This window comes from Musca domestica, unplaced genomic scaffold (genome assembly GCF_030504385.1).
Source record: "Musca domestica strain aabys unplaced genomic scaffold, Musca_domestica.polishedcontigs.V.1.1 85, whole genome shotgun sequence".
NCBI classification, from domain to species: domain Eukaryota; kingdom Metazoa; phylum Arthropoda; class Insecta; order Diptera; family Muscidae; genus Musca; species Musca domestica.
Window position 1 is genome coordinate 648,255 of NW_026712418.1, and position 60,948 is coordinate 709,202.

The following is a 60,948-nucleotide window of genomic DNA, read 5'->3' on the forward strand; positions in this document are numbered from 1 at the left end:
AACACACTATAATATTTCTCTTTAAAAAAAAGTCAAAACTTCCATGAAACCGCGAATATTTTTAATCCCGGCGAAATCAGAAATAGACGAAAAGGTAAATCCTGACCGTTATGTAGATGCAGATAGTAAATATATGGAATATACAGGGTGAGATAAAAAAACTGCAACCAACTTCCGACTGCTGTCATTTCTAAGCCACTCGTCCGTGACAGCTCATTATACTGTTTACAAGCGTACATAAGTATTTTGGTGAGAATTTTCCAGAAAAAAGTTATTCGTGATGGAATTCAAGCGTGATAGTGTGATTTGGCTGGAAAACCACAAGTGGATATCGTTAGAGCGCTCCAGCATTTAAATGTGATTAATCTTTGGTGTCTCGTACCTTCGCTCGTTACCGTGATACTGGTAGCGCAGCCCGACGTCAAGAAAGTGGACGGAAGAAAACGGCAACATCTGCAGAAATGGTTCGAAAAGTAAAGAAGAGACTTGATCGACACCCGGGTCGCATTGGCCGAAAAATGGCTCGTGACCTAACCATATCGCAATATTCCATTCGGCAAATATTGAAAAATGAGCTCGGGGTAAAGCAATTTAAATTTAAAAAAGTGCAAGAACTTACACCGCAACGGTAGGAAAATAGACTCAAAGAGCTGCTTCGCTTGGCCGAAAGTGGTGAACTGCCGAATTTGGTTTTCTCCGATGAGAAACATTCGTTGTCCAGCAGTTTGTAAACAAACAAAATGATCATGTTTACCTGACGAAGAGGTCCGCGTTCGGTTGGCCACCAGAACTCAAGCGCCGGCCATGGTGATGGTGTGGGCCGCCATAACAGCCGATGGTCGCTCTTCGCTCGTATTAATCGACCGTGGCATCAGAATAAATGCCGAATATTTTATGGCGAAAATATTTTGGAGGGTGTATTAAAGCCTTGGGCACCCAAACATTTTGGCCGCAGACCTTGGACATTCCAACAGAACTCAGCACAATCGCACTCAGCACGTGCCACCCAAGAATGGTTAGAAAATAAGGTTCCTCGCATCATTTCCAGCGCGCAATGGCCACCAAAATATCCGGATACCAATCCGTTGGACTATTGTGTCTGAAGTATTTTGGAAAGCAAGGTTTTCACTAGGAAAGTCGATCACCTCAACCAGCGTGTGACGATTTTATTGGCCGTTTGAAGGCCATAATTCGTGCCAAAGGTGACCACTTCGAACAAATCTAAACTTATTCTAAAATTTAATGCTATTTCCGATATTTTTTGCTTTCATTCAATAAAATTAAAAAAAAAAAAAAATAATTTTTATGGTGTTTGACTTTGTTGCAGTTTTTTTTTCTCACCCTGTACTTCACATAAATTCCCAATATACTCTACTAAACAAGCATGGTTGTGTGGGTTATCATATAGTCGACCCTGCCTGACTTTTGACCTTTTCTTCCTGTTATTTTTGTTATTTTATTTTTTTATTTTATTCATTATTTATTTATTTTTTTTTTTTTCATTTCGCATTTCAGTTAGACCCAAAAACTCAAAACGGAAATTTCTTAAGCAGTAGTTACAAATGCCAAAAAAAACTTTCAATATTTTCTGGATTTTTTCTTAACCCTTTGTGAGAACGCATCCCAACGAATAGACTGCACATACATTCGTCTTCCTTTCGAAATATCGGTTCTTTCACTTAATTAGACACATAGAATAAATAAATCAAGAAGACCACAAACAAAACCAGAGATATCTGAATTTCTTGCGGCAAGTCTTAGAAAAACACTCTGCACCCGAGCACTGCATGATAATGAAGGCTAACTCTGTGATTTGTTCTCTGTGGGTTTTTTTTCTAATTCTTTTCTTTTTTGTGTTTTCTTCTTTTCTTCATTTGAAAATAGTTTTGCAACTGCCACTTTAACAGTTACTCTTTGGAAAAAAACCAAAATGAACATCAACAACAACAACAACAAGAACAACAATTGCAGAAAGTAAATTTTGAAGTAGCCAAAGGATTCGAATTGCTAGCTTTGAGTCTTAAGTTTTGATAAAGAATTTCAGGAGTTTTTGAATATTCTTGCTCAGCTTACAGTTTTTGTGGCATAACTTTGAATTTTGCAGCAGAATCTAAAGCCATTGCCGGTGTGTAAGAGATGTGTGAATAAGAAAGGGGAGGAGGATGAAAGATGATTGCCAAGAAATTTCTTAGAAGCTGTACTTTTGTAATTCCATAAACTTGTTAATGTCCTGGCTTTTGGGCATCTACATTGTTGTTGTAGTTTTGAAGGTTTACAATAACAATTGTTGTAAGTTGGTAATTAAGGAGTATCTGTAATGTTAGTCTAGCTTTTAATTAGTAGCTAGTTTTCTAGAAAGAACTCTGTTCGATTTTGGAAATTAACATTAAATATCTTCATTTACTGTCGATTTTTTTTTTTGAGTTACAAATGTTCCGAATTCTATATATATAAAAGCGTAGTAAAATAGTTGACCGACTGTTAAGATTCAAACGCACAGACGAAACAGCTTAAGCTAGAATCTTGAAATTTTGCACTAGGGTGAGTATTTGTGCGTTGGCCTGTGACTTTAGGAAATTCGGATGCGAAAATTACTGAAATATAAAAAAAGTAAGGGAAGGTCAAAAGTCAACGGGGCCGACTATATGAAACCCTACACCACTATCACGTAACAAAAAAAAAATATATTGGATTATTATTTTCATGGAAGCTATAGTTATATCTGAACCGATTTTCAGCAAATTTGAAAAACTTTTTTTTCGGATGAATTCAGTCGGTATTGCCAAAATTCAGTCCATTTGGGCTGATATTAGGTACTTGATGCGCAATAAATCTGATATCGGATAAAGACATATATATGGGAGCCATATCCAAATCTGAACCGATCTTGACAAAATTTTAAACATTTATTTCTGAGCTGTATCTGATATCTGGTACCAAAGATTATGGTTGTGGAGTGCATATTACGCATGTGAGGGACTTTAACACCATTAATCGGATGAACCATACAGGATGAGATAAAAAACACTTCAACAAAGTCAAATGCCATAATTTTTAAATTTTTTATACCCTACACCATAGTATGGAGGGTATATTAAGTTTGTCATTCCGTTTGTAACACCTCGAAATATACACTTTAGACCCCACAATGTCCGTCCGTCTATCCGTCTGTCGGTCTGTCCGTCTGTGGAAATCACTCTAGCTTCCGAACGAAATGATGTAGGTTGATAAAATTTTACTCAAATGTGTACTATGTCTGCAGGACTTTTGGTATTGAAAATGGACTATGTAGGTCCACGTCTTCGTAAAGCCCCCATATAACGGTACCCCCCGATATGCGGTATTTTAATGATTCTAGCGACATTTTTTACGGGAATTGTTTCAAAATTAATATTTAAAGTTCGTAATAGATGCTACGGCTAAAGACAGAAAATGGGTCATGTAGTCCACGTCTTCGTATAGTCCCCATATAACGGTACCTCCCCGATATTCGGTATTTTGATGATTTTAGCGACATTATTTACCGGAACTATTTCAAATTTGGCATTTGAAGTTCGTAATGAATACTATAGCCTATGACAGAAAATTGTCTGTGCAGGTACACGTCTTCGTATAGCCCCCCATATAACGGTACCTCCCGATATTCGATATTTTGATGATTTTAGCGACATTATTTACCGGAATTATTTCAAATTTTGTATTTGAAGTTCGTAATGGATGTTACAGCCTGTGACAGAAAATTTTCTGTGCAGATCCGCACCTTCGTTTAGCCCCCATATAACGGTACCCCCGATATTCGGTATTTGGATGATTTTAGCTACATTATAAACAGATTTTTTTTTTCAAGTTTCGCATTTGAATATTGTAATATCTTGTGACAAAAGTTGCCTATGCAGGTCCACGTCGTCGTATAGACTCTAATATACGGCTACATTAGGTATTTTCAAGATTTTAACAGAATTTTTAATGGATTTTATTTTTTTGAAAATTGTTAAAATTGTACCAAATGGTGGGGGGTATTCAAAGTTCGGCCCGGCTAAAATTATAGCTTTTTTACTTGTTTTAAAATAAATTTTATTGAATGAAAACACATTTTAGAATAAGTTTATATTTGTTCGAATTGGTCATCTTTGGCACGAATTATGGCCTTCAAACAGCCAATGAAACCGTCACACGCTACCCGAATGTTGCTCTGCGGTATTTTGGCACATTCTCGGCGAAGCTCTTGCTTGGGGTGATCGACACTTTGTTATTTTTTAGTACCAACCTTGCTTTCCAAAATATTCCAGACACAATTGTCCAACGGATTGGTATCCGGAGATTTTGGTGGCCATTGTGCGCTAGAAATGAAGCGAGGAAACTCATTTTGTAACCATTTTTGGGTGGCGCGTGCTGAGTCCTGTTGGAATGTCCAAGATCTGCGGCCACAATGATTCAGTGACCAAGGCTTTAATACAATATTTTCGAGAAAATATTCGGCATTTATTCTGATGCCACGGTCGACAAATACGAGAGGAAATCGACCATCGGCTGTTATGGCGGCCCACACAATCGCCATGGCCGCCGCTTGAGTTCTGTTGGCCAACAGAAAGTGCACAAGCTAAGGGCCAAGCGAAGCAATTCTTTAGCTCTTTTGAGTCTATTTTCTTTTTGTTGCGGTGTAGGTTCTTTAACTTTTTGGAATTTCAATGGCTTTACCCCGAGCTCATTTTTCAATGTTTGCCGAATGGAATATTGCGATATGTTCAGCTCACGAGCCATTTTTCGACCACTGCGACGCGGGTTTCGATCAAGTCGCTTCTTTATTTTTCGAACCATTTCTGCTGATGTTGCTGTTTTCTTCCGTCCACTTCCTTGACGTCGGGCAATGCTACAAGTATCACCGTAACGAGCGATGGTACGAGACACAAATAAGCTTCTGAAGTTGGATGCATTTTTCGTCTCACCCTGTATTTAAACATATATATGAGTAGTAAAATAGGTGACTGAAAGAAATCAACGGCTGAAGCTAGATTCTGGAAATTTTGCACGAGGTTCACTCTTGGTGTGTTGGCACCCTGAGTTTTGGAAATTCGTAATAAAATGATATGAAAAATTTAATAATTTGTATTGATCAAACGGAATGAGCTAGACTTCAGAAATTAAAAATCAGAGTCACTGATGGAGTGCAATATAGATTTACAGAAGGGTTTTTGAAATTTTAACTTTAAGATTACGAAAAGTTCTAAAAAGTTACTAAATTTCTAAAATTGTACAAATTGGAATGGAAAGAGCTTAAGACTTGGGAAGGGCTTGGTATGAGAATTAAGGTTAGAAAATAAGTTTGATATATCAAATTTGCGGCGAACTGTAATAAATGGTACCAAATTTGGAACATTTTGCATTTGGGAGAACGGATGAAGCTGTAATTTTGTATTGGGGGCCCTGGTTTGTGATAAAGAGGTGGTTTTGGGAATGTGTACTCCAAGTGCACAAGAAGTACTAAATAGTACAATATATGGTACAATTTTGTATTGGGCGAACAGATAGTCCTTGAAAACAGAAATTTGGCGTTAGTTTCGCTGTTCATGTGTATATGGATATCGCTGGTGATGCCTAGGGTAGAAGGAAGGAAATGGTTTTGGGCATGCCTTGTATAACTGTACAAAAAGTATTGTAAGAAATCTGGGATTGGGTCTAAGGATAGAGGTGAAATTCTGAAATTTGATATGGAGGCCTCTGTAGGTAGAAAAACTGGATGGGGAACATTTGTGCAAGGGTTTAACTAATATACTCTTCGGTCAACTTTTTGGCGTAAAAGGTAAGCATTTTCCTATTATTATAAAGGACTCTACTCCCAGAGTGTTGGTTTTACCAACCTTAGTTGTTATACAGAAAAGCTATTATCGAAATATTTTCACACAGAAAATATTAAGCTGGCAAGGCCTAGTAGGGGTTGTGACCTAGTAAAATAGATTTCTTAAGATTTGAATCGATTTTTATTCCGCAAATTTACGAAAATCTGAACCGATGTTGACACAATTTTTGGTACTTATTTCTGCGCTGCATCTGACATCTGATACCAACGATCATTGTTGTGGAGTACATAACAAATGTTGTTTGGAAAATTTCATCTCAATTGGATAATAAATGCGACCTGCATTTTATTCACAAAAATACATGGACAGACGGACGGACGGACTGACATGAATAAATCGACTATGAAAGTGATTCTATGAAGATCCTCAAAAGTAACTATGTGTCTATATCGCTTCCTTCTCCGTGTTACAAACAAATGCACAAAGACATAATACCTTTACCACTATGAGTTCTAGGGTGTAAAAATCAGATGTCTCTGTGCAACTTTGATTATGTCTCAAAATTAAGGACATTTTCTTAAAAGTATATTTTTTGTTGTTTAATTTTTTTTTTTTTTTTTTTTTTTGATATATTTCACGAAAGTTCTCAATACGACATTACCGATTGATGCCAATTCATTGAAAAACAGCTGAGATATCCTTACGGCGGCCATACTAATTTTTGTATGCCCCACACTTAGTTTATTGTCCCTCTCCAACTAAAACCCAAATCCTTTTAACTACTTTTCTTGCAAAATTCCGCTCAACACATTTCACTTGCTGCAAAATTTAAAACTTCCATTGAAAATTCTCAAACCATTTGCCTTGTTTACTCCATTGAGTGTAAAAGATTTACTTTTACACAAAATGAAAAAAAAACCGAATGCACAAACGAATGCAACGAAATAATAAATTGGTCTCTGAACGGCTACAAAGAGACCGGGGGTTCAGCAGCCAGCATCTGTAATATGTGTTACGACGTTCAGAAGCCAAAGCAGAACAAAAAAAAAAAAAAAAAAACGAGAAATTTGTTGCTCAAACCAAAAGTACTAAGAATTATTTTACTATGAAGTATGGAATGTCAAAACCAGAGAACCATTGTACATGGCTGATGATGGAGGCGGCGGAGAAGAGCAACCGGGTGAAAGCCATGAAGCCATGAAACAGCCACATACAAACATAATTTTCTCTAAAGAATTTATATTTTGTTTCATTTCCTTTTCTAGTTCGTTTCTGTTCTGTACTCGAGAATAAAAATATTTTGATATATGTGACTGTTGCAACAACGAGACCCAAGACCCAAGACCCAGGAAACGGCAGCAGCAGCAACGGCAACTTTATAGCATCTAAAACAGGCAGCTATTACAGTCAACATCTTGTCGTTGGGTTATAAGCAAATGAGCGGAATTTATGTGTATGTGTGCCATTAAGTTTCCGTGATTGTGCGTGCATGTGTGTGTGCATATGAGTAGGTTTTTACTCTGACACATACTTTCATGCTATATTTAAGGATATGATGTTTTTAAATAAATTTCTATGATAATGTTGGTTTGCCAGACCCCCGGCCCCTGAAACATATCCGTCTCTCTCTCTCCTGGTTCCTCAAGTTGAAGATTACTATCTGTTTTAGTTTTAGTTTCACGTTAATAGAAATCTAAGAAAATAAAAACACAGTGGTTTGAACGAAGGCATCTAATGAAGACAAGGAGTTTTGAATTCGAAAAAGAACTTTCTTTCGCTAGTTCACCCGTACTGCATTAAAAACCCACAATATTCTAAAATTTTGAATAACGCATTATATGCCTTTCGGTACTAAAGGCTTGTGCAAACTAGGAGTGACAATTAATATCCTCCACCATATTAAGACAGGAATATGTATTTGTGCTTACAATTAAAACTCCTTGAAATTATTATAAATTATATACTCTTGAGCTAGTTTCAGAAAGGAATAATATAAGTTGATTTAAATTAACTCAAAATGGTATATATGTTATGAAGGGCATATATGGGTGCACGATTTGATGTAGCTCCCATATTTAAAGTATTCATTTACTTTATTGTGCTTTTAGTCATATTTTTCAAAAGAAACAACTGTAAAATGTAAGACAGTTGTCAGAAAACATCTCTGGGAAGAATTGTGCATATATGTCTTAATTCTTAATTGTGCATATGGGTCTTATAGATCCCAATATAGACACACTTCAACGGCCTTTTTGCTAAGTTATTAGGAGTTCAAACATATACCAGCTACACATTTTCGTATATCCCCCCATACAACCGTACCTTTCGATATTCTGTGTAATCATGATTTTACCATATTTTAAGAGCATACTTTTAGGAGCTTTAAGAACTTTTTTAGGGTGATAAAAAACAGCAACAAAGTCAAACGCCATAATGTTTAATTTTTTTTTTTAAATTTTATTGAATGAAAGCAAAAAAGGTCGGAAATAGCATCAACTTTTAGAATAAGTTTAAATTTGTTCGAATTGGTCACCTTGGCACAAATTATGGCTTTCAAACGGCTAATGAAACAGTCACTCGCTGACCGAATGTTGCTCTGCGGTATTTTGGCCCATTCCCGGCAAAGCCCTTGCTTGAGGTGATCAACGCTTTTGTATTTTTTAGTGCCAACCTTGCTTTCCACAATACTCCAGACACATTAGTCAAACGGATTGGTATTCGGAGATTTTAGTGAACATTGTGCGGCTAAAATGTTTGGGTGCCCAAGGCTTTAAAACACCCTCCAGAATATTTTCGCGATAATATTCGGCGGTTCTTCTGATGCCACGGTAGATTAATACGAGCGGAGAGCGACGGTCGGCTGTTATGGCAAATAAATACGATCATTTTTTATTAACAAACTGGTGGACAACAAATGTTTTATCATCGGAAAAACCGGCAGTTCACCACTTTCGGCCAAGCGAAGCAACTCTTTAGCTCTTTTGAGTATATTTTCTTTCTGTTGCGGTGTGAGTTCTTGCACTTTTTGGAATTTCAATGGCTTTTTCATTTTCAATGGCTATATATATATATATATATATATATATATATATAAACATATATATATATATATATATATATATATATATATATATATATATATATATATATATATATATATATATATATATATATATATATATATATATATATATATATATATATATATATATATATATGCTTTATTGGGTCTAAAATTATTATTTCAATGAGGTACAAATGGAGTGACGAACTTAATATACCCTAATATACCCGTCCTCCATTACACCACCATGCCGTCATGCCAAATTTTAGAATTCCAGCACAACGCAACGCATTTAGTGCCCTAAAGAGGACAACCTTTTAGTAAAATGTCGTAAATCTTATTATAACCTTCAGAGAAATCTAGATTTCAAATTTCAGAACTGTTGCTCTAACAATAGCCAGGATCGTTTGGTACTAAACTCCAAAAGAGCAATTTTATAGCATATTTGAAATATAAAATTTGGGCTCCAAATCATATGTTTAGTACATTTTAGGATGTGGTACTCAGTACTTTTTAGTACCACTTTCCGCAGTTTCTACGCCTTTACAACAGAAATGGTCCCAAGATACAGTTAATAATTTTAGATTTTTTTTTTTCCTCCACATTTGTACACTTTTGTAATACCATAAATGATGAAGTAAAATGTACAATTTTGCCATTGTGAGGTATATATAAATGTTCAATTTTAGAATCGTTGCCTCACCAGTAAAATATTTTTGAATTCTTTGTACAGATTTCCAGAAACTACACCTTACCCGTTGACTTGCACCGAAAGAGGCCTTTTTGCGGATACAACACAGAGCAAACTACCAAAAATACCACCTTATTGCAAATAATAACCTATATTCGAAATTTAAAGATTCTAGATGCTTAACCAGGACCAATATAATCGTCTTACAATTTTAAACATATATTTTCTACTTCTATATATATTAAATTGAAAAAAGGGTTCGAAATTTTAATAAACACTCACCCACAGTGCAACCCCTTCGGTTGAGAATCCTTACATTAACATAACCCCGCAAGTTTTCCCATTTCTATCAATTCATTCGTTTCTCCTTTACAACCCAAAAGTCCTCTGATGTTCAGTCATCCATTTGGTTTTTCCTAAATGCAGAAAACATAAATTTTATGAAAGCCAAAAAAAAAAGCTAAGGAAGCTGTTGGAAAACCCCCCAATTACCCTTCCCCCTACGACGCACATACACACACGCATTCAACATTAAAGAGCAGCAGGAGCAGCATTATTAGGGCACGCTACTGTCATAACTAACGCAGACTTGTATTTATCTCTTCAGGCAAATTTATGTAACTGTAAATTTTTTTCCTTTTTTCACAACATTCATGGAGAACGGGGGAAAGTGGGTGGTTGGTCGGGTGGTTAGTGTCTGACTTCAAACCGAAAAATGGTAATAGATATATTTATTAGTTTGTATTTGTGCAGCGGGTATCCTGTGTATATCCTGGCACAGGATAATGTAACATTTCCTTTCATATGTCTTGCAAACAAGCCAGAATATCTATCAGCATCATTATGCTTTATGGGTATATGTGCATGTGCGTGCATGCATGATGTGTTGTGGAACTAGGTTGCCTAGAACTCGCTGTTGTTTGTTGTCCTCACACAAACATCTTTAGAGATATTTTTCCCCATCAAAAGATGTCAACATCGCTTCATGTTTATTTCTTGGGCGCCATAAAAAAGAGGATTGAATTTTACTTCCTGTTTCCGTTTTTTTAGCTACAGATACGCTGTGTCTCTGAGTATCTGCAAATCATTGCCTGCACAATCTAGATTTAGACATTGACACGTTCCAATCCGTTTATGGTCAGTTGAAAAATGTTCATTTCGTTTTATGAGATAGTTTTCAATTAGGTTGGGCGACCGCCACATGTTACGTTGCTCATTTTTTTTATCGTTCTATTTTTATTGGCATCATCTGTTACCGGGATGAAGCAAAAGCCAGTTCGGTTGGCTACAAATATTGTCATCAAAATTGATGCTAAAACGTTTGACATGTCGTGAGTGTTGACATGTCAGCCAAATTATGGTGGCCAACCAAAAATGAATTTCTTCATTAGATTTCATTGTGGCATTCAAGGAATCAAGTTATTTATAAACCAAAGTAGAGTAGTTTAGTTTATGGACTCTGGGTATATAAAATGATTTCGGAAATTAAAAAGGATGGCATGTGGTAGTTATATACCTATAAACTTTAGAGGCACTGTAACATATGTATATGCTATTTTCTTAGGGGTAAATTTTTTATACACCGGAACGAATGTGAGAGGTTATGTACATAAAATTTTAAATACTTATTAAATACATGTGACACTGGATAGAGAGGAAAACCATATATTAATAAATTTAAAGACTATAATCGTAATTATATTACAAGTCCTGGGAGACCCAAAGTTGTTACCTAAAGCTGTGATAACACTGAAAAATTGAATAAATTGGATCTTATTGAATTCGACGATCACTAAAGGTTAATAGTTCTTTTTGCTCTAAAAAGGGGTCGACCTGAGTCATTTTTTTTAATTTGGATTATAAAATGGAAAATACAGAAGAAATATTCCCAAAATGTTTAATTTTAATATTAGAATCTACATCGATAAATCAAAGCGTGAAAAGCCAAAAAACAGAGCTTAAACCCGAGAATATGGCCGCTGTGGCAGAGAGTGTGGTCAATATGGAATTTCGGGATTCCACTTCTATACATTCATTCAAATCCATTCACTCAATCATAGACAACAACAAAGACCTCAATATTAAATTTGAGAAAACATTCGTTGTCCAGCAGTTTGTGAACAAACAAACTGATCGTTTTTACCTGCCAAAGAGGTCAGCTGAAAATGTGCACCTTCGGTTGGCCAGCAGAACTCAAACTCCGGCCATGGTGATGGTGTGGACCGCCATAACAGCCGATGCTCACTCTCCGCTCGTATTAATCGACCGTGGCAACAGAATAAATGCCGGATATTATCGCGAAAATATTCTGGAGGGTGTATTAAAGCCTTGGGCACGCAAAGATTTTGGCCGCAGACCTTGGACATATCACATTCCAACAGGACTCAGCACTCAGCACGCGCCACCCAAGAATGATTACAAAATGAGGTTCCTCTGTTCATTACTAGCGCACAATGGCAATTAAAATCTCCGGATACCAATCCGTTGGACTATTGTGTCTGGCGAATTTTGGAAAGCAAGGTTGGCAGGAAAAAAGCGCTTCGCCGAGGATGGGCCAAAATACCGCAGATCAATATTCGGGCAGCGTGTGGCGGTTTTATTGGCCTTTTGAAGACCATAATTCGTGCCAATGATGACCTATTCCAACAAATCTAAACTTATTCTAAAATTTGATGCTATTTCCGACATTTATGTTTTCATTCAATAAAATTAAAGAAATGTAAAAATTATGGCGTTTGACTTTGTTGCATTTTTTTATCTCGCCCTGTATGTATAGTATTTATTTCCGAAACCACCTTTATATGTCCAGGTTGCGATTCTAATACCAATAGGTACGATATTTAGTAATTTAGTGATTTTTAGTACTTTTAGTAGAATTCTAGTCTAAAAATCCGGCCTTATCTCACCCCTACCCCCACATATAAAAGTTCAAGATCCTAGCTTTAAATGTTTCGCCTGGGCGTTGATGAATCAGACAGTCAGTCTTTTCAGATTCTTTATCCAATCTAGTATTTGAAAATTAAGTTGAAATACGTTCGAATTTTGAATCATGATCCTGCTTTTACACCCTACACCACATAGTGGTAGGGGTATTATAACTTTGAACATTTGTTTGTAACATGAAGAAGGAACACAGTTACTTTTGAGGATCTTCATAGGAATACTTTCTGAGTAGATTCATTAATTTCGAGTTAATTGTGCACAATATGGCCAATATAAGTCTAAATGACTTGAATTTTGGCACACCCGACCTAATTCGTCTTAGAAGCAAGTACATCAAATTTGATAAAAATCCGTTCAGATATAGCTTTAGCTCCCATATATATTTTCATCCGATTTGTTGTTTAAATCCAACACAATCGTGATATGCCACATGGTATACCAGATATATAATAGACCTCAGAAATACCCTTGCCAAATTATATATAGATCGGTTGAGATTTGAATATAGATATAGCTCCCATATATATCTTCGACCGATTTTCAATTTATTGTGTACCAAATGGTTAATATCAGTCCAAATGGAGTGAATTTTGGTACTTCCAACAAAATTCAGTTAAGCAAATGAATCAAATTTAATGAAAATCGGTATAGACATAGATGTAACTCCCATATATATATATATATATATATATATATGTTAAATCCGATTTGGTGTTTAAATCCCTCACATTCGTAATATACAATCTACAACAATCATAATTTTAAGCAGATATCTCATAGAGCTCAGAAATATCTTTGCCAAATATTATCGATATCGGATTGGGTTTGAATGTAGCTCCCATTTATATCTTTATCCGATTTCAGGTTTATTGTGCACAAAATGACTAATATCAACCCTAATGAACATAATTTTGGCTCCGTCGAACTTAAAGTTGTTTTTTTTACATTGAAGTCTACCCTATTCCCATAAGAGAGTTCTGCGTCGATCTGCTAGGAAATGCAATGCCTAGGCTGTACATTTGGAGAGTCAAAGCTGTATAAAGTGCTGAATATTTTTGAAATGTGACAAAAAATACCAAGCAATTCAAAATAGTAGGCTATGCGAAAATATTTACAATTCCGAAAAGAAAAACTTTTTTCATTTCATTTTATTTTCTCATTATTTCAAAAAGGTTATAGAAAACTTGAAATAGCTTATTTTACATATTTGCTTCTAAATTCGTTTCTTTTTATTCATTTTCGCAGAAAAAAAACTGAAACTAACATTTACCTTCTACATTTTTCTTTTATTTGCAGACTTCTTTTTGTAAAACATCACCTCGGCATTTATAAGGGGACCTGGTGATAACAATGACATTGGCCAAGATTATGGTGCAAAGAGTTTTATTAAAAAGTGTAACCTAAGAATTGTCAAAGGCAAAAGCAAAAACAAACAAAGAAAAAACGAAGCACGCCACAACTGGAAACGTTGCAAAATTGCAGATGCATTAACATAAAATTACGCAAACGTTGCCAGCAATCAACAAAAGCTCAACTTCAAGGATAAAGAAATACAATAAATGCAACCCCCACCCTTACGCTCTTCAATCACACAAACACCCTCACAAAGAACAAAGGAAAGGGAAGTGAAATCTAAACTGAAGCTAATCCTTTAAGAATCACTTGGTGAATGCGAAATAAATGCAGCAAATGAAGGTGCAACTCGAGAGAGCTGGAGTTGACAACACTAAAGTGGCCCCCCGCATTATTCCTTTGGGAATGAAATTGTAGTCATTTGGTATTTATGAGATCTTTTGCTATGGCACGACACAAAAAGGGGATAATGCACTAAGACCCCCAATCATAAAAAAGAAGCACGATAGCGCTTAGCGAACAAAGCCCGCTTAGTGAATGTTGCATTCTGATTCCTGATCAAGAAAATTTGAAATTTTAATAGCCTCGCCAGCAAGTGGAATTTGTATGAAATATTGAAAGGATTCAAGTGTTTTGATGTTGAATGGGGATGAATTAGCTGTGCATTGAAAATTTTCCAGATTTAAGTGGCGCCCAATAAAAAAACGAGACGAAACGAAACGATAGCGACAACATTTGGCAACCTTATGTCACACACAGGGCCACTCCCACATTTGGAAACAATACCCCACAGCCACTAGCTGTAGCGTACGTCTGGCATCATCATAAGCTATATTATACTGAACGGAAGTTGGGAATATATTTACATGCAATCTACGTTAACTGAATGCAAATGAAGGCATGACCAGGGTTGGCAGGAACCAAACGACGGCCATCAACATAAACTGAAAGAAACATACTGCTGCTCCTCCTACTCCTTCTACACACAAGCCGAGCAAGCAGTGTGGAAACGAGCAACAGACGACAGCTGCCCCATGAATATTTGATAAGGCCAAGACCCAAAACTGTGAAGGATAAAGGACAAAAGCAGCCAACCAACCTGTCAGCCAACCAGACGCACACACACGTCCCAGCCAAGGAAAAGAAACAACCCAAGAAATGACAATAAGTTTACGTAGCCACCACCCACATCTTCTCCATAGGTTTGAACAGATTTTAACGTAAACGGAAAAATAGCAGGTAATCTATTCCAGGAGGAAGAATACAGATTAACTTTTAATCATCATCGAAGTGGCAGAGTGGTAACGCAGAGGGGCTTACCACCAAGAACCACAGCCAGGCTTAACAATACAATGACCGATTTAAGACGCTCGGTCGATACAACAACACGTTTCCATCAGCAACAGCAGCAACAACAACAACAACACCATTCGTCAGTCTCACATGACAGCTATCGTTCCAGCTGCAATTCCTCGCCCGAACCCAAATCTTCCCTGGCACTATGCCAACAAAGCCTTAGTAATGGCAGCTACAGACACCCCTTACTGCAAAATCTCACAGATCATCCTCACATGAACAGCACCAGTGGTGGCAGTTCCTCGACCAGTACCACTGCCACAGCCACCACAATAGGACGCAGCTCCCAGTATATCAGTGAGAACGGCAATCACAATTCTTCCATGGGTGAGATACAGTTTGACGAGCGGGAAATCTACTATGTATCCCCCTCGAAACGGAAAAGTTCCCTGAGTGGCAGTCAGACGCCAGTGTTGCGCAGCAGCCTAAGGGCCTGTGAACGTCTGCGATCCTTCAGCCCCACATCGGCTGCCACCATAGCTCCCTCGTACCCGCCTATAATGCCTTCAGCGGCCTATGGGGCCCGTCTAAGTGGAACTGCAGGGCAGGATCTTAGTTTCGACAACTACGAAGCCTCTTCCCATTATTCGGATACAGCAATGCAAGTCCTGCGATCGGGCAGCTGTTCAGCCATGACCAGCCATTTGAATACCAACAATCTCATTCAGTCTCAAGCAACAACCGGCGGTGGTGCCAATAGCAGCAACGATAGCTCCAGCAATCAACAACGGCCAGGCCATCAGAACAATGTCACCTTTTCGAATCACATAAGCGAACAGCGGGTTGTGGCGTCTCAGAATCGTGGTTCACTGCGCCGCAGCAAGGGCCGTAGTAATCAATCGCTTTGCAGTTGCGATGCTGGCTCAGATGCTGAGCTAAATCCGGATCCAACGCGTCCTCTTTACGAATACAGCCTGGAGCGTCGCCGCAAGGTGCACACATACACGTGTGAACAAAATGCCCAGATATTGTTGCGTTTGGAACGTGAACGTAATCGGAAGTTATCTCTGAGTGGAGGTGGCGGCAGTGGTGGCGCAATTGCTATTGGCAGCGGCAGCAAAGATGATTTGGAGGTAAGTAAAAAATTTGCATGTTTTCATTTGAGATATATACTTAGAGTTGTCATTCTGCTATAATTTTTGAAAAAAAAAAAATAATCTGATTTTATGAAGTATGAGACAGGAATGAGGTCTCCCATGCGCTCCATTTTACATAAATTAAGTTTTTTATACCCTACACCACATAGTGATAAGGGTATTATGTCTTTGTGCATTTGTTTGTAACATGGAGAAGGAAACGAGATAGACCCATAGTTACTTTTGAGAACCTTCATAGAATCACTTTCTTAGTCGATTTATGCATGTCCGTCCGTCCGTCCGTCTGTCCATGTATTCTTGTGAACAAAATGCAGGTCGCATTTATTATCCGATTGAGATGAAATTTTCCAAACAATATTTTTTTGGCCCAAGGACGAACCCTATTGAAATTGGTGAGAATCGGATCAAATTTAGATATAGCTCTCATATATATCATCCGATTTCGGGTTAAATGTGCACTAAATGGTCAATATCAGCCCAAATCACCAGTTTAGAAGCTAATACGTAAAATTTGGAGAAACCCGGTTCAGAGATAGCTATAGTTCGTAAAATGCACTATAGAATTAGATAGATTTTGATTTTGTATCAAATATCTCATAGAGCTCTGAAATGCCATGTATAAACCTTTTTACGAGAGCTCTACTAAATATGCATATTGGTGTAGGGTATCATATGGTCGGCCCCGCCCGACTTTTGAGCTTTCCTTACTGGTAAACATTCTATGACTGTTTGTCATTTCGGCTGTTGAAAGGATGGACCCTTCCTTTTTTGATACGGAGTTCCAAATATTAATAAAGGAAAATGGTTTTCGATATTTGGAAAGGAACAAGTTTCCATAAAAAAAGTTTAGTATATTTAAGACAACTATCGAGCAATTTCAAAGTTACAGATGTTTTCCGAATTCAAACCTTTCACACAGGAGATTGCCAATATAAGGGAATACTCGCAATAGCCTCTATATGGAAGTCCCAACTGTTTTTATACCCTCAGCCTTAGGGCTCATCGAAATGACGGGGTTTAGATCGAAACGAAATTAGTTTCAGGATATTTGGAGTCGATCCAGCCATGTCCGTACGTCTATATGTGTGTACGAAAAATCTGGAAGGGAGCAACCATTTTAAATTTAGATCATCGTAATATTTTCACAAAACTTGGATTGGGTCCGGAAATGGTTAACCCCTTTCGGCACCTCCGCCCTAAGAAAAACTCAAAATTTCTAAATAAATGACAGGGAATGTAAGAGTACCCGTAACATGTAGACAAGACTTTGGTTAAGGCAACATTGGCCTACTTACTATTCCAACAAAAGATCAACATGTGTATGCCCTCAGACATATGGCTAGATTTATATATCATTTGATACGGTCATAACGTGCCTCTTCGAAATAACGACTTTAGACATAGGTCTCTTTGGACAAAATTCGTTTCAGGAAATTTGGTGTCGATATAGCCATGTACGTCCGTTCGTCCGACTGTCTGGCTATTGCGCACGATAACTCTCAAAGGAAGTATCCGATTTGGTCCAAACTTGCTATATCACGATTTTATTATCAAACATAGATCGAGTTTGGAGATAGGTAATATCGGTCCACTCATTCGGGTACACCCCCCACAAAATGTCAAAGTTTTCAAAGAAAATATTTGCTTCAGAGAAAGAATAATCCGATTTTGCTCCAACTTTGCAAATTCTAATGTTTCCATCTGTGCTATGTCAGGTGCGAAAATGGACAATATCGGTTCACTCCATAAAGTGCCTCCCACACAAAGGGTCAACATTTTGAATAATAATAACTCTAATAAAATGTGATGTAACAGTCCGATTTTCTTCAAATAACACACAAGACAGAAAATTGTCTATGCAGGTCCAGATCTTCGTATAGGCCCCATATAGCAGTACCTCCCTATATTGGGTATTTTGACGAGTTTAGGTACAATACCCACCTAAATTGTTTGAGTTGTAGTATTTGAAATTCGTAATGGATGCTACAGCCTATGGCAGACAATTGTCTATTCTGGTCCATGTCTTCGCACAGCTCCGATGTAACGGCACCTCCCTATATGCGATATTTTAATGATTTTAGGTACATTATTCACCGTTTATTTCAAGTTGCGAATTTGAATATGGTAATGACTTATGACTAACAATACCGACGAATTGACGTGGACCTGCACGTCGTGTAGACACCAATATAACGGCTATATTCGTTATTTTTAAAATTTTTAACATAATTTTTGATGATTTTATTTCCAAATTCGTTCCAAATGGTGGAGGGTATTCAAAGTTCGGCCCGGCCGAACTTACTGCTTTTTAACTTGTTATTAATCCGAGGTCTGGTGTGAATATGGAATATATCGGTCCATTCCTTTTGGTACCTCCCCCACAAAAGGGTCAACATTTTCAATATTCATGGAGCTCATAAAACACGAAACTAACATCCGATTCTATTCTTACTTGACACATCCCATTACTTCTATCAACACAAGATCTATTATAAAGATGGTAGAGAACGGATAATTTCTTCTGGTACCTTCCCCACATAGGGTTCAATATTTTGAAAAACAAACGCTCAAAAAAAAAAACAAAATAAGCATCCACCTCTCTTCAAATTTCACACATACAAACATTTTTGCTAACACAAGATCAATTGTGAAGATGTTAGATATCTGCGGACCCCTTCTGATACCTCACCCACAAAAAGTCACAATTTCCAATACTTCAATCTGTCATAACTTGCGAAAAAATGCAGCGATTCTTTACAACTTGCTATATCCAAATATTTATATCACGTTTATTAAGGTCCGATACGAAATGGACAAAAACTAGAATCAGGAAATATCATCATATAACTGCTTTACCAAAAAGTGGACCTATGTACATTGATAATTTTTTGTAAATAATCAAAAGATCGAATATCGAGAGGTACCGGTATACGGTTGTTATAGGAAGACGTGAACCTATATATCCATTGTTCTTCCAACGGAGCTGGAACATATTGCGAACTAAAAATATCAAATTTTATACAAATCTGTTTAAAAATTTGACTTAAATTGTCAAAACACTAAATGTTATAGGACCCCTATTTCTTATACATATTACGGTATCTATACAATGTTCTGTTAACGAAACGAGAACCCATCACGAACTACAAATATCAATTTTTAGTCAAATTCGTGGTAAAATTTAAACCCTGAAAATGTCGAAAGATAGCGTTATATAGGGGTTATACGAAAACCTTTGCTGATATACCTCATTCTTAATTCCAACATCTTAGACATAATACAAATTAAAATGCCAAATTTCAAAGTTCTACATCTATTAGTGTGGACTGTATCGTGATTTGAACAGACAGTCGGATATCATTGAATCGACTTGGAATTTGAAGAATTTATGCCTATGGGGTCTACGACGAATATTTAGGGGTGTGACAAATTAAATATACCCTCCTTTACATTGTGGAGGGTATAAGAAGGAGAAAGAAAAAGGAACTGGTTTTATTAACACCAAATTTCCACCTGCAACAGAGGAATATCTGACATTATACTCTCTTCAAAACTCAATGTTTTCTCTTTAAACTCATTTAAATTCGGCCTCTAATGGGTTAATGGGCCATTTTTCACATGGCAAACTGCCATTTGCAAAGGATGTGTTTTATTTGCTACAAAACACGAAACATCTGAATAAAAACGTGTTCTCTTTTTTAAGAAATGTACAGGCTATGAATCTACAAATTATTGCTCGTATTCATCACTTACTGGCTGGCACTCATTCTACACATACACACACACACACACATGTACACATATTGTTACACGTTTCCTTTTTTAATTTGCCTATTTGTGTTTTTGTAATTACAAAACACATACATACTCGCACCCGTCCAGGAGGCACTCGCACACGGGATAAAACTTCGTTCACTTTTGGCCTGCCGCATATTGTGTCGTTGAATATGCCACGTAAATCGCGTGAGACACACATAAAATCCATAAATAGAGCCATTTGTGGCCGTGTTGTTTTCATACCTTTCCACAAGGCATCACATCGTATCGCTGCTCCAGCGATGCCTGGGTAAACCCCTGCCTACACACAAATCCGTCCATCCGTCTACGCCGTGAAAGTGTTCTGCTTTACTTCGTCGTTCATATACATCAGGCAAATAGCACCTATTTCAACTTCTAATTGCGTTTTTTCGGAGTACGCAACAAAACGCTATGTGACCTTCTCCGTGGCAGTGTATGCTGGCCGGATTTGCTGTGGAGCCATGATGCTGGTGCTATTTATGTTTGCTGTTGCACGTATTGTCGTCGTCGTTGTGGTTGTTGATGTAGTAACAAAGTAAGTGGTAGATAACTTAGAACTGCTGACTGTAATTACTAAGGACCAAATTGCGTGGGTGCCTAGGTGTGCCTGTGTGTGTGTGAGTAAGTATTTTCACTTTGCACGAAAAATTCCCAAATGGCGGCGCTGAGAAACAAAGGTCGTTCGAGGAGTATCAGCTTTGAACACCCCCACCACCACAAACAGCAGCAACAACAACAAAAATGTTTAATAAACATAAATATGTTGATGTTTATTTAATACGAACTGATTCCGTTTTCATATTGTATTTTTTGTATTCAAGTCATTCGGGAGACATATACATTTGCCAAATTAGCTTTTCCCGTATCTCGTGTTTTTTCTTCACGACTTTACGCCACAATCTGCTGCCATTTTAACAATGTGGCAGATTGTTGTAATTGCTAAATTTCAATAGACTTGGTTGTGCGTAGAGGTGGAGGAACTCCTTAAAAGCCAGCTATCGAGAGGTCAAATGCAAGATTCGTGAGATAGGGTTTTTATACCCTCAACCATACATAGTATGGATGGTATATTAAGTTCGTCATTGCGTTTGTAACTCCTCGAAATATTCATGTCAGATCCAACAAAGTATATATATTCTTGATCAGCGTAAAATTCTAAGACGATTTAGCCATGTCCGTCTGTCTGTCTGTGTGTCTGTCTGTCTGTCTGTCTGTCTGTCTGTTGTAATCACGAACAAATTGAGATAGAAGGCTAAAATTTTGCACACATGTATTTTTTCCCAGTAGGCAGGTTAAGTTCGTAAATGGGCCATGTAGGTCGAAGTTATCATATAGCCCCCATATAACGGTACCTCCCGATATTCGATATTTTGATGATTTTAGCGACATTATTCACCGGAATTATTTCAAATTTGGCATTTGAAGTTTGTAATGGATGCTACAGCCTAGGACAGAAAATTGTCTGTGCAGGTTCACGTGTTCCTGTAGCCCCCATATAACGGTACCCCCCGATATTCGGTTTTTTTGATGATTTTAGCGACATTGTTTACCGGAATCGTTTCAAATTTGGTATTTGAAGTTCGTAATGGATACTTCATCCAAAGTCAAAGAATGAGCCATGTAGGTCCACGTCTTCATATAGCCCCCATATAACGGTACCCCCGATATTCGGTATTTTAATGATTTTAGCGGCATTATTTACAGGGATTTTTTCAAATTTCGCATGTGAAGTTCGTAATGGATACTTCAGCCCATGCCAGAAAATTGTCTGTGCAGGTCCACGTTTTCGTATAGCCCCCATATAACGGTACCCCCCATATTCGGTATTTTGACGATTTTAGCTACATTATAAACAGATTTTTCTTCAAGTTTTGCATTTAAATATTGTAATAATTTATGACAAAAGTTGCCTATGCAGGCCCACGTCGTCGTAAAGCATACCGTATTTTTAAGATTTTAACAGAATTTTTAACGGGTTTTATTTTTTGGAAATTGCCAAATTTGTACCAAATGGTGGAGGGTATTAAAAGTTCGGCCCGGCCGAACTTACAGCTTTTTTACTTGTTCATGTTGAAGATGGGCTAGATCATTTCACGCTATCGTATAGCCCCGATATAACAATACCCCCTGATATTCGGCATTAAATGATTTTTTACAGGAAATTTTTTTATTTAAAGTTCGTAATGGGTACTACAACCTATGACAACAAATTGCATATGTAGGTCCACATATTCGTATAGTCCAGGTTCACATATTCGTATATAGCGATACCTCCTGATATTCGGTATTTCGATGATTTTTAGAACATAAGTCTCCAGAATCGTTTCAAATTTCGTAGCCGTTTCCAGGCTATTGATACAAGAAATATTTTTTACCGGAATTGTTTCAAATTTCGTATTTATATTCGTAATTGGTACTACAACCTGTGACCAAAAATTGTAAATGCAGGATCATATAACAGTTTTCCTTCGACCGGTGTTTTTCGACGGAATTTTGTGGAAATAGTTCAAATTCCTTCAAAATAGTGGAGAGCTCTGGGCCGAACTTTGCTGATTTCTACATGTTTTATACCCTCAGTCATGTGGCTAGAGAGGGTATACATCATTTGATAGTGCCAAGATGTGCCTCATCGATATAATGGTTCCAGACCCTAGGACTCTGTGGACCAAATCCGTTTCAGGACATTTGGAGTCGATCTAGCGATGTCCGTCTCTCTGGCTGGTGCGCACGATAACTCTCTAAGGGATAAGATAGGCAATATCGGTCAACTCCTTCAGGTTACTCCCCCACAAAAGTTCAAAATGTTGAAAAAAAAAATATTTTGCTGCACAGAAAGACAAAGGATAATCAGATATTGCTCCACCTTTGCAAATACTAATATTTGCATCAGTGCTATGTCAGGTTCGAAAATGGACAATATTGGTTCACTCCATCAAGTACCTTCCCCACAAAGGTTCAAAATTTTTAATAATTATAACTCTTACAAAATGTGATGTAAGAGTCGGACTCGCATGGTCTGGTGTGCATACGAAATATTCCGATATACACCTTCTGGTACCTACCCCACAAAGGGTCAAATTTTGAATATTCATAAAACGCGAAGTTTACACCCGATTCAGGTTTGGCACATCCGAATATTTCTATCAACATAAGATAAAGATGGCTGGGTCAAAGTTTTGAATGAAATCATAAAATCCCAAATAAGCATTCGACTCTCTTCATATTTTATACATCCCATTATTTCTACTAACACAAGATCTGGTGTGAAGATGGGATATATCGGGCCACTCCTTCTAGTACCTACCCCACAAAGGGTCAATATTGTGAATACCCTTGAAGCTCTTAAAACGCGAAATTAACACCCGACTCCATTCAGAATTGGTATATATCCATCAACACAAGGTCTGTTATGAAGAAGGTGGAGATCGGACCATTTCTTCTGGTACCTCCGCCCCAAATGAAAGGTTTTGAAAAACAAAACACTCATAGAAAGCGAAATAAGCATTCAACTCTCTTCAAATTTCACACATACAAACATTTCTGCTAACACAAGATCTGTTCTGAGGATGATATATATATATCTGCAAAGGGTCACAATTTTCAATACTTTTATCTGTCATAACTTGGGAAACAAATCAGCGATTCTTTACAACTTCTTATATCCAAATATTTCTCTCAGCCAGAAACCTGAGATGAATATTGAGTTTATGATTTGACATAAATTTGGATATAAATGTTCCATTTTCTGGTAATTTAGCCCATTTTAATATTTTTATCTGTATTAAATGAAGTACGAAAGTGGAATAATTCGGTCGAATATATCTGGTACATAACGCACATTTTAACATTTTCTAAAAATTAACACATATCTCATATAAAGTGAAAGCAGTAACCAATATACTCCCACACTTGGTACTTCGCAATATTTGTATAATATTTATTTAGGTCCGATACGAAATGGACAATATTGGCCAATTCTTGCGGAACCTACTCCTTAGAGGGCCAATAATTTGAGTTTTCATAACAGAAGTCGAAATATATTTAAATAATCGAACATGGCTAAGGGTATATATCTGTCTGGAAATCCCAAAGATATAGCTCTTAATTTTTCTTCCTTGAATTCTTTTTCTTCCTTCAATAAAAGCCTTGATTTAATCATCCCGTTTGACTTTAGATTCATTGTACTCACTCATTCTCTCGCAGCGGCCTCCCTACTTCTGTATTTTGAACTCACACATTCTCCCCCACAATTGGAGAATAAAGTCAAGTTAAAGCGATACAAGGCAATGGAATACATTTCGCAGAATTGCCAAACCCCGCTTTGCTTAGCCAACACATTCATTCATTTTCCTTCTTTTTTCTAATTTCGGTTTTGTGTGCCACCATCTTCGTCGAAATTCTAACGTCCAGTACCTGACATGAATGGGAAAAGCCTCTTACATTCCCTACGAAAAAAATCTGTTTCCTTAATGGCTAAAAAGGTTGTACGCGTTAATCGTTTTTAAGGATTCTAATCCCAAAATCATTTTGCCGGAAAAAAGCAAACGAAAGAAGGTTAAATGAAGGATTATTTGCATTCACAATTGTCATAAATTCACACCACATGTTCGTAATGAAAACGGTCAAAGGAAGTGAGAAATATTAAAATGCCAAATTGTTGAGCTTAATTAATATTCTCAAAATCTTAGGCAGCGCCGAAATGTTTTATGGATATAAAGGATTGGGGAAAAATGTGATAAAAATTGTAATAAAATGATTAAGATAAAATGTTTAAAGCATGAGACAGATTTCGCTCACACAAATAAAAATCTTTCACAGTAAAATGTTGGAAAAATACTTGGAATTTAAAAAATCGTCCCAGTAGGAATTGAAAAGATACAAAACAAATTTTCACAATTTTTTTTAAAGAAACTAAAGGAATCTTAATTTGGCCATAAATATCATGTCAAAATAGCGACTTAAGAACCAAAAATCTCTTTGAACATACATACATTTTAGGAAATTTAAAGTTGATCTAATGATGTTCGTGCGCTTTTCCGATAATCTTCCAAAGAAATATCCGATTTGATCCAATCTTGGCACTTCGAAATATTTTACTAAACTTAGATCAAGTTGGAAAAAATCGTCCACACAAAAAACCCAATCTGGGTAAGTCCCTTATATAAGGCTATGGTCAGGTACGAAAGAGTACAAAAAATCTGAAACTCTATTTCCAGGGTTAGTATATATGCCCAATTACTGCCATTTAAATATTATTAGTTTCCCCTGGACCTTGATGATGTAATCAGTTACTCATTTATATGCTGCTTTTGATACGACCAAAACGTGTCTCATCGAAATGATGGTTTTAGACCCTAGGACCAAAATCCGTTTCAGGATATTTGAAATCGATCTAGCTACGCGAAATAACGACTTTAGAACCAAAGTCTCTTTGAAAGTCATCCGTTTCAGGAAATTTGAAGTCGATCTAATGATGTCCGTGCGCATGTCCGATAATCTTCCAAAGAAACATCGGATTTGGACCAAACTTGTCACTGCGCAATATTTTACTAAACTTAGATCGAGTTGGACAAAATCGCCCACACAAAAAACTCAACCTGGCTACGTTCCTGATATCAGACTAAGGGCAGGTACGAAAAACGGCAAAATTGTTCAAATCCCTCAACGTCGATTCATAATAAAAATTGGCCACCACCATATCAAAATCCTAGAAAGAAAGAGTGGCCTCAATTTCAATTTCAGAATTAAAATTCAATCCATTTGCCCAACGGCAAATTTAATGTCGTTTAGTACTTTTCGAAAAATCATGGTTCGCATTCCCACCTACTTCTCCTCAAAAGTATACATCGATAGTGGCCTTCATATCAAATTTTAGAACTCCATCTCCATACCAACACCCAACGCTACATTTTGTGGCATTTTGCACTTTTCGTACTTCTTAGCACGAATTTCCAAAACCACCCCTTTCTCGGAACTACAGACACCAACAGTGACAGCCATATAAAGTTTTACAATTTCAACTCCACTCCTTTACCTTATACCAAATGAAGTAACAACATTTAGTACGGATATCCAAAACAATATTCTCCTGATCAAAAATTAGTATCATTTACATCAATGTCGAAATTCAGGATTTTAGCTCTATACATTCAATCAATACCAAATTTTAGTAACATTTATTACTTTTCGTTAAATTAAGTATTCATTTCCGATAGCACCTCCAAATCTCAATACTACACACCAACATTTATCACAATATAAAATTTCACGAATTCAGCCCCATCCCTTCACCTAATACCAATTGTAGTACGCATTTCCAAAACCACCCTCATATCTCAATTCCAGATACACACAGTAGCATCAATACCGAATTTGAGGATTCCAAGCCTCTCCTTTCACCCAATACCAAATTTAGCGCCATTTAGTACTTTTCGTACAATCCCAGTAATAGCATTTTATCGTTATCCTTTCAACTAAGACCAAATTTAGTACCATTTAGTACTTTTCATACAAATATAGTACACATTTCCGATACCACTTCTATATGTCCAGGCTACACATGAATAGCAATAATAATATCAAATATCAGATTTCAAGCACTATCTAAATATAGTACTATTTTGTACATTTAGTGCACTTGTAGTACCCATTTCCAAAAACACCTCTTTATCACAAACCAACCACCTACAGTGATTCCAATAGAAAAACTTTCAAAATTCCAGTTTCATCCGTTTACCCTAACCCAAAGTTTTCCAAATTTAGTACCATTTAGTACAGTTCGCACATCTGGTACACACTTTCATAACCAAATTTCATGTATCAAATTTACTTTCCCACTTTGATTCTCATACACAAACTTCAAGTTTTTTGCTCTATAACACCAAACGTTACCATTTTCAAAGTCTAGTACCATTTTAGAACTTTTTGTAGCCTTAAAGTTCGAATTAAAAAAAAAACCTTTTGTACATTATCCAGTACTCCATCAAAATTGCAAAATTCTTGCTCTTTCCGTTTGTCCAATACAAATTATTCATTTTTTTGTATACTTTTCGTACCTTTTATTACGAATTTCCAAAAGGGGATATTTTTAAAAAATTATCAAAAAAGCCCATATGATCACACGCTTGAGGGTTATAATTTACAAGAAACATGTTAAAAAGTATCACTTGGTTTTGCCGACAGATGTATGCCTTCAGCCAATGTTCGATTATTTAAATACATTTTGATTTCTGTTATGAATAGGTTCGGAAGGTATGGGCCAATATTGTCCAAATCGTATCGGATCTAAATAAATATGATATAAATATTGCGAGGTGCCACCCTTGAGCTATATTGGTTACTTTCTTCAATTTACTTGAGATATGTGACAGAAGTATTCCATTTTCATACTTTGATCGAAGTATTCCATTTTGATATGGCCGATAAAAGTATTTATGGCAGATAACAGTATTGAAAATCATGACCCTATGTGCGAGAGGTACCAGAAGGGGTTTGTAGATATATAACATCTTCACAACAAATCTTGTGTTAGCAAAGTTGTTTGTATGTTTGAAATTTTAAAAGTGTTAGATGTTTACTTCGCTTTATTTGAGCGTTTTGTTTTTTTTTTTAAATTTTGAACCCTATGTGGGGGAGGTACCAAAAAAAAAGATCTTGTCTTGATAGAAATATTGAGATATGCCAAGTCTAAATGGAATCGGATGTTAATTTCGCGTTTTAGGAGCTTCATGGATTTTCAAAACTTTGACCATTTGTGAGGAAGGTACCACAAGTATTGAACCGATATATCCCATCCTCACAGCAGATCTGGTCTTAGTACAAATAATTGGGTGCGTGAAATATTAAGAGAAGCAGATGCTTGTTTCGAATTTTATGATTATTTTGGTCACTCAAAAGTTTGGCCATTTTGTGTGGGCATTTTGTGTGGGAAGTAGCAGAAGGAATGGTCCGATCTCTACCATCTTTATAATAGATCTTGTCTTGATATAATTATTGCGATGTGCCAAGCCTAAATGGAATCGGATGTTATTTTCGCGTTTTATGAGCTTCATGGATATTCAAAATATAGTGGGGGAGGTACCGGAATGAGTGGTCCGACGTATTCCGTATTCATACTTCATCTTGGGTTGGTTGAAGTAGCGTGTAATTTGAAAAGAATCAGATGTTTATTTCGCATTGTATAAGAGTTATAACTATTCAACAATTTGGCCCTTTTTGGGGAGGTACAAAATCGAGTGGGCCGATATTATTAATTTTCGCACCTGACGTAGCACTGGTTCATATATGAGGTTTTGCAAAGTTGGAGCAAAATCAGATTAGCCTTTCTCTTTCTGAGCAGTAAAATAATTTCTTCGAAAATGTCGACCCTGTGTGGGAACGTTGCCAAAAAGAGTGGGCCGATATTGCCCATCTCCGAACTTCATCTAGGTTTGATAATTATATTACGATGCACCAAGTTTTAACAAAATAGGATATTCATTTTGAGAGATATCGTGCACACCAGCCAGCTGGACAGACGGACGGACATCGCTAAATCGTCTCCAAATGTCCTGAAACGGATTTGGTCCAAAGAGACCTTGGGTCTAAATCCTTTATTCCGATGAGGCACGTTTTGGCCGTATCAAATGATATATGCCCTTTCCAGCCATATGGCTTAAGGTATAAAAAATGTTCTCGTATTTTTATCTGCAATATTGCCGAGGATACTATGTACCTAAAATCCACGGAGGAATTTTAATCCGAAAATTTCCAAAAGTCTGAAAGAGGGGGGAACTTGCCACTCCATGTATGTTACTTTGCGCTATAAAATTTCAAAACGCCGATACACGCGTCTTTTTGATTAGCTCTACATAATCTTCTGGATTTTCCTCGAGATTATTGAAAATATTGAAATTTGTCACAAAAGATATCTCTTGGGAGAGGTTCCGGGCATCCAGGTACCCCACCCAAGAAAATTTTTTGAGTGGCCTCCTGACCAGTGGTTGTATATTCTTTAAGTAAATTTAAAAAAACCATGACTCAACAGATCAAAAATCAGAAATGGTATCTTTTGCAAAATGGTAGGGATTTAAAGGATTTTTTTTAATATTTTTTAATTTTAAAAATAAATATGTCCAATTGCAAATATTTGCAGAAATAATTCCCTGATATGAATATGGCTAAACTATATTTTAAATTTAATGTCGAAATTGTTGTTTGGCCACCACTGATCTTAAGTACAATATACATATGCAGATTAGCTCATCTCCAATACTATAATAGTATAAGTTCATCATTTGAATTTAAAACAGATTTTGTTGTTCCAGTTAAGTACTGATTTTACTATAAGCAGTTAAATAATTTCCATATACCATTCCCATATGAACCATATAACCTCAAATATTCCCGTCTCTGTTTCATTTAATTATATGACCAAACTTATAAAGGCAACAATTTATACCAACATAAAATGTTTGCATTGTTAATATTCGCAAAGATATTGTTATAAAATATGTCTGCCTACATGTGCATGTGTAAGTTACATGCATATATCATGGACACACACACCCACACAGTAGCGAACGCACATAATTTGCTGAATCCCAAAACAAGAAGTGAGTGGTGTACACGAGGTAATGTCGTTCTGCATTTCTGCAAAGAACTTGGATGACATTGTCGAGAATGTTTACACAATAAAGTGACACTGCCAATGAAATAATAGCAGAATGCAAAAGCGAGTGAGTGAGTGATATTAATTGAGATAAATTGAGGTTAATTGGTACAGATTATACATGTGAGGGTTAATCAACACATAGACAATAGCCAAGGAGCCGGAGTAATTATTATTTAAGTAAGGGCCCTTCGCATGTTACATATAGGTATATTAAAGGGGCTTAAAGTTTAAAAAAATTGGCTTAAAATATGTCAAAATATTTAGTCTGAGCTTGGGTTATACAAAAATCTATTCATTTTTATACCCTCCACCATATATAGTATGGAGGGTATATTAAGTTCGTCATTCCGTTTATAACTCATCGAAATAATAATATTAGACCTAACAAAGTATATATATTCATGATCAGCGTAAAATTCTAAGAAGATTTAGCCCTCTCCGTCCGTCTGTTTTAACCACGCTACAGTCAAAACGTATTAAGATAGGAAACTAAAATTTTGCGCCGATCTGTCTATATATAACGATATCGTATATATCTCACATAATGGTACCCCTCGATATTCGGTATTTTGATAATTTTAGCCGCATTTTCCAATGGTATTGTCTGAAAATCCACACTAGGAGTTCCTTGTAAGTACTTTATCCCCTTGAAGAAAATTATCTATATGGGTCCACGATATCGTATAGCCCCTATATGGTGGAACCCCCCGATATTCGGTATTTTGATGAATTTGACCAAATTTTTCAACGGAATTGTCTGAAATTCTACACAAGGAGTTCTTTGTGAGCTCTTTACCCCAAGACACAGAGATCCACAATATCGTATATCCCCCCCTATATAGAGGGACCTTCCTATATTAGGTATTTTAAAGATTTTAGCAGAATTTATAATGGATTTTATTTTTTGAAAATTTTCTAATTTATTCCAAATGGTGGAGGGTATTCAAAGTTTGGCCCAGCCGAACTTACTGCTTTTTACTTGTTTTTAATAAGTTTGAAACCACGAGTATTTGATATAAATAAATAAAGGTTAATATCGAACTTGATTGATTTTTTGAGAAATTGTAGTAATGCATAGGGAGTGGCATTTTAAATCGCGGTAAGACTGGGTTTTTTGAAATTCGAATTTTGGTACTAAAGTACTAAAAATTACAAAATTTTGAACCTTTTGTTATTTTGTGTAGAGATACGCCTGAAATATTGAATTTGGCATTAGAATCACTATTAGTATGTAGAGTTGAGGTGGTTGGAGTTGGAGGTGGTTTTACAATTACGTACTAACAAGTACTTAATGTTACTAAATTTGGTATTTGGGTAAGATATTGCGTTGGAAGTATAAAATTTAGTATTAGGATCACGTTTATGCGCTGTTGTTGATACATGGCGAGGGATTTGGAAATGTGTGCTAAGCTTACGAAAGAGGACGATAGTAGTAAAGTTCGGGTTGAATATTCGTTACTAAATAGTACCGAAAAAGTTACTAAATGGTACCGATAATGCTTAAAATATGAAATTTGACATTTCAATTACTGTTATTGCGTAGGCTTTGGATTTGGAGCTGGTTTTTGCAAATACGAACTAAAAAGTACTAAATGGTACTAAATTTCGTATTTGGGAAAGGGATTGAGTTGGGAGTCAAAAAATTTGGCATTAGGATCACCTTTTGTGCCTTTTAACATTGGTATTTGGGAGAAGAAATAGAGCTCGAAATCTTGGATGAGACTATGATATTGCGTGGGATAGATAAACTAAAAGCTTTTTCGAAATTCTAACCATGGTTGTACCAAAATTACTAAAATGCACTAAATTTGGTACCTTTTTGAATTATGTGAAGATATAGTGGTAAAATCTTAAACTTTGGTATGAGAATGAATTTTTGGAAATATCGTTGATGTAAGGAGTTGTTTTTGGAAATATGTCCTTAGTTTAAGACTTGTACTGTACCAAATATAGAACTATTTAGTACTTTTCATGCACTTGTAGAACACATTTCCAAAACCACCTCTTTATCACAGACCTCCCATCAACAGAGACCCCATACAAAATTCCAAAATTCCAGCTTCATCCGTTTTTCTCTAAATTTAGTACCAGTTTGGTAGAAATACTAAATAGTTCTATATTTGGTACAGTACAGGTCTTACACCAAGTACATATTTCCGAAACCAACTCCTTACATCAACAACATTTCCAAAAATTCATTCTTATACCAAAGTTTAAGATTTTACCACCATCTCTTCACATAATTCAAAAAGGTACCAAATTAAGTTGATGGTAGGTCTATGACAAAGAGGTGGCTTTGGAAATGTGTACTGCAAGTGCACTAAAAGTACTACATAGTACCATATTTGGTACAATTTGGTATTGGGAAAACAGATAGTGCTTCAAATCTGAAATTTGTATTAGATACGATGTTAATGTGTAGCCTATACTTCTGGAGATGGTTTCGGAGATGTGTACTGCAATCATATGAAAAGGACTGATTGGTACTTTATTTGGTATTGGGTGATTATTTGGTATTTGGATGGGTGATGGGTTGATATTGAGATTATTCATGGTATCTGTTTTCCGATATTTAGCAGTGGTTTTGAAAGTGTGTTCTATATCTGTACGATAAGTACTAAATTGTACTACATTTGAAACTGGGAGAAGGGATATATAGCTGGAATCCTCCAATTTTATATTATGGTCTTTCTTAGTATCTGGAATTTAGATATAGAGGTGAGTTTGGAAATGTGTTTCACATTTGTACAAAAAGTACTAAATGGTACTATATATAGTTTTAGGTGGAGGATTCAAACTTAATTCCTCAATTTTGATGTTGAAGTCTCTGTTAGTGTCTGGAATTGAGATATCGAGGCTGCTTTAGAAATGTGTACTATAATTGTACCAATGGTACTAAACGGTAACACATTTGATGTTGAGTAAATGAATAGAGCTAAAATGCCGAAAATTTGAAATAGATGTCACTGTTGTTGTCTGTAGTTACGATATGGATCTTGTTATGGAAATGTGTACCATGATTGTACGAAAAATACTCAAAAGTACTATATTTGGTATTGGGTGAAAGGATAGAGTTGAATTCCTCAAATTTGATATTAAGGTCTTAGTTGGTATCTAAAATTGTGATATTAAGGTGATTTCGGATATGTGTACTATAATTGTACCAAAAGTACTAAACGGTAATATATTTGGTATTGAGTAAAAGAATAGAGCTAAAATCCGAAAACTTCGAAAAAGACTTCACTGCTGGTGTCTGTGGTTACAATATGGAACTGGTTTTGGAAATGTGTACTATATTGTACGAAGAATACTGAGAAGTAATAAATTCGGTATTGAGTGAAGGGACAAAGCTAAAATCCTAAAATTTGGAATAGATGTCACTGTTGGTGTTTCTTTTTGAGAGAAGGAGATGGTTTTGGATATGTGTACTGTAATTGTACTTAATGGTACTAAATTTGGCAATGGGTGAAGGAAAAGAGCTAAAATCCTGAAATTTGATATGGATGTCTGTAGTTGAGAAAAAAGCTGGTTTTGGTTATACGTATTACACTTGTACTAAATGGTACTAAATTTGGTGATAGGGGAAATCTAGAAATTTTATTTTAAGGTCACTGCTGGTATCTCAAGATAAGATATGGAGATGGTTTTGAAAATCCGATTGTTCGAAAAGTACTAGGCGGTACTAAATTGGGTATTGGGTGAAGGGATAGAGCTGGAATTCCGAAATTTTATATTAAGGTCTCTGTTGATATCTGGAATTGATCTATGGAGGTGGTTTTTAAAATTCATACTATAGTTGTACGAAAAGTACTAAACTTGGAATTGGGTGAAGAATTAAAGCTAAAATCTTGAAATTTGAAATATTTCACTCCAGTGATGTCAGTGGTTACGATATGAAGGTGATACGATTGGAAGTGAGGAATTTGAATTTAGAATTGTTCAAAAAGTACTAAATGGTACCAATTTTGGATCACTGTTGGTGTCTATAATGGAGAGATGAACGGATTGGATCTTTTGTGGTTAAAAATATTGTTTTTGTGAAGTTTGAAAAGAAGCGGATAATGATTTCGCATTTAATGAACGTTTTAAGTTATTCGAAATGTTAACCCTTTGTGGGGGAGGTACTAGAAGGAGTGCACCGATATTGTCCATTATCACTGTTGACCTTGAGCTGAAAAATATAGTAGATTTTTCGAAGTTTGAACAAAATTCTATGATCCTTTCTTGTTATATAAGGAATATTATTTCTGTGAAAAATTTGTACTTTTGTTTTTGGGGAGGTACCAGAAGGAGTAGGTCGATATTACCCTCTTCACACCAAACCTTGGGTTAGTAGAAATATTGGGATGTGCCAAGTTTATAATGAACCGGCAGCTTATTTCGCATTTTATGAAGGATATAATTATTAAAAATTTGGACCCGTTGTGGGGGAGGTACCGGAAGAAATGATCCGACACATTCACACCACTCACGTCTTCATATCAGAGTTTATGTTGTTAGAAATATTTGGATGTTCGAAATTTGAAGTCAGTAGGTTTCCTATTTCACATTTTATAAGAGTTGTGATTATTCAAAAATTTTACCCGTTGTGATGGAGATACTTGATGGAGTGGACAAATATTGTCCATTTTCGACTGATACAAAAATTAGGATTTGCAAACCTCTAACAAAATTGAAGAACCTTTCTTGTTCTATGAGCCAAATTATTTTCTGTGAAAATGTTGACCTTTTGTGAAGAATTATGCTTATATTGTCTCCGAACTCGTCCTAAGTTTAATAATAACTTTACGATGTACCAAATTTGGACCGAATCGAATACCCTATTCGAGAGTTATAGTGCGCACAAGCCAGTCCGACGGGCAGACGGACGGACACCCCAAGATGAACTCAAAATATCCTGAAACGGATTTCGTCCGAAGATACCTATTGTATAAAACCGCTATTTTGATGGATCAAATGGCATATATCTCCTATAGCAGTTGGGCTAAGGGTATAAAATTGGAGCCATGTTCTAACGGTTGCCTTCAAAATCCGTTTCCCGTGCCTGCCAGCAACTCGAAGGCATACATTTCTGTACAAATCCACTTTATTTAAGAAACTCTGTATGGGTAAAACTTTATTATGAGGCTTATCTGGGGAAAAATCTGTGTCGTTATTGTTGCCAATGTGTCATGGTGGTTTATACAACATACAACACACACATGCATGTCGCACACAACCTAACTTGGTGTTTTTTTTTTTTTTTTTTTTTTTTTTTTTGGTATTCACTCAAAATAGTTCGTAATGTTGGTAGGGATAAATTATTGTTTTGTGGGTTGGTCGTTTGATGCGTACTCGGAACAATCGCGAAAAGAATAATGGCGGAGACGCGGAGATGAGAAGGTGAATTGGTGGCAAAAGATGAATGACACAATAAACAAAAACAGTGCCATAATAAATTCTCTTGAATTGCTCAACATTCCGCCAGTCATGAAATATGATGATCGAGAGCATGAAACCAAATATTTACAAATACCATGACAGGGGGAAAACACAGAAAAAGTGGCAGTCAGACAGATAGACAAGGGGGGAGGGGTATGGAAACTATGGAGATTAATTGACGGACATGCCATGACACTAAGACTTACGAATTGTGACAAAATAGCTTAGACTTATACGCCATACTTGCTGTCAATGTTGATTTGCCAGGAGCGGTATTGCTGTTGTTGTTTTAAGGATATTAGGTGGCAGAGACAGTTTTTTTTTTGGCGTCGTTATAAATGACAAGTGTAGTGTTGTGTTGATTGTTCGATGTTGGATGCATAACAAAGGTCAACAGGATATATTTATTACCCAAAATATGTGTGTCCCCAAGTGTTGTTAGGCCAACAGCGAGAACAACAAATATGTAGTGGTGTTAAATTTCTAATAAAAATTACATTTAGCCATGAAATGGAACCTATTATTTCACCGGCAAGTTTGGGAGCAGAAATCGGATCCAAGTATTTTAATCGGTATTCTGAATGACTGAATTGGGATGGGGGTTTATTTAAAAGAGATTAATTTTTTTGGTTATACAACACATCTTACGAAGGTCCTGTTGATATTGGCAACATGGAAATCTTAAGAATTTTGCCCTTGAGTTTCATTAAATCTTTAAACCCAGTCTAAGGGGTGATAGCAAACATGGAATACATTTTCAAGGGACAAAGGAAAGCTTACTTTGCCTAAGTAAATAACTAAAATAAAATCGTTTTGTTTACTTCCACGAGTTTGACCTGCTTAATGTGACCCCTTTTTACCAGCATCACACAAATACCAATATCAAAAATTGATGTGAAAATCTTTGAAGGAGATGCATATGTATTTGTGTCCCTACGTATGTCCTTCCATCTCTCTACCATTAGACATTACCCACAAAAGCTGTAACGCATCAATGACAATAGAAAAACATTTGACATTGGATTGGGAAGTTGATGGACAGCAGCAGCAGCTCGAAGCGTCTATACATACAAATATGTATGTGTGACTGGTTTTTGCTGTGAATGTTTGTTCTTCAGCAAGTTAAGCAATAAATCATGTTAGCCACATTTGTCCATTGTTTGTCAGAGAAACGACAGCAATGCAAAAGCAAAAAAAAAAAAACGACACTTGTCTTGCTGCGAGCACAAAAAGCAAAGCTAGCATAGACTTTTTTCAGAAAGCTAAGACTTAAGTGATTTAAACATTTTTGGAATATTTTTGGGGGAAATGTTTTTTTTTTTTCGTTTTTTGAGGAGAGCATTAGTGGTTCAAAGTATTTTAAGATATTACAAAAGGATGTGCTCAGGATGCAGTAAAAACTGGTCATACTATAATAGCAAAGTATTCCATAAGCTGTATGTATATGATATTGAATTTATGAGTGAGGTATAGGGCTAGAATCTTGAAATCTATGTATGCAGGTAGCTCCAGGCCGATAAACGGTACTTTTGATAATTCGTACAAAAAAAGTACAAAAAAAACTATATTGATTTGGGCTAAAATTCTACACGCTTATGACAGCACACTATTAAAAGAAGGAAATGACACCTAAAGGGTCCAAAAAATTCCGTCGAAAAATACCGCTCAAGGGAAACCCGTTATATGGGACGTTATATGAAGACGTGGTCCTGCAAAAATATTTTTTTGTCATAGGCTATAGTACCCATTACGAAATTTAAATACGACATTTGGAAATTATTCCGGTAAAGATTGTCGCTAATATTATCAAAATACCGAATAAAGGGAGGTGGCGTTATACGAGGATTATATGAAGACGAGGACCCACACATACAATATGCCATCATAGGTAGTAGGTAGGTAGTACCCATTGCGAGCTTCAAATATGAAATTTGAGACAATTCCGGTTAATAATGTCCCTAAAAACATAAAAATACGAAATATCGTGATATATAGTTACATGGGGGCTATACGAAGACGTGGACCTGCACAGACAATTTTCTGTCATAGGCTGTAATGCCCACTACCCACTACGAAATTTTAAACAATTCCGGTCAAAAAGGACGGAAATGACGCTTGAAGGGTACAAAAAGCTGTATTTGCCCATATTCGACGGACCTTTGGGCCCATCGACGAGGCTTGTACGCAGGCAACATTCTTTGCGTCAATTGAATTTTGTGCGGGAACAAATGCAATTCAATGCTAATAAACCATTGTAAAGTGGACCGAACCATGCCCAACTGCTGAGAACGGCGTTTTTGGGATGTTCTTGGGGACCTCTCAACACTGGCTCGTACGGCAGCGATATTTTCGGCCGATCGCGTCCACTTTTATATGGCCTCTTCGGATTAGAAAGAGCCTTACCAGTCGAAAATTGTTCGTATAAACGCTTAATGGTGTTCTTAGAAGGCGCACTTCTCACATTTTTTAATGTTTTAAAAGCACATTGAGTTTTCAAACTTGACTTCTTGTAAATTTCCGGTATGTCATTAAGCGATGCGACATCTTTGCCAAAAGTTATGGCGTTGCAAGATGGGTCCGTCCAATATGGGCAACCCTGTATAGTTTTAGAGTTCGACACCTTAAAATGGACATGCATTGATGCAAAGGAGTAGATAAGGCTGTGTTTTGAAAATTCGCATAAAAAGGTCCAAAAGAATACCTTCGTAGAACTACATACTTTTAAAAATCTTGGCATGGTAATTCACCACTAATAGGACGTTGTATTCTAGACAGTAGAACTAAAATTTATTAATGTTGAGGTTTTTTACCCTCCACCATACATAGTATGGAGGGAATATTAAGTTCGTCATAATTTTAGACATAACAAAGTACATATCACCAGCGTAAAATTCTATAACGATTTAGCCCCGTCCGTCCGTTCATCTGTTCTAATCACGCTAAAGTCAAAATGAATAAAGATAAGAATCTTGAAATTTGTACAGATCAGTCTTTTGTCTGCAGGCAGGTCAAGTATCGGTCCACGATATCGTAAAGCCCCCATATCACGGTTCCCCCCGATATTCGGTAATTTGATGATTGTATAAATAATTCAACGGAGTTGTTTCAAATTCCGTATTTAGAATTCGTAGTTGGCACTGCAGTCTATGACAGAAAATTGTATATGTAGGTCCTGGGGCTGGATTCCTGTTCTATAAAATGTGAAATTATAAATTCGGTACTTTGACGATTTTAGGTACAATATTTACTCAAATTGTTTTAAATTTCGTATTTGAAGTTCCTAATAAGTACTACAGCCCGTGAAAGAAAATTGTCTATGCAGGTCCAGGCCTTCATATAGTCGCGATATAACGGTACCTCCCTATATTTGGTATTTTGATGATTTTAACTATATTATTCACCGTCTTTTTTTCAAGTTTCATATTTGAATATTGTAATGGGTAATGACAAAAGTTTGTATGGATCCCAACACAATCGTTTTTTTTAAGATGTAAATAGAATTTTTAACAGCTTTTATTTTATTTATTTATTTAAATAAATAAATATTTCTTTGAGCTTTAGGTCTGGGTTTTTTCCTTTATTAAAATCCGATATTTCGCAATGGGTTACATTGCATCTTCAGGGAGATCTTTGCTTTTAATATTTTTGTAAATCATTTTGTTGTTGTTTTCCGGCGTGCTCTCCGTGTTAAGTATAATTCAAGTTTGTTTTTTTAATCGACCTTTTCCAATGTAATTTCAATAAATAAATATTTCTTTGAGCTTTAGGTCTGGGTTTTTTTTCCTTTATTAAAATCCGATATTTCGCAATGGGTTACATTGCATCTTCAGGGAGATCTTTGCTTTTAATATTTTTGTAAATCATTCTGTTGTTGTTTTCCGGCGTGCTCTCCGTGTTAAGTATAATTCAAGTTTGTTTTTTTAATCGACCTTTTCCAATGTAATTTCAATATTTATTTATTTATTTATTTATTTATTTATTTATTTTTTTTTTGTTTTTTTGAAAATTTCCAAATTCAATCCAAATGGTGGAGTGTATTCAAAGTTTGACTCAGCCAGACTTACTTCTGTTTTAGTTATGGGTACTACATAATATCAAAAATTTACCCAATGTGAAAAGGTTTAGCTTAGGTTGACTTCGAATGTGAAAGTTGCGATTAACTTCCGTTTCTATAGCAATGTGTACTAAAATGTGTTAAATACTACAAAAGTCAACTACTAAATGGACAGAGAAACTGTGAATCCGGTAGTGAACGTTTATATTTTGAGAAACAGATTTTTTGCATTTCCACGCGAAATATGAAATATGGATATGTTTTTTTTTTTGCACTAGAAGGCACTAAATATTGCTCTACTTCAGCTGCAATTGTTCGCAGAAACTTTTTTAAGTCAATGTTCTGAAGTCGCACCCTTACCCTCTCACTTTACATATTTCGATGGTCTTAACCAAATATTCCAAACGATTTGGCGTTTGAAATTGTATTTAAGCTACTTTGGGGGTAGAGAACCATCTTTGAGAAAAATTTCAACATAGATATATATTTTGTATAGTCCCAACATAACGGTACTCCTAGTTCGCCTTTTCAACCAGTATATTCTAGGGGATGGACAATTCCAAATGCAGGTGGTAAATATCGATCTAGTCCGTCAAATTTAGAAGAAATTGATTAAGAGAAGGCTATACCTCCATTTATTTGTTTCTTTCGGATTTAAATTATATCTGCTTTGAAGCTTTCAAAAACTATCATAAAATTTCTCGTAAAAACGTTTATTTATTAAATATGCATATTTGTGTAGGGTATCATAAAGTCTTTAACCATAAGACTTTAATCCTTTTTTACTGATTTTAATTTTATTTTGTACTATTCTATTATTATTAAATTTATTCTTTGGAACCGGTGTACGTATGATTATTCAATTCCCATATGGTGTATGTATAGATCATACCCCCCGTATGCGACAATTGTTAATCGTTCAAAATTATAGATACAGCCCTGTTGGAATCACGATACAACTCACAGTCTGTAATCGGATCTACACCTTATGGCAGGTCATTGTATCGACGTTTTCCTATCTCTTATAACGAGTCCTCCCAATATTGGTATTCTGAAAAGTTTTAAGCGCATGTTTTGGCAAAATCGTTCATATATACGACGTATATACGATTTACGATGGATCAATATCTTGTGGTAATGACTCACTTGAATAGGGCCATGATTTCTTACCTGTATCACACATATAGCTGTACTTCCTAGTATTTGATACTTCTAATATTTTTTTCAAAAAAAGAAAAAAAAAATAATAATAACAGAACTTCCGTGGCAAATAAATTGCCTTAGACGCTTCCCGTTTCGGCGCAGTACTTACGCTACGGTAAAGCCATCTTTATTGTATTTTGAAGATTTTTACAGATTTCAGTGGAAATGGAGAGTATTAAAAGTATTTTACTGCACGGAAATAGAAAGAATAATCCAATTTTGTTCCAACTTTGCTAAGCCCAATATTTGTATCAGTGCTAGGTCATGTGCGGAAATTGACAATATCAGCAGATTCCATCAAGTTCCTCCCCCACAAAGGGTCAACATTTTTAATTATTATATCCTTTAAAAAATGTGATATAAGAGTCCGATTGTCTGCAAATTATACACATCACACTGTTTTCATTAACCCAAAGTCTGATGTGAAGCTGCAACATATCGGTCCACTCCTTCTGGTACCTCCCCCACAAAATGTCAACATTTTGAATATACACGAGTTTTATAAAATGCGAAATAACTGTCAATACAAGACCTATTATAAAGATGGCAGAGGTCGGACCATTTCTCCTGGTACCTCCCTCACATAGATTCCAAGATTTTGAAAAAAAAAAAAAACCGCTCAAAGAAAGCGAAATGAGCGTCCAACTTTGTTCAAATTTCATACCTACAAAAATTTTTGCTAACACATGATCTGTTGTGAAGATTATATTTATCTCCGAACCCATTTTTTGTACCCCACCCACAAATGGGCACAATTTTCAATAATATTATCTGTCATAACTTACGAAACTAGACAGTCATTTGGTGATGGATATCAGACAAGGATATGGTATTAAAACTTGACAGAATCTCCGAGTTTAAAATACGTTCATTTAACCAGGTCTCAGTCATTACTATGATATGATGTTCAAAGGTAAAACTGTCAACATACAATTTCGATATTTTAGATCGAATACCACGGACGTTTTGATAGGCAATAGATAATGTATCATTACTAAAAGTGCTTAGTTTTTTGAAAAGTTAACAGAGTTTTGATGAATGTAACCATTATTATCAGGCATTTGCCTTTCTCTATATATGTATTCACGAACAATAGTATGTTTCGGCCAGAACTCGGGATCAATAAGACGAGAATACATTTCATCAGAGGTTGTAATTTTAAAAGATGCAATTGAACGTTGTTGCGAAAAATTGAATTTATGTATGTTAATGTCATTAAATTTTCCAATTTTAGATATGATGTAACGGTAAATTGTCTCAGTAGTGGTATCCGCAGGAAGTCTTGAAATGAAAATGCTTCTTTTTGGCGGGACGGCTGTAAGGATAACCTCAACAGGGGTTACGTTATAAGGAGAAGAAGGATTGACGACTGATTCAGGATCATGGTTTGTTAGGCGTTCAAGCCTGTTAGGAGGTACATCATTAACGGAAGTACTGTATGAGCTAATTGGATTATTTGACGTAGAGGGATTGGATGAAGGAAGATTAGGTATAGGTGATGAATTGTTGGAAGTAGAATCAAGCATTGGCACAGAAGGGGTGTTTGATAATGATGTACTATAGTTATTTTCAGAGCGTTTTTCTTTGTTTGCATTCCTTGCTGATTTTCGACGCTTCGGAGATGATTGTGGTGAATTCATATTCTCTAACAGCTTATAATTTTCAAATAATTTACCGTAATCATTTATTCGACTAGAGAGTTTAGCTGAATCTTCTAGAATCTGCAGAAAAGTTTGTTTTTGAGATTGGAAAAATCGGTAAAAGCTCACTCCAATTTTTCTGCAATCCACACAGCACCAGTGAAGTCCCTTGTTGTTCGAAATTGCATCCGCAACAAGTCCAGAAATATCACTACATTTAAGATGGCAATTTTCGTGACATAACCAGCATGTTATCATTCTTTCATCTGATTTTATTTTGCAATTTTTATTTAAACACGCCATTCCAGTAATATATTTTTACAATATGACGTACAGAAAAAAGTTGTAAAAATTTGAAACAACGTAAAATTTATTTGCGATGGAAACGGTGTAACAGGGTTTTAATCAGGTTGATACAGCAAAAACAGGGTGTTGTAGTGAAACCGGGTGATGTAGTGAAACAGGGTGATCTAAACAGGTTAGTCAATCCAGGACACACACCGCATCGATAGCAGGGAAGATAACAAGTTCACAAGTTCAAGCCAGTGAACAGGTACGATCAACGAAAAACAGAAATGCGAGATGACGTACGTACTTGTGTATGAACAGGTAGGTTCAACAGCAACTAAAGATAACGAGAGCACTTCAATTTATGTTATTTACGAATGAAAGCATAAAAGGAAATGGTAAAATTTATCAAAGTTGGTTTTTGTATTGTATTTCTAACTGCTTAACATCACAAAGAAATGCGAATACTCGATAGCACACAATGTTGGCGAAACTGTGAGAGATCAATGGCTCAGATATATGATGATTTTGCTGCGACGAGGCGAAAAAAATGTAAATTTATAGGAGCGAAACACAAACACGACCGTACAGTACAGTGTCGATACGAAATACGTTTAACATTTGTTTCATTCCAAGTTTGTTGAGTTCGGTTATCCAAATGTACCTATGTATAGTGTATATCGCTCCTCCTCGTCTTAGTACCTCTCTTGATATTCAAGACTTTTCTATTTTTCATCGGTTTGTATTTTCCATCGATTTATTAAGAATTCCTTTGGTGCGCATTCCCATCCAAAACCTCTGCGATTTCCAAGCAAATATCAAATTGAATAAAAAAATGTCAATGTCTCTGTGGCGTCTCTAAACTTTGTTATAACTTTATTTGTTTTGAAGCCACAGGGAATATTGGCCACACATGGCGGTCTGTCTGTCTGTCTGGGTCAGTGTACCAATCAAATCAAACTTTGTAGCATCGTGAACTTCAAGGTGAGGAGACCTATGTGGCAAAGCTTTTATGAGGTTCTTCGAAAATTGTTTTTTTTTTTATCGCCATTGTGGTGGCTAGATATTTGAGAAAGTTGTATTGAATTATTAAAATAAATAAAAAAAAGAAAACAAAAATTTTCCAAACATTGAAGAGGCAAAGTAAATTCCTTTAAAAAATAAAGACAAGAGAAGAAATAAATTCCTTTCAAAAATAAGAATTTTAAAAGAAGAGATTTAAGGGATCTCTTTGCCTTTTACGCAAAATGGAACGAATTTTTGCAGGTTTATCTCCATAACAATTAGTTTTGTGAAGCTTTCTAGAAATTGTAATCCAATTTATTTTATCAAGGTCTTCGGAACTCTCTGTGGTCTAGCAATTTTTTAATTTCTTAATAATTATTTATATTTTTTTAAATGAAAACCTTTTCACTTTGCGTCTTTTCCCAGAAATTTCTCCAGAAGAGGTGCTTGTTTATTTATAGCACACACCAACAATAATTCTCCACCGGCTCTATAATATCATTCATAAAGTCCTCCCATGGTAATATTTAATTCAAATTGACCTTGCTCCTATTAAAATGTGTGGATGTGCAAAGAAAATTCTAAATAACCTTGACACCAAAAATAAACAACAGCTTTTCTTTCGACAAGATCCACCCTACCCGGTACTTCACTCTGAATTGATTTTAGCCAGCCGTAATATAAGTAGCTCTCTTAAGTATCTGCAACTGTTGTTGTTGTTTCCAACACAATTGCATTGTATTTGGAAACAATATCCCTATGTGTTGGGCCTCTTTTTCAGGCGGCACAACTATGAGGTGAGGGTGCCACGAATGATGTCAGCAGCTAGGCGCACAAAAGAAAATGAGCAACAACAAAAAAAAAGATAGTCAACGCTGAAAAGGGGACAGATAGTCAAACACTAAGTAAGCTGGGGAGAGCCATGTCACCTTAAACACGGCTCTTGCTACTCAGCCGTAAATTGTGATTAAATTTTTATTTTTCAAATGCCTAGCAATGCGCGAAGCCAGTCTGAGATTCGTTGGAGGTGGTGGGGAACACACATACCATGGATGTATATCGCATTGCAAACTTAACCACCAACACTTCGGCATGAACACGAATACACATTTTAAGGACACTTGTGTGCCAACAAGATTCTGAAATCGCAGCCACAACAGCAATTGCAACAACCGCAACAAGGAAAAATAAATGTTTCAAGTGTGTGTGTAGAGGTACTTGTGTTAGACCTCGTTTTTATCAACAATTAAAGACATTTTTTTTTTGTTTACCTCCACTATTCAGTAAAAGTTTCCAGACCTGGGAGGATGGTTATTGGGTGAATGTGGAAATGTTGAGTGATACGTATTGGATGGTAGTGTGGTATGCAATAATGTGAGTGTAGTCGTGGGAAAAGAATTTATTTAGCAATATCAAGAGTTATATATTTTCATATAGTAGAAATATAGGGATTCCATATTAGAAATCCATATTTTTCAATGAAAAATTCCATGTTTGACATTTGCAAAAATAACATAAAGGCAAGTGCATCAACTATCTGAAAATTTAAACTGGAAGTAATCGGAGAAGAAGGAAAAGAAGCCCTTTTACATTTTTTCAAATTTTCGAATGAAGACTTCTTGAAAAAATTATACTTTTTAGTATATAGTGCACATAATATTTTATAAAAAATATAATTATTCAAAATTTTGAGTGAATAGATATTGTGTATTTTCGCACCTAACCTAGCACTGATGGAAACACTAGGATTTCTTAGATTTGAATAACATAGGATTATCCTTTCTCTTTCTGTGCAGTAATTTTTTTTTTTTTTTAAATTTCGACCAAAAAGAGTGGACAGATATTTCCCAAATCCGGAATTGATCTTAATTTGATAATAATATTATGATGTACCAAGTTTGGACCAAATCGGATACTCCGGTCGATGAGGCACGTTTTGGTCATATCAAATGATATATACCCTCTCTAGCCATATAGCTAAGGGTATAAAAAGGTGGACCTAGGTTGATTACCTTTGTTAGTAGTGTTTCCAAACAACAAGAAGCCAGAATACCGAGATTTGGGAAAATTAAATGGACAAAATGCCTTAAACGTAACAAGTTAAAAGCAGTAAGTTCGCCAGGCTGATCTTTGAATACCCTCCACCATTTGTAACAAATTTGGAAAATTTCAAAAAATAAAATCTTTAAAAAATTCTGTTAAAATCTTAAAAATACCGAATATAGCCATTTAATTGGGGTCTATACGACGTGGACCTACATAGGCATTGTTTGTCATAAGCCATTACCATATTCAAATTCGAAACTTGAAATAAACGGTGAATAATATAGCTAAAATCATCAAAATATCGTAAAAATATACGGTACCGTTATATCGGAGCTGTGCGAAGACCTGGACCAGCATAGACAAATTTCTGTCATAGGCTGTAGCATCCATTACGATGTTCAAATACGACATCTCAAACAGTTTCCGTGGGTATTGCACCTAAACACATCAAAATACTGAATTTAAGGAGGTACTGATATATGGGGCCTAAACGAAGACCTGGACCTGCATATACAATTTTCTGTCACAGACTGTAGATCCCATTACGAATTCTAAATACGTAATTTGAAACAATTCCAGTGAACATTGACGATAAAATTATCAAAATACCCAATATCGGGAGTTACCGTTATATGAGAGCTATACGAAGACGTGGACCTACATGGCTCATTTACGAACTTAACCTGCCTACTGGAAAATAAACATGTGTATACAATTTTAGCTTTCTATCTCTATTCGTTCGTAAGATTCGTTCGTGACAGACAGACGGGCAACGCTAAATCGACTTAGAATTTTACGCTGATCAAGAATATATATACTTTGTTGGGTCTGACATGAGTATTTCGAGGAGTTACAAACGGAATTACGGAAGTTAATATACCCTCCATAGTATGGTGGAGGGTATAAAAAGCACTTAAAATCGGTTTGTACTCTTATAAAGAGACTATACCAAAGGGCTAAGTTTTCAGAATTTCAAGCTTCTATATATATGAGTATTTACTTTTGCTTACCTTTTACACCAAAAAGTTCTTAATATCTTTCCTTTTGAATTTTATAGAAGAGCATATTAGTTAAACCCTTGCACAATGGTTCCACGTACAAATTTTCTGGCTAAAATTGTTTCAAAGTCTTTTCACAATAAAAATTGGGCAACGACATATCTAAATCCTCGAAGCCAACAGTGACCTCAAAATCAAATTTCAGAATTCAAGCCCATATATATCCATTCACTCAACGAAAATTTAGTACTTTTCGAACAATCGAAATTATATATCAACAGTGGCATTTATATGAATTTTAAGAATTCCAGCTTCCAATCTGAAACAATAAAAAACAGCTCTTTTCCCCACCCTAGAAACAAACAACGACATTTCTATCAAATTTCGGGATTTCAGCTTTGTAATTTGCGCATTACCAAATTTGGTACCATTTAGTAAAATTATATGTCGATTTTGCGATGGCCGTCCGTCTGTGGAAATCAATCTAGCTTCCGAACGAAATGAAGTAGATTTATCAAATTTTACTGAAATGTATACTATACCCGCAGAACTTTTGGAATTGAAAATGGGCCATGTAGGTCCACGTTTTGGTATATAATACCTTCCTATTCTGGCGATTTAAGCGACATTATTAACTGGAATTGTTTAAAATTTGGTATTTGAAGTTCGTAATGGATATTACAGCCTATGACAGAAAATTGTCTGTACAGGTCCACATCTTTCTATAGCCCCCATACAACGGTACCTCCCAATATTTGGTACTTTGTTGATTTAACCGACGTTTTTCACCGGAATTGTTTCAAATTTTGGTATTTGAAGTTCGAAATAGGTACTACAGCCTAAGACAGAAAATTGTCTGTACAGGTCCACGTCTTTCTATAGCTCCCCATACAATGGGAGGTGCCATTTATTCGGTATTTTCATTTTACATATTTCACCAGAACTGTTTCAAATTTCGCATTAAATATTCGGAATCTTTACTACAGCCTATGACAACAAATTACTTATGCAGCACCAGGTCTTTGTGTATCTTCCATATAAAAGTTTTCATTTGAGTGGTATTTTTCGGCGGTTTTTTTTTTTTTTTTTTTTGAAAATTTTCGATTTTCTTCCGAATGGTGGAGGGTATGAACTTAACTCCTTTTTTTACTTGGTTTTTGAAAATTTCCACCTTTTGGAGGGAGGTACCATAAAGATTGGATATTATCGATATTATCTATGTCCGAAACCGATATAAGTTTGATAAAATATTATGGACCAAATCGGATTCTTCCCAGCGATGAGGCACGTTTTGGCCGTGTCAAATAATATATACCCCCTTTAGCCATATTGGTAAAAAAGGTGGACCTAGGTTGATTACCTTTGCTAGTTACGTTTCCAAACAATAAGAAGCCAAAATACCGAAATTTGGGGAAATTAAATAGACAAAATGCCTTTAACGTAAAAACCAATCAAATTTCAGGATTCAAGCTATATCCATTCACTTAACGGAAATTTAGTACTTTTCGAACAATCGAAATTATATTCCAACAGTTGCCTTCATATAAAATTTAAGAATTCCAGCTTCCTATCCCAAATGTATTACCATACTTTCCGTACAGCTCTTTTCCCCACCCTAGACACAAACAGCGACATTCCCATTAAATTTCGGGATTTCAGCTTTTTAATTTGCCCATTACCAAATTTGGTACGATTTAGTAAAATTATAGTACGTATATTCAAAACTAGCTTCAAACACCAACAGTATGTATGTATGTATGTACATATCAATTTTCAGGATTCCAGCCCTATCCCAACACCCTTTATTACTTTTCGTACAATTATAGAACGCATTTTCAAACCAACGCCAAATCTCAAACACGGAAGCGATCAGTACTCCAAGTATCAAATTTCATTAATTTATCTTTACCCCTTTCTCTTAATCTCAGATACCAATAGTGACCTTAATATCAAATTTCAGGATTTCGATTCCTTTATTTCTCCGCATTACCAAATTTAGTACAATCATAGTATACATTTCCAAAATTTCCGCCATATCTCAATTCCAGATACCAACAGAGACCTCAATATGAAATTTAAAGATTCCAACCCATCCTTTCACCCCATACCAAATCTAGTACCATTTAGTACGCCAACGCCAAATCTAAAATACAGATACGATCAGTAATCTAAATAATCTAATTTCAGAATTTTATCTCTATCCTTTCACCCAATACAAAATATAATAGAATTTGGTTCTTCTCGTACAGTTAAAATACGTATTGTCAAAACAATCTCCATATCTTAATCTTTGATACCAAGATTGACCATAATATAAAATTTCAGGATTTCAACTCTTTTATTTACCCCATTACCAAACTGAGTACAATTTAGTACCATTGTAGTACACATTTCCATAACCACCTCCATATCTTAATTCCAGATACCAACAGAAACCTCAGCATCAAATTTGAGAATTCCAGACCCATCCTTTTACCCAATATCAAATTTAGTGTGGTGACTTTCAATCAGCTATTTCACTACTCTTTTACAGTTATAGATGAATTATTTTGTGGAATAGTTTGACATAGGACAAAGGACCAAAGAGACCCCTTTGCGCACACTAGCGTTAAAGATGCTGAATTAGGGGAACTTGCCTCCTCTATGTATATCACTTTGCGATGTAAACTTTCAAAACCCCGATACATGTGTCTTCTATTCTTATACCCTCCACTATACACAGTATGGAGGGTATATTATGTTCATCATTCCGTTTGTAACTCATTGAAATAATAATTTTAGACCTAACAACGGAATTTTTCCAGTTTGATGGTAGAAGAGACATTTTTACGGAAATTGTTTCAAGTTTCGTATTTAAAGTTCATAATGGGTGCTATAGCCTATGCCAAAAAATAGTATATAAAGGACCACGTCTTCGTATAGCCTCCATATAACGGGTTTCCTTTGAGCGGGTTTCCTTTGAGCGGAATTTTTGGAATTTTGTTTTAAATTTCTACAAAATGGTGGAGGGTGTTTAACTTAGCTGCTTATCTCCTTTTTGGTTCTACATTCATAATCTGTAACACAGTGTAATTAGAAATATATTAAGTAAGATTAATGTTCGTGATATATTTCATGTGCACAATTCATAAACAAAATTCATACAACCCTTGAAATGTTTGGTTTTCTTATCACAAGGCTTAAATTTTGTTCTCGACGGAGAATACTACAACGAATTATTTCCATACACATTCTAGCAGCCACAAAAAAAAAAAAATCGGCGACATTCATTTGCTTTCGGCATTTTGGGAAAGTTTCTTAGGCCATAAATTTATTTTTATCATAATTTATAAACACTGCACATCGGAGCGAAAATAGAACGCAAATATTTACAAACAAATGAAAAAGAAAGAGCGAAAAATTATGAAGACTTTGAATTCGTGACAGAAATAATGTCTTAAGTTTTACCAGAACTATGTGGTATTTCTGCGGGAAATGTGGATAAATAAAATTAAAGCGGAAGAAAAGCGCCTATGAAGATTTGAGTCGACTATGGAATTGAAGTCGCTGCAGCTTCGCATTTGCAACTCGAATTACGGGTGAGATGAAAAAACTGCAACCAACTTCAGACTGCTGTCATTTCTAAGCCACTTGTCCGACAGCTGTTAAAATTATTCCAGTGACAGCTTATTATATTTTGACAAGCGTACAAAAGCATTTCGTAGCCCGACGTCAAGGAAGTGAACGGAAGAAAACAACAACATCAGCGGAAATGGTTCCAAAAGTAAAGAAGCGACTTGATCGAAACCAGCGTAGCAGTGGCCGAAAATGACTCGTGAGCTGAACATATCCATTCGGCTAATATTAAAAAAAGAGCTCGGGGTAGCGCCATTAAAATTCCAAAAAGTGCAAGAACTTACACGCAACAGAAAGAAAATAGACTCAAAAGAGCTAAAGAGTTGCTTCGCTTGGCCGAAAGTGGTGAACTGCCGAATTTGGTTTTCTCTGATGAGAAAACATTTGTTGTTCAGCAGTTTGTAGACAAACAAACTGATCGTGTTTACTTGCCAAAGAGGTCAGCTGAAAATGTGCCCATTCGGTTGGCCAACAGAACTCAAGCCCCGGCCATGGTGATGGTGTGGGCCGCCATAACAGCCGATAGTAGCTCTCCGCTCGTAATAATCGACCGTAACATCAGAATAAATGCCGAATATTATCGCGAAAATATTCTGGAGGGTGGAGGTATAAAGCCTTGGGCACGCAAACATTTTGGTCGCAGACCTTGGACCTGCCAACGGGACTCTGCATCATCGCACTCAGCACGCGCCACCCAAGAATGGTTATAAAATGAGGTTCCTCGCTTCATTTCCAGCGCACAATGGCCACCAAAATCTCCGGATACCAATCCGTTGGGCTATTGTGCCTGGAGTATTTTGGAAAACACTAAAAAATACCAAAGTATCGATCACCTCAAGCAGCCGTTTCGCCGGGTATGGGCCAAAACACCGCAGAGCAACCATCAGCGTGTGATGGTTTTATTAGCCGTTTAAAGGCCATAATTCGTGTCAAAGATTACTAATTCGTGCCAAAGTTTACCAATTCGTTACCAATTTGATGTTATTTCCGACATTTTTTGCTTTCATTCAATAAAATGAAAAAAAAAGTAAAAATGATCCTGTTTGACTTTGTTGCAGTTTTTTATATCACCCTGTATCTCAGTTTTAATTCGAGCATTCTAATTGTATTTCGGAAAATTTGAAATTCGGGTATACGAAAATTCGGTATTTCAAATTATATAATTTATAAATTGGAATGACTCGAATTACAAATGGAACTCTTGAATTAGAATCGGAAAAAAACAGTAGTGAGAATGATGAAAAACCCAGCCTAGTCTTGCCTCTACACACTAACATTTAATCAAATGAAAATTTCAATGATCGATATAAAAAATGTGATCTCTAATCTGATATGGGCAGTGGGCCGTTTTAAGACGTCGTACTTTCATGTGTGTTTCAAAAGATCTCGCAAGAACAGGCCGAGATGTTGCAAACGAAATAATAAAATTAAAAAAATCTAATTTTATAGTGGCGCGTATAAGAGATTGCAGTCCTACTACGAGCCCTTTATAAATTCAACCATCTTCCCACATTGTGCAGTAGGGTACATACAATATTATACATACATTTTCCCTCATTCATTTAATTTTTTTGGCTTTCCGGCAATTTGCTGCAAATTTCTTCGGCACGGTTCATTCACTTGCTCATTTAGTTTTCCGACCATTATTTCATTTAACACGCCCAGTCATTTATACGCCAGACATTTTCAGTCAGCAACAAACATCAACATTCAAGAACTTTTAATTATTCCTTTGTTGTTGGATGCTGCTGCTACTGCTCCCAAAAAATGGAGAAGAAAAAACAACAACAGCCAAATGTAGGAGGAACAAAACACTTTGTTTTATTTTACAATTTAATTAACGGACGGGGCGATACACCAAATTCAGAATGCGGTCGTTGTACTGCTAAGTGGGTGAGTGGGTTTGTCGTCGTAACACAGTTACAAATCCGTGATGGGGACATGAGGTTTTCAAATTAAATTCAACAATGTATGTGTATGTGGTGAAATCTTTTACAAGTATGTAAATGGCGGTGTATTTGTGGATCCTAGATTGTGGACATTAAATTACAGTTAACTTTAAGGTGCAAGGCCAAATGAGTTAAATTTGCGCATGATATTTGTTTAAGTTTACACCATTGCAAGATAGGACTGATACTAAGAACATTCATCTTTTCTGTGAGAATATTTATACCCTATACCACAAGGTGGTCAGGGTATTATATCTTTGTGCATTTGTTTGTAACAGGCAAAAGGAAACGAGATAGACCCATAGTTCCTTTTGATGATCTGCATAGAATCACATTCTGAGTCGATTTATGCATGTCCGTCTGTCCGTCCGTCCGTCTGTCCATGTATTTTTAAACAATGTACAGGTCGCATTTATTGCCCGATTCAGATGAAATTTTGCACAGATCATTTATTTGGCCCAAGGACGAACCCTATTGGAGATAATCGGTCAAAATTTGGATATAGCTCCCATATATATCTTCGTCCGATTTTATTCCGATCTTTTATTGTCCGATTTGCCTACGTGTAATATCAGCCCGAATAGTATGGAATTTTGCACATACAACCAAATTAGGCCTGAAAATAAGTGTGTCAAATTTAATCGAAATCGGTTCAGATATAGCTATAGCTCCAATATTTATTGTTCATCCGATTTGATATTTCTGTTCTCCGCAGCCGTAATATGCACTCTGCAACAAAAATATTTGGGGAAATATATCAAATACGGCTCAGAAATACATTTGCTAAATTCTACTGAGATCGGTTCAGATTTGGATATAGCTCCCACATATAACTTCGTCCGATTTACCTTTTATTGTGCACCAAACATCTACTATTTGTCTTAATGGGATGGTATTTGGCACTTACGACCGAATTGAGTCCAGAAGCTAATATGTCAAATTTGGTGAAAATCGGTTCAGATATAGCTATAGCTCCCATATATATTGTTCATCCGATTTGTTGTATTTGTTACCCACAGACGTAATATGCACTCCGTAACAACGATATTCAGGGATATTCAGTAATATCTTTGCCAACATTTATCGAGATCGGTTCAGATTTGGATATAGCTCCCATATATATTTTTATCCGATTTCAAATTAATTGTGCACCAAATGGGCAATACAACTCCGAATTTAAAAGATACAAATGCTTCGGCATATTTAGTCCTTTGAACTTTAAATTATAATTATAATCATAGCGTGTATGATTGAATTCTGCCATAAAAACTTTTAATTGTTATGTGGAGCTCTACTAAATTGGCAAAGTGGTGTAGGGTATCATAAAGTAAGCCCCCCGACTTTAGGACTTTCTTTACTGGTTTTAATCTGAATTGAAGTGATTATTTAGTTCCTCTACTCAAATAATATTTTCTAAGTCATATCATTTATTTGATTAAAGAAAAGTGAATTTTTGGAATTCATAACGAAAACTTGTAGTCCACTCATTTTGTTGAAATTTGAGAAAAATAAGTAAAAAGCAGTTAAGTTCGGCCGGGCCGAAATTTTTATACCCTCCACCATTTGGAAGAAACTTGAAAAATTAAAAAAAACCGCCGAAAAATACCGCTCGAATGAAAACCGTAATATGGGGGCAATACGAAGACGTGGTCCTGTAATGGTTTCGAACGTTATATATGAAGTATGAAACAATTCCAGTGAAAAATGTCGCAAAAATCATGAAAATGACGAATACCTGGGGATATCGTTATATAGACGCTATACTAAAACGTGGACCCATTAAGACAATTCTCTTCTAAGAGGTAAACAACTCACAAGGAACTTATTGTTTGAATTTTCAGACAATTCCGTTGAAAAATGTGGCTAAAATCATAAAAAAAAACCGAATATCGGGGGGTACCGTTATATGAGGGCTATACGACACTGGGACCTATATACACATTTCTTTCTCAGGGGGTAAAGTACTCACAAGAAACTTCTCGGGTGGAATTTCAGAGATTTCCATTGAAAAATGTGGTTAAAATTAACAAAATACCGAATATCGGGCGGTACCGTTATACGGGTGCTATACCATATCGTGGACCGACGCATGCAGACAAAAAACCGATCTTTGCAAAATTTTAGCTTCCTATCTTAAATTGTTTTGACTGTATCGTGATTACAACAAACGGACGGACGGACAGGGCTAAATCGTCTTAGAATTTTACGTTGATCAAGAATTTATATACTTTGTTGGGTCTAAAATAATTACTTCGATGAGTTACAAACGGAATGACGAACTTAATTTACCCTCCATACTATGTATTGTGGAGGGTATAAAAAATACGTTTAAGCAGGACTTCTATATACCTATCATTTATTTGTTTGCGCGTTCAGGTTATAAATCAAATTAAAACATCCGGATTTCCTACATAACAACGTTAATATCAGTTTTAGGTGGATGCAGTGGAAGCTTCAAAAAATCACGCATTAGACCAATTATGCTGACCAATGGGTGTACTTCGATTGCTTCTATTAGTACAGATCTGCATCTTGAGTGGTTTAGCTAGAAAACGGTAAATAATATAAACATGATTGTTGGTTTCAACACACCTACCTTTTTACATTAAAGAGAATACAGCTTCCTAGTGAATTATCTTTAATGGTCCATATTATAAAATTTTGACTACAATACCCCATTCTAGCAGATTATTATTTTAAAAGTTTCAAAGTTGCCAAATATTTTTTGTCTATATGTTTTCATATATTTTTTGTGGCTTCTAAAGAGATTATTTCGAGGAGTTACAATAGAAATGACAAAGTAAATATGTTCTCTATAGTAAGTTGGAGGAAAAAAAAAAACTAATTTTTAAGTACCATCTATTACAATAGTGACCCACAAAACTAATTTTCAAGATTTTTGCACTAGAAGTGGAAAAACGCTGTTTCATATATATAGGTTTCGCCCACTTCAATATTTTTCCTGTTATCGTCCATTTTATATTTCATTGCGGAAGTCTAGCTCCACTCTCTAGTATTTAGCTTATAACAGAGGAAAATTTTCGATATTATCAAAATGTTTCCTCTAAACGTGCAAAATTTTAGCCCCAAAAATGTATACTTTGTCTTTTGCCGTTTCGAAAGCGGGTTGATAACACAATCCGACAGTCATATTTGGTAATCGGTTAGAATACCATGAAGGCAAAACATTGCTTCACTGACATCATTTTCAATAACATTTTTTAACAGTTTAAGTTTCTTTTACTTTAACACAGACTTTTAAATCTAATTCATTTTGACCGGACGGCATAGTCGTTTTTACACGACTGCATTATCAATCAGCAAATATCTAAGGCACAGATCAAATCGAAAGAAAAAATTAGCTACATTTTATGAAATTTATTTTTCACATTTATTAAAAAGAAACCGAAGCTAAAAAACTTTAAAGATTGTTTGACACTGTATCTGCGATAAGAGCTGTTTGGTGAGGAAAAAAATATGGTTCCTTTTATGGCATTTGGAAAAGTACAGAAATCTATGAAATATGAATTTATTTCAATTTCATTTCCACTTGACGCAGCCTTCAATGTTATCAAAGTATATATCCGTTTTGAGGAGGTAAACCCCAGCACCAATTTCCCTTTTTTTCGTTCCTCCGGCACTAGACGCCCACACTCGCTCGCACCCCCTCTCACCCCACCAATACTACTTACTAATATCATAAAAGCTTTCAATTTGCAGATATTTTTATTTCATTTTTTTTCCATGTCTTGCCTTGCTCCAATTTAAGTAAACTGTTCAAAATTCCAAATACAATATGAAATGAAATGAAATGAAAAGAAAAGAACAAACGAAAGAGGGAACAGAAAACCGAAGGACGCACACACACACACAAAAATCGAAAAATAGAATATTATTTCTGTTTGCCATTGATTTGATTGACTTATCGCAGAGAAATGTTTTAAGCATCACTTGATAACAATTGTTGAAAATGAAAATTCACAAAGGAATCTCTGGCATTGTTTGCCTCTTTCTCGGCTGCTAGGGTATGTGTGTGTATGTGTGTGTGCCGTATGCCATCATCATCATCGTCATAGTCATATTGGTGATGGCACACCGTTGTCATAGGAAGTGAAAGGACAACAACAGCGGCAGCAACGGCGGAAACACACATTTCTGATTAATGCTTTAAAAAATGATTGATAAGGATGATATGTTTTTCATTCCGTTTTTTTTTCTTTTATTCATTGATTTGTAGTTTTCATAGAGAAATGGAATTAAAAAGGTAACCGGGCCAAATTGTATTCACATTAAATATATAAAAGAAATCCATTAAAAAAATGACTACACCAGCCTACAGCAAATGGCGAACATATGATGCCATATCTAATAGAATTTGTAACTGATGAAGAATCCAGTGGGTGGCAGTGATTTTAATTAAAGTACAAAATATTGAATACCTTATGAAAATTATTTTGAAATCGGGTGGAAAAAGTAAGTAATTTCCAATCATTTATTTATTTATTATTATTATTTTTTTTTTTTTTTTTTTTGAATTATGTTCGATTATTGAAATATATTTTGAATTCTACTATGATTATTCAACTGTTTGACCCTCTAAGGTGTAGGTTCCGAAGGAATGAGCCAATATTGTCCATTTCGTATAGTACCTAAATTAATATGATAAAAATATATTGCGACGTGCCAGATTTGGACTATATTGGTTACTTCCTTCACTTTATATGAGACTTGTGATAATTTTTAGAAAATGTTAAAATGTGCGTTAGTTACGACTGAAGTATTCCAATTTAAATTAAATACAGATAAAATATTGGTATGGGCAAATTACAAGAAAATCGAACATTTATATTCAATTTTATGGGAAATCATAAATTCCATATTCATCTCAGATTGAGAGAAATATTTAGATATAGCAAGTTGCCTGCCTTTTTTTCGCCATAACTATAAAGGTTTGAAAATTGTGACCATTTGTCTGTGAGGTACCAGAAGGGCATGCAGACATATATAATCTTCACAACAGACCTTTGACGAGAGTCGATTTTTTTTTTTTTTTTTTTTTTTTTTGCTTTCTTTGAACGTTTTCTTTTTCAAAATCTTGAGGAGGAGGTACCAGAAGAAATGTTCTGAACTATACCAACTTTATAACAGATCTTGTGTTGATGGAAACATTGATGTGTACCACGTCCGAATGGAATCAGACGTTATTTTCGCGTTTTATGAGCTTCAAGGATATTCAAAATTTTTACCCTTCGGGGAAGATACCAGAAGGAGTGGACCGATATATCCATCTTCACTTGGGTGTATAGAAATATTGTGATGCGTGTAATTTTAAGACAATCGGATTCTTACATCACACTTAATAAGAGCTATAATTATTTGACCCTTTGTGGGGAGGTACTTAATGAAGTGGCCCGATATTGTCCATTTTGGCAACTGACCTAGGACTGATGCAAATATAAGGATTTGCAAAGTTGGATCAAAATCGGATTATCATTTCTGTTTCAGTGAAGTAAAATATTTTTTTTTCTTTTTTTTTAATTTCGACCTATTGTGGGGGAGGTACCAGAAGGAGTCGGACATCGCTAGATCGACTCCAAATGACCTTGGTCTTTGGACCAAGAGACCTCGGATCTGGTACCGTTATTTCGATGAGACAAATTTTTGGCCGTATCAAAGTATATATGTGTACCCCATCTAGCCACATGTCTAACGGTTTAAAAAGACCCTTCTGCTGACTTGATAGACACACTGTATACCTAAAATGAATGTATCCAAAGAATCTTAATCCGAAAAAATGTGAAAAAAGTATACGAATCTTCTATTTTTAGCTCTTTTTTCAGAATATATTGGGTTTACCTGTAATTATGGAAAAAAAATATTTTGTCCCATTGTGTTTTAGTACTTCAGACCACCAACTAGAAGAATTAGCTAAAGCGCTTTGAGATATATTCAGATGTAACTTAAAATAAGTTTTGAAAAAATAGTTCATGATTTTGTGTTAATGACTCTATACCAGGGCTCGGCAACTAATAAATTGAAAATAATGAAAAGAAGCAATAATACATGCTGTATAGACTTCACGGAGGCTGATTGCTGCATTGCCTATATGTGGTATTTGCTGGGGAGCAATTTTTCCCCCAACCTTACAGCTCGTCTAGAAACTGTGACCTCGGCTCTTCAATAGGGACTCCAAATATAGACCACTTTTAGCTCGTCCGATTGTGAAGACTCCCTTCAACTCCTCCATAAATACTGTCTTCAGCTCGTTTTGCATGAGAACCAGTCTAGGTGCGTAGGCGTGTGATAAGACTGCGTCTATGAAAATTCGTACTAAAATGGCACGAAAAGTGCTAAATAGTACTATATTTGGTGCAATTTGGGTAAACAGCTAGGGTTTAAAATTCGAATTTTTGAGTTTGGGTCGCTGTTCATGTGTAACCTGCACATATGGAGGTGGTTTTGGCAATGTTTCCTATAATTGTTCGAAAAGAGATAAAATTCTTAAATTTGATGTTTGAATTACTCTTGGTATATGTGCTTCATATTTGACAGCGGTTTGAAAATGCGTCCTATGTTTTGTACGAAATGTAATAAATGGTACTAAGTTGGGTATTGGATGAAGGGATAGAGCTGGAATCCCGAAATGTAATATTGAGGTATCTCTTGGTATCTGGAAATAAGATAAGTAGTTGATTTTGGGAGATGTGTAAATGGTACTGGAATCGTCAATACTGAGGTCTCTGTTGGTAAATTAAATTTGAAATGCGTTCTATGAACGTACGAAAAGAACTGAATGGTACTATATTTTGTATTAGGTGAAGGAATAGGGATAAAATTCTGAAATTTGATATTTAGGGTACTAACGGTATCTGTGATTCAGATTTGGCGGTGGTCTAGAAAGGCGTTTTATATTTGTACGAAAAGTACCAAATGGTACTATATTTGTTATTGGGTTCCTGGAATCCTCAAATTTTATATTGCGGTTTCTGCTGGTATCTGGAAATAATGGTTTTGGAATTGTATAAGAAAATTGCTTAACAGTACTAAATTTAGTATTTGGTGATAGAATAGAGCTGAAATCCTGAAATTTGATATGGATGTCACGGTTGGTGTCTACGGCGGAGAGAAGAAGCTGGTTTTGGAAATGCGTACTATTAACGTACGAAAAGTGCAAAATGCAACACAATATGCGTCATCGGGTCGTAATTGGGGAAATTAAAGACCTGAAATTCTGAAATTTGGTATTAAGGTCAATGTTGGTATCTGAGTTTGAGATATGGAAATTGTTTTGAAAATGCGTACTATAATTGTTCGAAAAGTACCAAATGGAACTTAATTTGGTATTGGGTGAAGGGATAGAGCAAAAATCATTATCAATGACATCGGGAGAATATTACCGCCTTCAAATATTTTAAAACTCAAATCGGCTGCAACAAATATATTACAGCTTTGGGAGAAAGAGAGCTATAACTATATCTGAACTGATCTTTTCCAAATTTAGCTTACTTCTGGACCATTTTTTTTTTTAACAAAAACCTTTAGATTGCGATGTGCTAAGTTAAATTATATGCGGAAACTTATTTCACATTTTATGATAATTATTAATATTCAAAAATTTGACCTCAAAAATTTGAACCAGAAATGGTAGGCCGAATGAAAATAGAAATATTGCTTTGTATGAAGATAAAATGATAATTTTTTTTTTTTTTTTTTTTTTTTGTTTTTTTGAGCCTTGTAACAATTCAAAACATTAAGAATAAAGCAATCGCAAGGAAATAATTACTTTACTGAATTATTTCTTAAATACCAATTTATACGTTTTAATTTTTTTCTTATATTCTACCTTCCATTCTCCATAAATTCCCACCCACCCCAGTTGCATGGCAACATGCATACCATGAAGCCAAGTTGTTATAACTTTGGCACAGAATAACAAATTAAATCGAATTAAGCAGCCAGCGATGCGTTCAAGTACAATTTTGAGTGCATATGAAGAAATTTGTCACATTAACATTAAATCTCATGACGTATGAAGGACATGCATGGTTTTTTTTCCTCTCTTTCGTTTCTTTAAATGTTTGCCTGAAAATCTTGTGCCACATACTTGTGTACACATGGGCATGTAGAACACTGTGAATGCGAATACACACCCTCGCACACATGTATGTGTGTGTGTGTAAGCACTTGTTTACCTTTTAGTACACAGGGATTTTGCTGCTGCAAAGAAAAAAAAGTAAAAATAATAAGAACAAAAATTGCGAATACATATATATATGTATGAATATGTTTATATATTAATATATATCTATGGCCATGTAAATACACACATACATATGTAAGTATGTGCGACAAAAAAACATAACGCTTTTATGTGCCATGATAGCAATTACAGTAATGACACTGTCGTTGCCGTTGTCACTGGCGCTGCTGATTATGATGATGCTGGTAATAGCTGTTGCCTGATTTCCCGATGTCACAGCATTGATGTCACAGAAGAGGCTAAGGAAACACAAACAACACAGCAAACGAACACGAAATGAGAATGAAAATAAAAATATGTTATTGCTTTTAGCTATCCAGGTATTACTAGAGAGAGACTTGTTGTAAAATATGTATGTTACATGGTATTATTGCAAGTCTTTGGGGTATTTTCCAGCCAACCATAGTTGAAGAGATTTTTTTAAAATCCCTGCGAAAGGGCTTTTCGAAAATGAATGTGGGTACGCTTGATTTTTATGCTACAATTGGAACAATAAATTCGAATATAAATACGAACTAATTTGATACATGCAAAAAGTCTTTAGGATGTTGGAATGGCAAAGGATGAACTACTAAAAAAAATGAAAACAAGTTAACATATTTTATTTCTAAATTATTATAATATTCTTTGAAAATTGTTGAAATTTTGAATGGGAGTACTATAATAAGTTGTCCTTATATACCATTTTTATACCAGATCTTATAATTCTCTTGATTC

The 60,948-nt window shown here is 35.7% G+C and overlaps 1 protein-coding gene across 1 annotated transcript; it reads left to right on the forward strand.

The window, feature by feature from the left end:
• Nucleotides 1-14,179: 14,179 nt before the first annotated feature.
• LOC131806713 (homeobox protein cut-like) lies at nucleotides 14,180-60,511 on the forward strand. The gene is made up of 3 exons (XM_059131324.1): nucleotides 14,180-16,278; nucleotides 20,496-20,635; nucleotides 60,364-60,511. Exons 1-3 carry the CDS (start codon nucleotides 15,202-15,204, stop codon nucleotides 60,509-60,511), a joined length of 1,365 nt encoding a protein of 454 aa, XP_058987307.1. The 5' UTR covers nucleotides 14,180-15,201.
• Nucleotides 60,512-60,948: the final 437 nt, after the last annotated feature.

What these genes read in the sequence shown, in the direction of transcription:
- LOC131806713 (XM_059131324.1), top strand. Translation starts at nt 15,202, where the DNA reads ATGACCGATTTAAGACGCTCGGTCGATACAACAACACGTTTCCATCAG. An exon ending in GCAGCAAAGATGATTTGGAG is followed by an intron (nt 16,279 to 20,495) that starts GTAAGTAAAAAA and finishes GTTTTTTCGGAG; the next exon opens with TACGCAACAAAACGCTATGT. An exon ending in GTTGTTGATGTAGTAACAAA is followed by an intron (nt 20,636 to 60,363) that starts GTAAGTGGTAGA and finishes TAGCAATTACAG; the next exon opens with TAATGACACTGTCGTTGCCG.